This window comes from Malania oleifera, chromosome 7 (genome assembly GCF_029873635.1).
Source record: "Malania oleifera isolate guangnan ecotype guangnan chromosome 7, ASM2987363v1, whole genome shotgun sequence".
NCBI lineage: Eukaryota > Viridiplantae > Streptophyta > Magnoliopsida > Santalales > Ximeniaceae > Malania > Malania oleifera.
This window is the reverse complement of record NC_080423.1, coordinates 37,432,679-37,504,767: the sequence shown is the minus strand read 5'-3', so window position 1 is coordinate 37,504,767 and position 72,089 is coordinate 37,432,679. Positions and strand designations below refer to the sequence as shown.

The following is a 72,089-nucleotide window of genomic DNA, read 5'->3' as shown; positions in this document are numbered from 1 at the left end:
AGTACGGGTTCTTACAGGAAGCATCAAACTCTTCAATGCGCAACTTGTCTAGTGAGTTGTAGAAATTCTTACTTGATATAACCTTGATCAACTAATTTTATTGATTTCCAAAAGTAGAAGTTGTCAAAGTAATATACAAAGGTGAGTCTCAGGATCAAATTCACAGGTACAATGGGAAATATGCAAGCATTAACATTTCAATTATAACCCAAGAAATCAAATTATTATTTATAGTGATAAGAATTTCAAAAACAAATAATTAACTAACGGGTTAAAAAAATAATCAGGAAAATGAAAGATAAAAATGATGAGGTTCACGCACAAGCATGATTTGAAGATGATGATGAATCTAAGGATCTAAAATTACCAATAACTAAACAACTTAAAGGAAAGCGTAGAAAAATAAATTGTGGTTGTAAAAGACAATTAATCAAACACTTGAGACACAAGTTTCATCTGCTTCCGATATAGCAATGGATATTCTTCTACATTCCTCTTCTCTCAATCACTTACCCATTCCTGGAGATCATGGCTGGATAATATAACATTCAAGCCTACAATTTCAATATAATCTAAAATACTCAATAGATTGTATAACAAACTTAATAGTACAAGTTTAAGCATAAACTTTGACTTCATGTCTACAACTGATCAAAACTCATAACAGAGAATTTGCAAGGAATTATTAAAATCCTATCACTAATTCAAGCATCAATTGCATCTTCACGTCTACAACTAATCAAAACCCAGAACAGAGAATTTTAATATTTTCTACATATAAAGTGAAATACAATCCATTAAGTTAGACATTAAAGTTCCAGGGAAAAGGAGGAAATCCAACCCAAAATGATCCTGGGTTACACCTTGAATCTAAAGATAAAATTTAGCCTAACATGGTTGTAATCCGAATTTTAGGAACAAAATGAACCAAAAAATAAATCATTGCAAACAAATCAAAATAAAAGACTATAAAAGTAAAGAACAAAGGAAGAGAGGAAGAAGAAGACACCCAGCCCTCCTTCACACTGCCTTCTTATCTTTTCTGCTGCTGTTAGGCATACATAGCAGCCCCTCACGCAGCTGCTTGCTGCCTTCACTGCCCCCCCCCCTCCTCTTTTTATTCTTGCGAATAGTAACCTAAAGGTCCTAATGTTTTCAATGAAGCTCTATTTAAGATAATGTGCATAACTAGGCATTTAATCCAAATTACAATAATCGATAAATACATTTAAACACCTAATTATGCAATTTTGACACTTAATCACACCCTCAACTAGCGTTTTGTTCGTCTTTAGAAAATAAAGTGAATGAACTCATACAAGGGAAGGTATTAACTACAATTCCAGTATATTCGAAAATCACATGCCATGAGACAAACTTGTTGAGTTTAGGAATACTGTAAATATATTACTCTAAATTTTAGTATCAATTGAGAGATTTATACACCATTTAGTTAATCAACCAAGGTAATTGACTGTAACAAAGTTTACATGCATGGGAAATAAGGCTAGTACTCTAAGATTGACTACCAAGAGGCATTAACAGTTTCAATCACAATAGCTAATATGAGATAACCACATTACTCTAATTTAAAATCATTGTAGTGGCGCTTTCATGCTATTATACTTTAGAAGGCACCTATTTTCTTATTTAGTAAGGGTGCCAGTAATAGGTAGCCTTTTCCAGTACATAGGTACATGATGGTGGCTTTCACACTATTACACTTTAGAAGGCACCTACTTTCTTATTTTGTTAGGACCTTGGTAATAGGTAGTCTTTTCTAATACACAAATGTTTTCCTTTTTTTTTTCTTCTCGTTTTGTTTTTTTTGTTTTTTTCTTTTTGCAATTGATCCCTAGATTTTTTCTCATTTTAATTTGCTTCATATTTCTTTCTAAGCCATTAGGATATGATTTATTAGAGTCCCAAATAACCGAAGTGTAAATCAACAAATAATGACCCAAGGTAATCTTCCTAAGTATTCTGACCTATGTTGTTTGTGTTTTAACTAAAAAATTTAACATATTTCCCTTGGTTAAAACTAAGTGAAATGGATAAGTTTTCCTTTTGATTTAAACTTTGCTTTGTACTACATTCTACATGTTCTACGTCCTCAACAAAAAAAAAAAAAAAAAAATTTCCAACATGTAAAATTCAATAATAAGGAATGCTTTGAACTCATTATCACCACTTGAAGCAACCTGTATGTTTAAGGCATGCAAATGGAAAAATAAATTCTCTTCCAGCCCCCAACTAGAATATATCATTGTCTTCAATGTTAAAAAAAAACAAGAAAGTGATAATGAGAGAAGTAGAAGAGTACCTGGGCAGAGAAGGAAAGGACAAAAAATTAAACTAAAAGAAGATGTACCTGCAAAAAAACTAAAAATAAAACAAAATAATGCAAAATGAAATAATAATAAAGTAAAGCATCATGGAATGTTTGGAGGATCGGGATCAGGTAATGGTTTCAAAACCAGAGATGGAGGAATTTCATCTAATGGTTGCCGATTGTGGATTGAAGTGGTAGGTCTTCAATGAGTCACCACCTCGCGTCAGTTTTGTTACCTGCACACAAATTAGCCTCAAATAAGTTAATGCTCTCCAAGTTTTCAGAGAAAACATGTTCCAATTGACCTTCTCCCTCTAACAAGAAATGATCTTTATCAAGTTGAGATTCCAAAAAAGTTCACTTTCTAAAGTTCTTCTAAACCTTGGGGGTGCCTGCAAGTGTTAAACACATTTAATTCCAATGTCATATTCCCAAAAGTCAATTTAAGGATACCAAAATGACAGGTGCTTGAAAAACAGAGTTAGGAGTTAATTGAACATCTAGCACCACAAAATCAACAGGATAATAAAACTGATCTACTTGCACCAACACATCTTCCATAACTCCCCTAGGCTTTTTAATTGAACGATTAACCAATTGTAAAATGATAGAAGTTGATTTTAACTCTCCTAAGCCCAGTTGCTTATAAGTGGTGTAAGGAAGCAAATTCACACTAGAACCTAGGTCTAGTAATGAATGTCTTATTTTTTAGCTTCCTATGACACAACTTATTGTCGGAGAACCTAGATCCTTGTACTTAGGAGGAGTATTAGACTGAATAATTGCATTGACTTGTTCCATGAGGAATGCCTTCTTTTGCACATTAAGCTTCCTTTTGACCGTACATAAATCTTTCAAAATTTTCCCATATGTTGGGATTTGCTGAATGGCATCAAGAAGAGGAATGTTAATGCGCACTTTTCTAAAAATTTCTAAGATTTCAATAATATGTTTATTTTTGTGTAATGGAACCAATCTTTGAGGAAAAAAGAATTGGAACAGTTACCTCTGGTTCTTCAAAAACATTAACATCAGAATTTTTACCTTGTCCTTTGGAAGTGGAACTCTCACCATTTTGGTCAACTTCATTTGGTGTACCAATCATCTTACCACTATGGAGAGTTGTTATGACTTTGTAAGTCTGTACATTTCTACGATAAAGGATGAAGGCTCCATGGCTGCAACCTACACTTGAGGATTTGGTTGGGATTGAGATGGGAATTTACCTTTCTTTAGTACACTCAAGGTTATTTTCAGCATATTCAAACTGTTCCTTATGTCATTGATGGCCTAAGAATTTTGGTTGTTGATGGTGGTTTGACTTTGCATGAATTATTGAAGAGTAGAGGCTATTTGTTGAAATAGTCATCCATGGGTTTCCTAGGAGTTGGATGCAGTGCATTTTGTTCAGTAAGAATTGAATATTGTGGTGCACCGGCTCCGGAATGTGCTGAATTCATGGGATGATAATTTCTCCAGCTGAAGTTAGGATGATTTCTCCAACCTACATTATAAGTTGAAAACTAAGGTGTAGTCCCAAGAGGGGGGTGAGTTGGGTTTTTAAATATTTTTACTGATTCAGAACCTCTTGTAAATTTAGCAAACACACTAGAATGATTTTTAATGCTTAATTATACCAACTACTCAATATTAACATAAACCAATGATTTTTTATAATGTTTATCAATCAACCAATCAATCACAAGACACTTAATCAATTATTTGAGCTGCAACACTTCCTTGATTCAATGTTTGCGAAAAAAATCAGCTTTGAGTTTAAATAAAACCCTGTATATATGAATATCAATGCACTTCCTTTTAACCAAGATTTTCGCAAATGATTAATCAACGTACTCCCTTTAAGGTTTCCACAAAAGATTAATCAACGTACTCTCTTAAATTAAAAGTTTTCTCAATCTTAAACTTTCAGCTACCTGCACTTACAAACACAATCACACAAATTATATATGTAGAAAAATTAAAGAGTAAGGGTAGAGAGTGAGACCAAGTTCTCTTACGAGGTTCAGCTTATACCCAGCCTACATCCTCGCCTTAGGAAAGACCACCTAAGGATTCCAATATAGAATTCCTTTACAGGCGGAAAAAATTGTTACAATCCCCCCTTCAATTAGGGTGGAGCCCCCTCTCCAAGCAATACCCCACGCTCGGTACAACAATCCAATAATCCCTGAACCATCAAAGAAAATAAGGAAACAAGAAAAGGTTCTTGTCTACAAGAGATGCACTCAAATAGAGCTAGTTAGTACAAATATAGCACAGTTAATACTTCAAAGTAAATATCAAAGAGAATTGAATTGAAGCTCAAGGAAGTATGTCACCGTGATTCTTTTTTTAATTTGCATCAAACCTCAGAAGATTAGCTTACAGATAAGTGATCCAAGACACAGTTTATCTTAGAAAATTCTCAGCAAGAGCATGTGTGCAAGATGTCTTTGAGAGGGAGTGAGCAATATAGCTTGAAAACTGAATTTTTAATTCTTGGTGTTGATTTAATTTGAGAAACCATGTATTTATAGTCTCAAAAAAGTGTTAAATTCGTGTTGCCCAAGTTACTTGGAGTGTTTCCCAAGTTTATAAGAAGTTTGGGGTACAAACAACTCAAATTTGAATTTTAAAAATCTGTTTAAAAGCTAGCTGTCCGAGGGTCAGTCGCTTGAGCCCTTAGGGGTCAGTCGCCTGATCCTTTTGAACACAAAAAATTCAGTTTAAAACAAGGTCAGACACCTGAGGATTCAGGGGTTAGTCGCTTGAACCTTCACTGCCTGTTCAAAATCAATTCAAAAAAATCTTCAGTCGCTTGAGGCCTAAAGCTTAGTCACCTGAACAGTTATAAAAACTGTTTTTAAGTTTGCTTCCAAAAACCTTTAGCCATCTTGCTTTGATACATTTTAAAAAACATTTTCTGAGGTTTTTAAAGTAAGGTCTCTTAGTCCATATCAACCCTTAATAAGCTTCAAAGTATTCAAAATAATATTTATAATGAAGTACTTACATAAGACTTTCTAAAGACTTAAAAACTCTCTAAGCTTGAAGTCTTCATGTATTTCTTTGCTATGAGTCATTTTTGCCTTGAGATTGAGTATTCTTTAAGCTTCCACATGTTTTGAACATCTTGGTCCTCTTGGGCTTTTCTTTTGATCACCTTATTGATGAAGTATAGCTTTATGGTACTTGTGATCTTGGACTTTCATTTCTTTGAACCTTTTGAACTTTGTCATACTAGGTTTCATGAAACATCATAACTTAAACAATAACTTGTTAAACTAACCTTTATTTGTTATCATCAAAAAGAGATTCAAAAGCCATTTTAGGCCAACATAAGTGTTAGAATATTGTTTAGAAAAAGGTTTATAAATCATATTAACTGGGTGAGAAGATTCAAGCAAAACTTTCTTAAAAGTTGGAATAGTAGGGCATTTGGATGTCACATGACTATCATCTTCACAAATATTACATCTTTCTTGCTTTGAAATGCCTTGACCCTCATGCACTTTCTTGAAATCAATTGCCTCTAATTTCTTTGACATTAAAGCAAATTTAGCATGCAAATTATCTTCCTTGTTCAAAGTATACTTACCTCCCCCACTTATGGCCCTTAATGGTTTAGTTCGATCATAAGCACAAAAGGTGTCCCATGATTGCGGATTTTAAGCTAAATAATCAAAATAAAAAAATGCTTCTTCAGGTTATTTATTAAAAAATTCTCCATTGCACATGGTTTCAAAAAATTGGTGCATCTTAGGTGTCAAAGCTTCATAGAAAAAACTAATAATACATCAATCCTCGTAACCATGGTGTGAGCAAGCATTTAAAATATCTTTGAACCTTTCCCAATATTGATAAAAATTTCCAATTTCATTTTGAACAAAATTCATGATTTGTCTTTTTAAAGCATTGGTTTGTTGCATTGGAAAAAACTTTTTCAAGATTTCGGTTTGTATTTCGTGCCATGTGCCAACAAACCTTGGTCTTAATGCAATTAACCATGTGTTGACTCTATGAGTCAAATCCTGTTTTGATAATGACCAATCACTTGGTATTTGATCTATGCATTGAGAATGTGAGCAGGAACATTACTTAGCATGCACGAAAGGTGATGAAGTCAGGGAAGCCACGAGGATTAAAGCATATATAACCTAGCACAATCTATGGAACTAAAAGAGTAGAAGAATGAAGATGCAAGAGTCAAGTTCAAGATTGTCATGGGAATGAGTATTTAGAATTGATGTATTTGCATATTTTATATGATATAACTAGAAGCTCAAAATATACCCTACACATGCATCTCATGAAAACCTTCTAGGGTTAAACATGGACTTAGAGACCTTATTTTGAACCCCAGAAATTGTTTTATAAGAGATCAAAGCAAGAGAGCAAAATTGATTTTTGAAACTAAAAATAAAAATTTTCAAGTTGGTCTGCCCATATGACTGAGGTGTACCTTTAGAAGTCTGAAAATGCAACCTCAGACGACTGGAGTTTTACTTCAAACGTTTGAAGAATTCCCTTAGAAGACTAAAGAATTAGTTCAGTCATTTGAAGATTTAATTATTGAAACACAGAATAGGAAGAAAACCTTTAGACGTCTAAACCCTCAGTTTAGTCGTCTGATCTGGGACTTCGAAAGACTGAATGCAGACTTCAGTATTTTGACCCTGTTTTAAGGAATATCAAACATCTAAACCCGAACGCTCAGTTGTCTGAACCTGCAAAAACTTTAAAAATCTGAACTTTAGCGAGAAAACATGTGGGTTATTCATTTAATAAAATTGATCCAACGGTGAAGACTTAATCTAAGGCCGCGATTACTTATAAAAACAACCTTTAAACCATAGTGCCTTACTTTTGGCATATAATTGGGAGCCTTGAACGGATACACAACTCTGGAAAGCATTGAACACATTGCTAAGCTCTTGCCTGCGATTTCAAAGCATTTACATCATATCTAAGCTTGGGCTATGTTGATTTTCAAAAAGAGTTCTGGCAAATATTGTGCAAACAACTTGGGATTTAAGGTTTGGCGATCAAACTAATTATTTGCTTATTCTCAAAGACTTTTTCAGATCACAAACTTATTCTTGAATATTCATTTTAAGAAACTGATCTTGAGTTATTAATTATATACACTTTTGTGAAAGATCACTACTTGAGAAAAAGTTTTTGTTTAAAACTAAAATCTTGAAGAAATTTTTAAATATATCTTCATTCAAAGATTTGCTATTTGATTAGTGTAAGAATTATTTGATTCCAAATGCTAAGAGCCTCTATAGAGATCCGAAAAATTATAGTAATTAAATAATAAAAGAAAGGAGAGAAAAGGAATTTTAAAAAGGGATTCAGTAGGGTCTCGTCAATGAGTGCAAAGTGCTCATCGACGAATAAGCTTCTTGGGCTCGTTGATGCGGACGCATGTCTCATCGATGAGAACTTACCGAGAAGGCTGTTTTCGGGGCCCAAAATTGGTCGATGAGGAGTAAGTGTTTGTCGACGAACTCCCTTCATGGACTCGTCAACGAAATGACATGTCTTGTTGACGAATCTGTATATTGTAATTATCCTAAGCTCAAGATTTTAGTAAAAAATTTTGCATGCAAGTTTCTCTTTGTCTCTCTACTTTTCATTTCCCCCTCCTTCTCTTTTCATTTTTGGTTTCGTCCTTCAGCGGTTCAACGATCGGAAGCCACCACGCTACTCCTGGGAAGATTCTCTTCAAGTATGCTAGAGTAGTTCATTGGTTAGGCCAACTTGGGCACCATTCCAAAATCTGGGTAAGTTGGGTATTTTAAGTTTTATAAAGTATTTGGTATTTCTAGACTGAGGAAAATGCTTTAGATAGAATAATACTGAAGTTTAGTAAGGGAAAATGTAATTTCAGGGTATTGATTTGGGGAACACACGGTGCAGGTTTGGAATATTTTGTGGGCTTTTTAGTAAGCCAAGTAAGGGAATAAATTAAGTCAACCTTTTTCATGAAATTATTTATTATCATACAACATTTATTTTTAGGAAAATATGTATGATTTAGAACTATATTTGGGAATACTGTTGTTGAGTAGGGAAATTATTTTAATACATTTTATATGGAAATATGATTTCAAAGTAAATTATGAGTTTATAAGGCTATGTACAATTGTGTGGCATGAGTATAACATTTTCATGAAAATTATGTTATATTGAAATATTATAATTTTTCCAAGATAAGTATGTTATGACAGTTTAGGGAAAACCCTAAAAATAGTACCGGAACTATGATTTTAAAAATTATGATAAATAGTGCAAGAATTCATGATTATTATGTTATGAATTATACAAGCGTAAATGCTGTTATTTTTTTACATTATGAATTATACCGACATATATGCCATGACTTTTTACGTTATGAATTATATCGGTGTAAATGCCGTGATTTTTACGTTATGAATTATGTCGGTGTTGACGCCGTGATTATGTATGATATGTAAGAAATTATGAAATATGTTTACCCTAAAACATGAAACTACTATATTCAATATCATGAAATGTATTATATGTTATCACAACCCGGATAGCTTAGTTTAGTTTCACGAAGTACAATACCATAGTTGTATGTTTACATTTACGTTTATGTTAGTGCTACTACACATCTTATGTAGAGTGTGGGAGATGACAGTCGATGTGACTTTATAAGAGTGTCGTAGTTCCCTTGGTAGTCCGGCACAGGTGGAACAGACCCATCGTACTTACACTGTAACCGATATTGACTTAGCATGGTCGACCAGCCATTGCTAGGTCCAGCCTTTGAGCTGCACAACCCTGTTAGGTGGGGGGGGGGTAAGACATGATGATAGCTAACTAACTATCTATCTTGGGTAACAATTTATGTATGATATGTCTATATAATATTATTTTCCAGTACAGGAATTTAGTATGTTAAACTATGTTATGTTAAATCATGTTTTATTCAAATAATAATACAATTGTTTATACCTGTTATGAATTATGTACTGGTTATAAGTATATCATGAAAAATACTCATGTTGCTACACATTGATATTAATTTGTCTCCCTTACTGAGAGGTGTCTCATCCCAGCATTACAAACATTTCAAGAAATCCAGGTAAGAGGGCGGATAGAGCCCCGCAGCAGTAGAAGTGGATTGAGCTACCTAATCTATAGGGTAAGTGGGTGAGCTAGGGTCAGATGGATTTTTGGGTTGAGCCCTAAGAATACTTTTTGGTCTTTTTGTGGATAACTCTCTCTCTCTCTCTCTCTCTCTCTATATATATATATATATATATACACATGTATATAACAAATTTAGTAGAACTTTAGTATTATTTCTAGTGTTTTATGGCATGTATATAATTTTATGTTTCCCAATACTTAGGTATTAGAGTTGTATGATAGATATATCCTTGGTATGACACCTTACAAGGTGTTATATGGTAGGCGATGTCATTCTCCTCTATACTTGGATGACGTAGGTGAAAGGCGAGTTTTGGAATCAGAAATAGTGCAGCAGGCATATGATAAAGTCCGTATTATTAGAGAAAGAATCAATATAGCTCAGAATCGATAGAAAAACTATGCAAATAATCGCCACCGAAAATTGGAATTTGAAGTGGGATATCATGTATTTTTGAAAATCGTGCCACTAAAAGGTACTATAAGGTTTGGTAGGAAGGATAAGCTCAGCCCTAGGTTTATTGGCCCTCTCGAAATACTAGAGAGAGTGGGGTTAGTTGCCTACTGGCTAGCTTTACGACCAGTTTTATTCAGAATACATGACGTGTTTCATGTTTCTAGGCTTGGAATTTTAACAAAAAATTTTGCATGTAAGCCCCTCTCTCTCTCTCTAGGTTTCATCTCCCCCTCCTTCTCACTTCATTTTTGGCTTCTTCCTTCATTGGTTCGACGATCGGAAGCTGCCATGCTACTCTTAGGAAGATTCTCTTCAAGTCTACTGGAGTAGTTCGTTGGTTAGGCCAACTTGGGCACCATCCCAAAATCTAGGTAAGTTGGGTATTTTAAGTTTTATAAGGTATTTGGTGTTTCTAGACTAAGAAAAATACTTTAGATAGAATAATACTAAAGTTTAGTCGGGGAAAATGTAATTTCAAGTTGTTGAGCTGGGGAACACACGGGTGTAGGTTTGGAATATTTTGTGGGCTTCTCAGTAAGCCAGGTAAGGGGATAAATTAAGTCATCTTTTTTCATGAAATTATTTATTATTATACAAAATTTATTTTTATGAAAATATGTATGATTTAGAACTATATTTGGGAATATTGCTGTTGTGTAGGGAAATTATTTTAACACATTTTATATGGAAATATGATTTCAGAGTAAATTATGAGTTTATAAGGCTATGTACATTTGTGAGGCATGAGTATAACATTTCCATAAAAATTATGTTATATTGAAATATTATGATTTTTCCAAGATGAGTATGTTATGACAGTTTCAGGAAAACCCTAAAAATAGTACTGGAACTATGATTTTTAAAATTATGATAAACAGTGCAAGAATTCATGATTATTACGTTATGAATTATACCAGCGTAAATGTCATGATTTTTTTATGTTGTGAATTATACCGGCATAAATGCCATGATTTTTTACGTTATGAATTATATCAGCGTAAATGCCATGATTTTTATGTTATGAATTATGCCGGCGTTGACACTGTGATTATGTATGATATGTAAGAAATTATGAAATATATTTGTGTTATGTTTAGCCTGAAATATGAGATTGTTATGTTCAATATCATGAAATGTATTATATGTTATCACAACTCGGATAACTTAGTTTAGTTTCACAAAGCACAATACCGTAGCTATATGTTTACGTTTATACGTTTACGTTAGTGCTACCACACATCTTATGTAGAGTGTGGGAGATGGCAGTTGATGTGATTTTATGGGAGTGTCGTAGTTCCCCTAGTAGTTCGACACAGGTGGAACAGACCTATCATACTTACACTGTAACCTATATTAACTTAGCTTAGTCGGCCAACCATTGCTAGGTCCAGCCTTCAGGCCGCACGACCTTGTCATGTGAGGGGGTAAGACATGACGATAGCTAACTATCTATCTATCCTAGGTAATAATTTAAGTATGATATGTCTATATAAGAATATTTTCCAATACAAGAATTTAGTATGTATATGTTATGTTAAATCATGTTTTATTCAAATATGATATAACTGTTTATACCTGTTATGAATTATGTACTATTTATAAGTATATCACGAAAAATACTCATCTTGCCACACACTGATATTAATTTGTCTCATTTACTGAGAGGTGTCTCACCCCAGCATTACAAACATTTCAAGAAATCCAGGTAGAAGGGCGGATAGAGTCCCACAACAGTAAAAGTGGACTAAGCTACCCTGTCTGTAGGGTAAGTGGGTGAGCTAGGGTCAGATGGATTTTTGGATTGAGACCCTAGGAGTACTTTTTGGTCTTTTTGTGGATAACTGTATATATATATATATATATATATATATATATATATATATATGTATGTATGTATGTATGTATGTATGTATGTATGTATATATAACAGATTTAGTAGAACTCTGGTATGATTTCTGGTGTTTTATGACATGTATATAATTTTACGTTTTCTGCTGCTTTGGTATCAAAGTTATATGACAGATATATCCCTGGTACCCATTGATCCAAGTCAATTACGAATATGACAGTTTAGCAAGATTATTATGTATGTTATTATGTGGGAAAGAAAAAAAATTATATGAAAAATTAGGTAGGCTGTTACAACTTTAAAAGACATATTCTTAAGGAATATTATTTTTGAAACATAGTGTTTAAATCTTTGCAATATTCAAAGTAATATATTTATTCAAAGATTCAACTTTGCAAATTATTGATAGCAAGTACATAGATTTGTGCATTAGTCAAGATTGTTTTCTAAAAGATCTTATTTTCTAATCTTGCATAAGACTGAAAATGAACATACTGAAGATGATTGGAAATCTGTTCAAATAAATGTTACTACAATGAACCTTCTATTCTGTGCACTAGATGTAAATGAGTTTACTAGGGTGATGGCCTGTAACACTGCTAAAGAGATTTGAAAAAAATTAGAAGTTACATATGAAGATACTAAGGAAGTAAAAGATAGTAGTGTTAGAATTGGTATATTCCCAAGAGGTGGGGGGTGAATTGGAATTTTCAAATTTATCACCTAGGTTAAATAAAATTCTCGTATAAAACAACCTAGGGTTGGTCTATATAATTCCAAATGCGCGGAATATAAAAGATATGTGAAAATTTAAATTAAGCGCATCATTCACATAATAACATACGGGAGCGGTAAATGTAAAGTGCAGAAATGTAAACAAACACACGATATGTTATCGAGGTTCGACCAACTGTGCCTGCGTCCCCGCCTCAAGCTCGCAAGCTAGAGGATTCCACTAATAGCTCACTTAAGGGTGGAGCGGCACCGTTTATAACCAGGTCAAATTAACACAGAGCTGACCTTAACCTTAACTAGGTCAATTAGCGGGGCTGACCTCAACCTACACGCCTTAATAGGACAACGCACCTAGCTTTCCTAACCGGGTCAAAGCCAATCCGGGACTATTCTAGGGCTAGTCTCCCTCTTCAGACCCTTGCCTAGAAATATAACCAAAGTGTATTACAATCAAATGGTACAATGAGTATGCTTTCAAGTAAAGAAGATGTGTACCCAAATACGAGCAATTACAAACACCACAATATGATTTAATATGTAAGCTCAGTGTGGTTTATGATGTCTACTCTCAAATAAATTTACTATCGTGTAATGCATACATGAGAGTGTCAATCAAGCAGTCTTTGTATCACAAGATATTCAGGCAAGATGTTCATACAAAGATACTAGCCAAACAATATATATATGTACTACAATGAGCGGATTTTCTCAATCGTATTATGCTCTAGTAATGTATATGTTTGGTTTGCAAAAGATATCTAATCTTCGTATTCAGCAAATTTGGTTTGCAAAAGATTTCTAATCTTCGTATTCAGCAAATAATATGTAGGTCAATGAATATTGCAACAAAGATCAATATCACATAAACAAATATATTTTCAAAGTTATATCAAGATAAATCCCACAAGATATTTGGAAATGTTTTGAAGAGATTTTGCAATCCAAAAACAAATACAAACTACACAAGATATTGCAATGAATGTGTAATACTTGGAAGTTTAATATAAGTCTTCTTAGGAGAGACTTATTAACAAAGTCCCCTAAGAATACTTGGGTTGGCTCTCAATTAAAATCGTTACAAACAACTACCACACTTGGGAGAGCAACCCTAGAAAACAACCACACTTAAATCACACTTACAAAATATATTTGAGTGGAAGATCTGGTAAGAATAAGTGTTGGAGACTCAATAAATGAGTATTATAAACTTTGGGATTTTCAGAGAATTTTTCTTAATTAGATATCCTAATCTTTTGCTAATTTTCTCAAATGATCTCACATATATAGGCATAGGAGAAAATATGACCGTTGGGGACCTATTGGGTATTATTAGGAAAGTTTAATGATGTTTAAAGCATTCTAACCCCGTTTAAAAAATATTAACTGTGGTAAAAAATCAGGGCAACCCGAGAGGTCCGGTTGACCAAAAATGTTTCAGTCGACCAAGTCTCAAATGGCTCGGTCGACCAGGGATATTTTGAACTGGAAGGCTCAGTCGACCGTATCATTAATTCTAAAGCCTTTTTCATGGTTCGGTCGACCAGGACTGAAATGAACTAACTTTTCGGTTGACCGGATGAGGCAATTTTTCATATGTCAGAGGTTCGGTCGATTAGGCCAATTTGATTGGCTGGTTCGGTCAACCATACCGATGGGATTTCTCTCGAGGACCCTCGATCGACCAGGTAGTTGGAGTACAAAATCTCTCGATCGACCAAGAGGTCAAAATGTTGACCTGGTCAGGGTTCGGTCGACCGGCAAGAAATGAACTATGAAGTTCGGTTGTCTGGGCCTTGGTCAAAATGTTGACCCAGGGCCGGTTCAGTCGACCAGGCCAAAGTGAACTGTGTTGGCCGGTCGACCGAAAGTGCACCAAGTGTGCATTTCGGTCCCTTCTTGCAACAGATAAACCCTATTCAAGTGCCTATCAGACATAGCTGTAGGTGTATGTGTCCTAGGGTCATTTGGGGTCCAAAATTAAGACACCGAAAAAGTTCGGGGTCGGTCGACCGAAGGTAAAACCCTAAGGTCTTTCTAAGGTCACATTTAGTTTACGGTTTGTTTGAGCTTACGTAATAAATCAAGCAGGTGATGTGTGTGTGAGCTTATTACAAACCAGACCCCTAATTACTAGTACAGACCCTTTACATCAAAGAAATACAACAATTAAATTATAACTAGGGTCTTCAAGGTCTTCATTTTCCTCCAAGGGTCTCCAAGTGCCATCATATGATACTACCAAGATAAACCTGCACATCAACTCAGCAGACATTAAATACATGAGTATTTGTCATAATCAAAATAGGAATATGACCTATAAGGTCAACAATCTCCCCCTTTTTGATGATGACAAATACTTGCCTACTTCTCCCCCTTTTGGCAACCGCAAAAAGGGTGTAGATAACCATTTAAGTTTATATAGGCAAATAAGAAGAAAATATAATTTTTATACACAATAAGTTCGGAAAGTTTTTCAAAAATTTTTGGCGGCATGCAGTTTGAGAATAGGACTTTCCAAAAAAAAATCCTGTATAAAAAGGACTGTTTGAGTTTATAAACCTAGCAAGTTATCCACAACTACTCAAACAGTTCAATATGGTCCATCAATCAAGTATAAATTTCAATATCATCATAAAGTGGACAAAGGAAGTGGCCATTACAAGTCATAATCAATACTCATTAAGCCCAATATGATTATGCAATAAAATGTAAAGTCCAAGGCCATCATGGAGTAGACATATGAATTATGCACACAAGCAACAATCAATATTCACAAAGTCTAAGGCAATAAAACATATCAATTGTAAAATTTGTTTCTTAGACCTGTGAATTTTACTTGAGAGCTCCCCTTAAATTTATGCAAACTATGAAATGGTTAGGAAGCATCTACTTATACTAACATTAATTATAAGAGTTCATTAAGTTTCTAATACAGTATAAGTAGTGAAACAAATCAGACTCAAAAAGTTAAAGCCAATTAATAGTATAGGTCCACTGAGCTTGGTAAGTTATAATTCTCTTCTTAATGATGGGGCTTAAACTCCCCGATATAGTCTCAGGCATACATAAGTGCGTTAACACTCAAAAATGAATTTCATTTGAGCACATCCATCATATGTTCATTCTTCTAGATATTACTTAGCATGCAAAAGATTTTAGTCATTAAGTTCTTACTGATTTATTCTAAGACTGGGACTTAAATTCCCATGTATATTTGCATGCATGCTTACTTGAATCAAGCTCAAGGATGATGTTCTCTTAAGTGCATTTCTTATATACTCATCCTATCAAATAAATTCAGCATGCAACAAATATTGATCATTCAAACCATATGCATGGCATATTGCATTTCATTTTAAAAACACTATAGTCAATTAAGACTATACTCAAAGTTATGCAATTTTGAAAAACATGTATGTATATAATAATAATGAGGCAAGAAGAAAAAAGAGTTTGTTTTGAAATTTGATCATGCCAAAAGTTCATGTAGATAAATATATATACATCCCCTTTTTAATGTTTGCAAAATAGTGCTGGGGGTGCTTGCAGAAATAGAAACTTTAATTTAAACTCATGCAAGCAAGAAACAAATTTTCTGGTTTGTCAATAAAGTATATACTAAAAATAACCAGAAAACCAAAACCATAATGATCCTAAGAGTTCAGCAATCATATGCAAGATCATATGGTAAGTACAAACAGTTATGGCAATATAAACATGCTTCAGATTATGATTTTCAATAAAATATTTTCATTCAAGTACATGCCACAATGAATTCATTCAAGATCTAAGCTAAACATATGGGTAAGCAAAACAAGATAGTAATTTTAATTCTAGATGCTCCCCCTATCAATTTGAGTACGTGCTTAGATTCTTTAGCTACTTATACTAACCAAAGATTAGTTTCATTATGCTCAATAGTATAAGCCATCAATTCACATCTTTAAAAATCAACTATACTGAATATTTGTCAATTGCATTTTTCACTTGATTCGTATAGTTGTCCCTATAGACCATAGATGCATCAAAGAATATACATTAAGGCATGCAATATAGTTCAAGACCCACAAACATTCCATATCAAAATATAAGCCTTTAAGAACAAGATATAATGTTTAGGGATTTTAGAAGAGCCTTAATATTTCGATAGACGAAAGTGACGCATATAAGTCATTCATGTGCTTCCTATAGGGATGGAGTTGAGCTCTCATAAGTATGTGATGATTATGCAAGGATGAAAATGTGATATTTCTATTTAAGTTTTTACTCATCCTTTCAAAACATTTTAACATTTTTATTATCATAATCATCCTTAACACAAGGTTTTGGTTTGGGAAAAATCTTGTTGAAATTTCGGCAGAGTGCCGTCTGTAAATCGGAAATTTCCCAAATTTTCAAGTACCAAAACCTGATAGATTCAAGCAATCAATTCAAAAAAAAATTTCAGTTTAAGCATGCGAGAACCTATATATGCTACCAGCATGCAATACACAACATACTGCATCAGCTATGCAGTTGGCATTCCATACAAGCATGCAAGTAAATAAGTTTCTGCAACAACCTTGCAGATGGCGTTCCATACAATCCAGTATTATCAAACAACATATTCAATAACAATTCACAGTACTAGATAATCACAAATCACTATCCATCAATATATAGTATAAACAATACAAAACAGTGGATAGTTATGAGTTTAGAGTATAGTATGGTTATTCATTAAGGCGCAAAGACATAAATGATATGAGAATATGAAAGCATTTTCATTTATATGGATATGAAGGATAAATGCTCCCCCTGAGTTATGCACTTATTCATTTTATGTCTTTTTCACTTTCTAGTTCTTTAGCCAAGTGTTTTAAGATTTTTTATGACATATGCTTGGCTTTTGGATGAATAGGCTTAGCGGACCAAAAAGTCACAATAGTTATTTCTTTAAGTGAGCTAAGCCAATATTGCCTCTATTTATATGAATTTCAATACGTGTGAGAAGTACAAGTTAGAATGACTTTCAATTTAAAAGTACATATGCATAGGTCTACTTAAATTTTATGCATTTATCTAGATTAAGACCTAGGCAATCATATTAGCCATTCAACTCATCTCTAAGTACACAAAGCTCTAAAGGATATGTCTTAGTGATTTGAGAGCTTGTGAAGTGACAATAAGTAAATACTCTTGACAATCAAATTATCATTTAGTTCAAAAGAGTATTTGGAGTGAGTGGACATTTTCAAAAATATGTTCGTGCTTAGTAATCATGTCCATGCTTGGTCAAAGAGCATATAAGATATGTGAATGTTGTGAACAATGCTCTTCGGAGAATGGAAGGTATCCTATAAATATTATCACAATTTAGAACAAGGATACAAACCAAGGAAAGGATGAATCTATACCTGATATGATCGTGTTTTGGTAAAGATTTCCTATTGAGCGATTAAACCAAAATTAAAGAATTTTCAATTTAAACTCAAAGGGACCAATCCCCTAGTAGGTACCTTTAATTTGGTTGTAGCTATGAGAAGCACTTAATATAAATTTGTCATTTATGATCAATAGTGCTTTAACCCTAAAGTAATGACTTGATTTTGATTTATGCTTTTCACTTTCAAAAGTGAGTTTAGGGTATAATGATATATGATAGAATAGAACCCTAACACTCAATTTTGTGTAATGGACAATAGTTGCTTAACTTGGTGATTTTCATGTTAGCATGGGTTAAGCATTTTAGAACTAAATAACGAGCGCACATGCCATGTCCATTTGGAAGTGGATAAAGGTTCTTAGTATAACAAGATAGTGCGTATACTAAGATTTTCTAAGTAACACCACTTCCCAAACCTACAATCATCACAACCTCCTAAACTTAAGCCTAGGAACTAAGGAAACATTAAATAATTAAGTGATATCAAGTTAAATCCAATTTTCCTTAGGACCTACGAGGTTTGCTTTCATAATAACCCACATCATTTCTTTGTCCATACATCTAGCATTTCTAAGTCGGATACGCCCTTTCATTTTACAAGATAAGCGAAATTTATATGCATGTGACAGATTATGCTTACTTGTTTTATTCTTATTTGACGACGTATGACTGTGGGACTTATTATATGGACCCTTTTTGAAAATTTTATTTCTTTTAGCTCTTAAGGGTTCATTATGATTATTCTTTTTATATTCTACTTTGGGTGCAACAATAGAATAATCATCTATTTCCTTTTCTAAGCAGATAATTTTCAATATCTTCTTAATCTTTCTCTTCTCAAGGATAGTATGATAATCTTTTAATTCTTTTAATTGTATAGCTATCCCCTTACTCTCAATTTTCAAAAATGATTTCTGCTTGGATATCTTAACTAGAAATTTATTCATTTTCAATAAAGTCTTTTCTAATTTTTCATGCGACAACATGGTTTTAATATTCAATTCAGCACATGATTCATCAAAAGATATGTCATAGTTAATATATGAATCATTGCATGCATGTTCAACAACATTATCATAGGGAATATTTGATGATTCATCATATGACCTATGATAACATTCAGCATAAGAATCATCACACGTATCATCAACAGAATTATCATGGTATTTAACAGATGATTCAGCACATGTAGCAGCATTGCCTTCAACACATGAATCCTCAAACAAGATGGAGAGAGAATCATATACCTCATGTTCTGTTGATGCACTATCCCTATCACTTACCACTCCTTGAGCATCTGAACATGACATCTCCGGAGTGATGGTTCCCTTTTCCTGAGTCTCTCCATATTTCTTTTCAAGCTCAACCCAGATCTACTGTGCACTACAACATGCCATAAACTCATGAAGAATTTTAGTATCTAAAGCACAATATAGCATGTCAATGGCATGTGAATTTGCATGCATCGAATTAATATCATTTTCTACAAGCATACAAATTCCATTTACAATCACCTGCCAGGCCCTCCAGTTTATTGATTTTAAAAAAATGCTCATTCTAATTTTCCACGTGGTGTAGTCGACACCACATAACACAGGAGGACTAAAAGGTGACTGACCCTCACCGAATGGGGATACACCAATGTGAGCCATTGCGATCTTTTGTAAAAATGTTTAAGTCAAGTGCAACGAGGCTCTGATACCAATTGTTAGAATTGGTGTATTCCCAAGAAGGGGGGAGGGTGAATTGGAATTTTTAAATTTATCACCTAGGTTAAATAAAATTCTCGTATAAAACAACCTAGGGTTGGTCTATATAATTCCAAATGCGCGGAATATAAAAGATATGTGGAAATTTAAATTAAGCGCATCATTCACATAATAACATACGTGAGCGGTAAATGTAAAGTGCATAAATGTAAACAAACACACGATATGTTATCGAGGTTCGACCAACTGTGCCTGCGTCCCCGCCTCAAGCTCGCAAGTTAGAGGATTCCACTAATAGCTCACTTAAGGGTGGAGCGGCACCGTTTATAACCAGGTCAAATTAACACAGGGCTGACCTTAACCTTAACTAGGTCAATTAGCGGGGCTGACCTCAACCTACACGCCTTAACAGGACAACACATCTAGCTTTCCTAACCGGGTCAAAGCCAATCCGGGACTATTCTAGGGCTAGTCTCCCTCTTCAGGCCCGTGCTTGGAAATATAACCAAAGTGTATTACAATCAAATGGTACAATGAGTATGCTTTCAAGTAAAGAAGATGTGTACCCAAATACGAGCAATTACAAACACCACAATATGATTTAATATGTAAGCTCAGTGTGGTTTATGATGTCTACTCTCAAATAAATTTACTATTGTGTAATGCGTACGTGAGAGTGTCAATCAAGCAGTGTTCGTATCACAAGATATTCAGGCAAGATGTTCATACAAAGATACTAGCCAAACAAAATATATATGTATTACAATTAGTGGATTTTCTCAATCGTATTATGCTCTAGTAATGTATATGTTTGGTTTGCAAAAGATATCTAATCTTCGTATTCAGCAAATAATATGTAGGTCAATGAATATTGCAACAAAGATCAATATCACATAAACAAATATCTTTTCAATGTTATATCAAGATAAATCCCACAAGATATTTGAAAATGTTTTGAAGAGATTTTGCAATCCAAAAACAAATACAAACTACACAAGATATTGCAATGAATGTGTAATACTTGGAAGTTTAATATAAGTCTTCTTAGGAGAGACTTATTAACAAAGTCCCCTAAGAATACTTGGGTTGGCTCTCAATTAAAATCATTACAAACAACTACCACACTTGGGAGAGCAACCCTAGAAAACAACAACACTTAAATCACACTTACAAAATATATTTGAGTGGAAGATCTGGTAAGAATAAGTGTTGGAGACTCAATAAATGAGTATTATAAACTTTGGGAATTTACAGAGAATTTTTCTTAATTAGATATCCTAATCTCTTGCTAATTTTATCAAATGATCTCACATATATAGGCATAGGAGAAAATATGACCGTTGGGGACCTATTGGGTATTATTAGGAAAGTTTAATGATGTTTAAAGTATTTTAACCCTGTTTAAAAAATATTAATTGTGGTAAAAAATCAGGGCAACCCGAGAGGTCCGGTCGACCAAAAATGTTTCGATCGACCAAGTCTCAAATGGCTCGGTCGACCAGGGGTATTTTGAACTGAAAGGCTTGGTCGACCGTATCGTTAATTCTAAAGCCTTTTTCATGGTTCGGTCGACCAGGACTGAAATGAACTAACTTGTCGGTCGACCGGATGAGGAGATTTTTCATGTCTGAGGTTTGGTCGACCGGGCCAATTTGAACTGGCTAGTTCGGTCAACCATACCGATGGGATTTCTCCTGAGGACTCTCGGTCGACCACGTAGTTGGAGTACAAAATCTCTCGGTCAACCAGGAGGTCAAAATGTTAACCCGGACAGGGTTCGGTCGACCGACAAGAAATGAACTGTGAAATTCGGTCGACCGGGCCTTGGTCAAAATGTTGACCCAGGGCCGGTTCGGTCGACCAGGCCAAAGTGAACTGTGTTGGCCGATCGACCGAAAGTGCACCAAGTGTGCATTTCGGTCCCTTCTTGCAACAGATAAACCCTATTCAAGTGCCTATCAAACATAGGTGCAGGTGTATGTGTCCTAGGGTCATTTGGGGTCCAAAATTAAGACACCGAAAAAGTTCGGGGTCGGTCGACCGAAGGTAAAACCCTAAGGTCTTTCTAAGGTCACATTTAGTTTACGGTTTGTTTGAGCTTACGTAATAAATCAAGCAGGTGATGTGTGTGTGAGCTTATTACAAACCAAAACCCTAATTACTAGTACAGACCCTTTACATCAAAGAAATACAACAATTAAATTATAACTAGGGTCTTCAAGGTCTTCATTTTCCTCAAAGGGTCTCCCAGTGCCATCATATGATACCGCCAAGAAAAACCTGCACATCAACTCAGCAGACATTAAATACATGAGTATTTGTCATAATCAAAACAGGGATATGACCTATAAGGTCAGCAAGTAGGATAGACGTGCTTACTAGTGAATATAAGGCATTTAAAATGATTGTTGATGAAACTATTCAATCCATGTACACTAGATTCACACACATCACGAATTCTTTAAATGCTCTTGGTAACTCTTACCCTAATTATGAGTTGATCAAGAAAAAACTCAGGGGACTACCGCCAGTTTGGGAAGCTAAGGCTACTGCAATAGCTGAAGGAAGGAATCTGAAGGAGATGTCAGTTGATGAACTGATTGGATCGCTTATCACTAATGAGCTAGCAATAAATGAGAGGAAGAATGAGAAAAATAAAGCAAAGAAAGTTACAACACTTAAGACATCATCTAACAACTCCAGTGAATGAAGTGATTCAGAATCGGATGATAACATGACTTTTCTCACTAATAAATTTGGAAAGTTCATGAGAAAGAACAAGAAATACACCGGAAAATTCAAGGGCTTAAAAACAAAAAAGGGAGAGACAAGTAGAAAGAAGCAAAAGAAGGACCTTCCTATGTGCTATAATTGTAGAAAGTTAGGCATATCAAGCCAAACTGCCCCAGTTGAAGATAGCATCCAAGAAGAAGAAGAAGATACTAAAAGTTGGTTGGGATACTCACAGTACCAGTAGTTTAGAATCTGAATCCAATGATGACGAGACTGCAAATTTGTGTTTGACGGCTCACGAGGACCACGAGGTACAATCTTTTTGTTCTATTTCATCATATTATTCTAGTGATTTAGAAAATGAAATTAGCATGCTCTCTTATGATGAATTGCAACATGAATATTTGTATACACTTAAAATGCTTAAGAATATGAATAAGAAAAATTCTATTTTGAAGTTAAAATTGAAAGAACTTTCAAAGTTAGTAGAAAGTCAAAATGAATCTCATGCATCCTTAACGAGAGACAAGGATTTGAAAATTGAGGAGTTAGAAAAGAATTTGAAAGATCAATTTAAGATTATTTGTAAGTTTACAGAAGGTCAACCTAATTTTGAAAAAATCCTTAGAGCTCAAAGAAATTCCCTAGATAAAGAAGGACTTGGTTTTAATGGAAAAGAAAATTTGAAACAAAAACATCTTTACATGGGTTATTTTGTAAAATAATTAAAGACGTATGTTCCATCAAATGATTCTTATAAATATACCACATGCTTTAAATGTAAAGGGATGGGTCATATAAAATTTGATTGTCCTTTTAAGAAAATAGATGTTAAGATGAAAAAGGTATGGGCAGTTAAAGGAGAGTCAAACACTAACCCCTGTGGACCCAAGAAAATCTGAGTACCAAAAGTAGTTATCTGATTATGTATTGTAGATGTGCTTGAGATTGTCCACTTCGAAAGATAGATGGTATATGGACAACGGATGTTCACATCATATGACTAGGGATAAAGCTAAATTTGCATCCATCACACTAAAGGATGGAGGATTTGTCACTTTTGGGGACAATGCAAAAGGAAGGGTCCCAGGTGTAGGTAAAGTTGGTAACGATTCCTCACTTATTATAAATGATGTTTTACTAGTTGATGGTTTAAAACATAACTTATTAAGTATAAGTCAACTGTGCAATAAAGGTTATAAAGTATCTTTTGAACATAACAAGTGCATTGTTGAACATAAAATTGATAAGAAAATTCTATTCGCTGCTGAGCATCATGAAAATGTATATACCACCAGCTTTGATAACTTAACTTCTCAACACGTAACTTGTTTTTTTGCTATGAATGAGATTAGTTGGATTAGGCATAGGAGACTAGGACACATAAACATGGACTTAATATCTAAATTAGTTATGGGAGACTTAGTTAAGGGACTGCCTAAGGGAAAATTCATGAAAGATAAAATCTGTGATGCATGTCAACTCAGAAAACAAGAAAGATCTAGTTTTAAGAAGAAGAAAGTCATCTCTACTACTAGGCCACTTCAAATGTTACATTTATTTGGTCCAAACCCAATTCAGAGTTTAGGAGGAAAATCATACGCATTCGTTATAGTTGATGATTATTCTAGATATACATGGGTGCTATTTTTAAGTTACAAAGATTAAGTGTGTGAACAATTCATTAAACTATGCAAGAAAATTCAAAATGCAAAAGGATATACAATAAAAAATGTCCAGAGTGATAGGGGTAGAGAATTTAAAAATCAAGATATGGAAGAATATTGTAATTTATTAGAAATATCCTATAACTTTTCAACTCCTAGAACACCTTAACAGAATGGCGGAGTTGAAAGAAAGAATAGGTTTATACAAGAAATGGCTAGAATTATGCTTAATGAACATAAGTTACCTAAATACTTCTGGGCTGAGGCAGTGAATACCGGCTGCTATGTTCTAAATAGAGTTTTGATTAGACCATTTCTAAATAAGACTCTTTATGAATTGTGGAATGACGATGGATCAAACATCTCGTATTTTCATGTCTTTGGCTGCAAATACTTTATACTTAGAGACAATGAATACCTAGGAAAGTTTAATGTGAAATCAAATGAAGGTATTTTTCTAGGATATGTCTTGGATAGTAAAGCCTACAGGGTATATAATAAACGATCATTAACTGTTGTAGAATCCATTCACGTAGTATTCGAAGAATCCAATCCATTTACTCAAAGGATGGATGAAGATGAAATTGAGATAAATAAAGATTTTGAAAAACTATCTCCTGAAAATGATTCAGATAAGAGAAATGAAATTAAGGAACCATATGCTGAAAATAGTGAATTTAAGAATGAAGTTAATGAACTACCTAAAGAATGGAAGTACATAAAGAATCACCCCATCGATCAAATAATAGGTGAACCATCCCATGGGGTAGCCACACGATCCTCACTTAGAAATATGATTAGTCATTGTGCATTTCTATCTCAAGAAGAACCTAAGAATGTGAGTGAAGCAATTGAGGATGAATCTTGGGCGATGTCCATGCAAGAAGAGTTAAACCAGTTTGAGAGAAATAAAGTATGGACATTAGTTCTTAGACCTAAGGATAAAATAGTTATTGGAACAAAATGGATATATAAGAACAAGAAAGATGAATATGGGATAGTTATTTTTGGAATTGGTGTGATCCCAAGAAGGGGGGGGGGTGAATTGGGTTTTAAAACATTTTTGACTAATTTAAAACATTTCATCGATTCATCAAAGTTCATATCCCATTCAATATATATACATGTATATAAAGCGAGTTTAACAATAAAAGCAAACATACATGTGTGTAATATCTTATTTAAATCAAATGTGTGCATGAGAATAATTTTGAAACTAAATAAACATTCATAAACATGCTGAAATTAAAGTACAGGAATTTAAATAAGATGGAGAGAGCGACACCATATTTTTTATCGAGGTTCGGCCAAACCAACCTACATCCCCACCTTGGGCACACCCCCAAGGATTCCACTATACCTACTCACTTAATTGGGCAAAGCAAAAGTCTTTTACATCCTCTCCTTACGAGGCGAGGAAAACCCCAGTTCAATTACTAGGCTGAGCCAAATTAGTCTCACTTACGGGGCTGAGACTCCCCAATTCAATTTAAGCTGAACCTAACCGATCTCATTTATGGGGCTGAGACTCCCCAATTCAATTAACGGGCTGAACCCAACCATTACAATAAACCATTTTTGTACATAAAATTGTTTCTAAAAATACAAGTTGAGATGTGCATAATAAGCTCAATAGAAATACACACTCCAATGATATGAAATAATACTCACGAGAGTAAGGGTGTTTAACTATATTTAAATCCTAATAAAATTTTCTCCAAAAATATTTCAATAAAAATATAGGAGAACCTAGGGTTTTGCTCTTTCAATGATTTTTGCACAAATAGAATGTATATGAAAAATGAGTATTATGTTCTCCAACAAAGATTTATGCAAGTTAGAAATACTTGGAGAATTTAGGAGTGAAGCTCAACAAAATATTTATGCAATAAATAATTTCTCCCAAAATATATTCATCAAGGAAATAATCCAGGAGAAAAACAAAGCTATACTCTCAAAACAATTTTCAAAAATAAAAAATATGTGAGAGTAAGCATGTAAAAATAAATACCCAAATATAGATATGTTCTTTTCACGAGTAATTTTGAAATAAAAGAGTGGAAGAAAGTTAGAGAATTTTGTATAAAAAATTTTCCCTAAAAAAGAAATTTTTGTAACAAAAATGAGTTGAGGGAACTTTGATTAATAAAGGATTAGAGAGAAATTTAGAGTTAATCAAAGTTACTAATCTGGAGTAATGAGGGGGTATTTATAGATTTTTAGCAAATCTAACTGTTGAGGGACACGCTCGGTATTTTGGAAAAGTTTAATTAAGTTTTAAAGCTTAAAAAAAATTCCTACCTGAGAGCATTGGTCGACCAGGACAAGTTTAGTCGACCCAAGTTCTTGTGATGGGGATCAACATGCCTTATGTATCCCTTTTACTGATATGATGACACATGGACGACCTCCCGATCTCCACTCCTTTGCTGATATGGTGACACGTGGACGACCTCCAGATGTCCACTATTGTTTATATCTATTTTGCAGGAACACATGGGATTAATTGAAGATCATCTACTTCTTTGATGGAAGAATTTTTTATGTGAAGACTTTGCTATTATGTTAATTTATATTTTTTGTGGATATGTTATTTCAAGATTATTAGGTGCTTGAAGACCATGCTTGAAGACCCAAGTGAAGTATTGAAGCAAAGTCCAACTCAAAATCCATGTGGCCCCCACATGGCTCCAATGGGTCCCACACGATTTTGGCCTTCCTTTTGGAATGTGTTTAAATTTCAAATTTGAATTGTAATAATGCAAGACAACTAAGCTTGACTTGTGTGCTTATGAGTTGAAGTTCCTTGTTTTTTAGTAAGTATTAATTGTGTTAGGTTAATAGTTGTTGAAAGTTGTTGAGAGTTGTTGTTGAAAATTGTTGAGAGTTGTTGAGTGTTTAAAGCTTTGTCTCCTAGGCTATGCCTATAAATAGCTTTCTTATTGTAAGAACAAGAAGAAGAAGTTGAAGTTGAATATTGAAGAAGCATCTCTTTGCTTGAGCTTGTAAAGCTTGTTCCTCTCCTTGTGAGTGAGTAGTGTGAGGCTACGACGTTCTCTCCGGAGATCAAGTGGTGAGAGACCACTAAACTATCCAACGACTCCATCAACCCTTCCTCCATCTAATATTCTCACGGCCCCCATCAACACCACACGACCAGCGTCTTCATACACCCACACGGCGATCATCATCTCCACTTCATTGCTGTGTTCATCTTGTGATTCAAAGCTTGTACAAAGGACCAACAGTATGACCTAACTACGTGTGGAACAACGTCAAGTCATCCAAACCAATATCTTGGTAACTTCAATACTTGTGTTTGAATCTTTTTTTTTTATATTTTGTGAACCCTTGCTAGTAGATTAAAATCACATCTTTGAATAGCCCATTTGATCCATAGATTGCAATATTGGTACTTGCTAGTTAAAATCAATTGTATGAATATTAGTTTGCTAACATAGAACTTTTATTCTTGAATCTTTGAAATAACAACTTTTCAGTATATAACTTGATTCCTTTGTGAAAGAACCAATCGGGACTTAATTGCTGGACAAGTCATACACCTTTTCAAAATCCTTGAACATGTGAAATAAAACATGATTTATTGTGTTTATGTTCGGATAATTAAATTCTTAAATTAAAGTGTTTAAGTGTATGTGCTTGTGTGAGGGTTGAATAGTAGGACATAGGTCGACCATTCCCGTCCTACATCATCTTGTGGTTCGGTCGACGGGGCCAAAAATGAACTGCTCGTTTCATTGACCGAACATGTGTGTTTGAGGCAATTTTTTAGTATGTCCAAAGTTTGGTCGACCAGGGTGAAAATGAACTAGGCTGGTTGGTCGAACAGACCGTTGGGTTCCCACACATGGGAACTCGGTCGACCAGGTTGGTGGTATACAATTTTCTCTCGATTGAACAGGAAGTAAAAAATGTTGACTTCCTAAGAGGCTCGGTCAATTGGGGCCAAATGAACTACATAGTTCGGTCGACCGGAATGTGGTCAACAAGTTGACCAGGTCTAGGTTCTGTCGATCGGAGCATTTTGTACATGAGAGTTCGGTCGATCGAATGTGCACATTTTGTGCATTTCGGTCCAATTAAGCCACTAGTTACCCTAGTTCAAATGACCAAACATGTGTATACATGAGTAAGTGTCCTAGGGTCATTTTTAGGTCTTTTTGAAGACACCGAAAAAATTTGGTGTCGGTCAACCTAGTTTTTGTAAACTTTGTTTAGCCTCGATTTTAACCCTAAAGGTATTCCAAAAACTTTGTATGATTTCAGTCTATTTAGAAAAGGTTTTTGGTGATATATGCTGGTCCCTAGGGTCTATCTATAGTCGTTCTGAGCATTCAACCAAAGATATAAAAATTAAATGCAATTACATAAAATAAACATCTTCTTCGTCTTTTTACTCTTCTGACTTCATGGAATGCGCTTGATCGTATAGTCTTTAAGTCTTGCAAGCTTCCATCACCGTTTCCTTATGTGTGTGTTAAATAAATGGACCTATTCACATGCTAAGTACACACATAAGAAACATGTGCTTTGTCAGAATCAAAAATAGGGATCGGACTCAAAAAGTCAATAGTTGTTAGAAATAAGGCAAAACTAGTAGCTTAGGGATATAATCAAGAAGAAGGAACATACTTTGAGAAAACTTTTGCACCTGCAGCTAGAATGGAAGCCATTCGTATGTTGTTAGCTTATGCTGCTTTTAAAGATTTCAAACTATATCAAATTGATGTCAAAAGCGCATTTTTAAATGACTACATAAATGAAGAGGTATATGTAGATCAACCCCTAGGTTTTGAAAACCATAAGTATCCAAAACATATTTGTAGACTAACTAAAGCCTTGTAAGGTTTAAAACAAGCTCCTAGAGCTTGGTGTGAAAGGTTAAGCGGTTTTCTATTAGATAATGGATTTATCAGAGGAAAGATAGACACAACACTAGTCATAAAATCGAAGAATGAAAACATGCTCCTAGTTTAAGTATACGTAGATGATATCATTTTTCAAACAACAAATGAAGAGTGCAATGAGTTTGCAAGTACTATGCAAAATGAATTTGAGATGAACATGATGGGTGAACTAAATTTCTTCCTGGGACTTCAAATCAAACAAGAAAAACTTGGAATTTTTATAAATCAATCGAAATACATTAGAGATTTACTCAAAAGATTTAATATGGAAGATGGAAAAATACTAGGGACACCTATGAGCTCTTCTTTGAAATTAGACAAAGACGAACAAGGTATACCAGTAGATGTTAAGCTCTATCATGGGATGATTGGTAGCTTACTATATCTGACTGCCAGCAGGCCTGATATAATGTTTAGTGTATGTTTGTGCGTAAGATTTCAGGCTGTACCTAAAGAGTCACATTTATTAACTATCAAACGAATACTTAGATACCTTATAGGAACAATCGAACTTGGATTATGGTATCCTACGTGTACATCCTTTGAGATTATTAGTTATTTAGATGCTGATTTTTTCGGAAGTAAAGTAGATATAAAAAGTACTAGCGGCATATGTCATTTTCTAGGACATTCGTTAGTATATTGGTTTTAAAAGAAGCAAAATTTAGTTACTCTGTACACAACTGAGGCTAAATACGTAGTGGTTGGAAGTTGTTGTGCTCAAACTCTATACATGAAGCAACAACTTATGGATTTTGGATTAAGTTATGATATAGTTCCTATAAGATGTGACAATACAAGTGCAATAAACATTTCAAAGAATCCTATATCACATTCACGAACTAAACACATAGAAATTAGATATCATTTTCTTCGTGACCATGTGGAAAAAGGAGATGTGACACTTGAGTTTGTATGCACAGGTGAACAATGGATAGACATATTCACGAAACCACTTGCAGAAGATAGGTTTATCCAAATTAGACATGAATTAGGCTTGATGCATAGTCGAGAAGTTGCCTAAAATTATATCAGATTGCATAATTCAGGGAAAGCAACATCAATTAATATTCACAATTGGTTAGAATTTTAAAATTTGGCTCATTTATTCACATTTGATATTAAACTCATAGCACGATGATTGCATGTTAAATGACACATGTTGATCCTCACATAAACCTTTGAACTTTAATGACTGCTTTGCTTATCCATGTCTATGTAAATTGACACACTGTGTATGTTCACATTGAAATTTAATTCAACAACACAGTTTTGCATTAGCAAGGGGGAGAAGTAAATTGAATAGCACAGGGAGACATATTTCACAATACAATTTTGAAATATAAAAGTTGCATATTTTTTAAAGATGAGATATAATCGTGTCAGAATATTTTTATTATATACCTTTTTGTTGATGTCAAAAGGGGGAGAATAATATAAGGTTGTAGCAAAAATAGTTAGCGAAAATAGTTCCCAAAAGTTTTTTTTTTTAAATGCAAGGGGAGAAAAGTACATAAGTACATGAGTTATACGTTGTGTTGAATTTTATATTGTGCATTATTTGAGGGGGAGCCTTGTTAGGCGTAACCTATTTTCTATTTTTGCTCGTATATTTGTCATTATAAAAAAGGGGGAGATTATTGACTTTATGAGTCTAATCCTATTTTAATAATGACAAATCACTTGGTATTTGATCTGTGCATTGAGAATGTGAGCAGGAACATTACTTACTATGCACGAAAGGTGATGAAGTCAAGGAAGCCACAAGGATTATAGCATATATAACTTGGCACAATCTATGGAACCAAAGAGTTAAAGAATGAAGATGCAAGCGTCAAGTTCAAGATCGTCATGAGAATGGGTATTTAGAATTGTTGTATTTGCATATTTTATATGATATAGTTAGAAGCTCAAAATAAACCCTACATATGCATCTCATGAAAACCTTCTAGGGTTAAACATGGACTTAAAGACCTTATTTTGAACTTCGAAAAATGTTTTATAAGGGATTAAAGTAAGAGAGTAAAATTGATTTTGAAACTGAAAATAAAAATTTTGAAGTTGGTCTACCCAGACGACTGAGGTGTACCCTCAGAAGTCTGAAAATGCAACCTCAGATGACTAAAGTTTTACTTCAGACATTTGAAGAATTTCCTCAGAAGACTGAAGAATTAGTTCAGTCATTTGAAGATTTAATTATTGAAACACAAAATAGGCAGAACACCTTCAGATGTCTGAACCCTCAGTTTAGTCATTTGATTTGAGACTTCAGAAAACTGAACCCACAGTTCAGTCATTTGACCCTGTGTTTAGATTATATTTTTTAGTACCTTAAGGAACATCAAACATCTGAACACAACACTCAGTCTTCTGAACCTGCAAAAACTTTAAAAATCTAAACTTTAGCAAGAAAACACGCAGGTTATTCACTTAATTAAATTGATTCAATGGTCAAGACTTAATCTAAGGCTGAGATTACTTATAAAAACAACCTCTAAATCCTAGTGCCTCACTTTTGGCATATGATTGGGAGCCTTGAATGTATACACAACTCTTGAAAGCATTAAACACATTGTTAAGTTCTTGACTGCGATTTCAAAGCATTTACATCATATCTAAGCTTGGGCTACGTTGATTTTCAAAAGGAATTCTAGCAAATATTGTGCAAACAACTTGGTTATTGAGGTTTGGCAATCAAACTAATTGTTTGCTTATTCTCAAAGACTTTTTCATCTCACAAACTTATTCTTGAATATTCATTTTGAGATATTGATCTTGAGTTATTAATTATATATACTTTTGTGAAAGATCACTATTTGAGAAAAGTTTTTATTTAAAAATAAAATATTGAAAAAAGTTTTAAATATATCTTCATTCAAAGATTTGCTATTTGATTAGTGTAAGAATTATTTGATTGCAAATACTAGGAGCTTCTAAATACATATTCTTGAGGAATATTATTTTTGAAATATAGTGTTTAAATCTTTGCAATATTCAAAGTCCTATATTTATTCAAAGATTCAACTTTACAAATTATTGATAGCAAGAACATAGATCTGGACATTATTTAAGATTATTTTTTAAAGGATCTTATTTTCTAATCTTACATAAAGTATCCTGAAATCGAACCATACGTTTCTCCAAAACATTTATTTATAAAATCATTTTTTGGGAGATATTGATTTAAAGGGTAGATTTGTGAAGCATATCATTTATCTTATTGTTACATACATACTGAGTTTCAAGTTTTATCATATGAATATGTGTTAGGAATTTCGATTGTACTTATTAGCTTGTTTAGAAGCATCTGAGTGTTCAAGAATTTTATCAATATATTGTCTTAATGGTTCGGGTTGTGAACCGGTGAGAAGAAAATTGTGTCTCATATAAGCAGCAGAATAAGAGGAAGTTGTACCTCTTGTAAACAGCGAATTGTAAGGGAAGTTACGTCCCAGTTAAAGGAGCAGAGATTTAGTGGAATCCTTAAGTGGGTTGCTCAAGGTGAGGACGTAGGCCGGGTTGGCTGAACCTCGTAAAATCGTGTTTACCTTCTCTCTTCCCTTAACTTTTTAATTTCTGCTTGCACTCCATTATCAGTTTTTGCATGTTTGTATATTGATTAATATTACATGCACTTGATAATTAATTGGATATAAATGAATTTATTGAGATAATAATTTGAATTAATTTCAAGTCCCTGAGACTATTTTGTTAAATAATGAAATAGAGATTAAGTGGTAAAATAAATTTAAATAATTTTAAAATACCCAATTCACCCCCTCTTGGGATAACACCGAAATTCACACCATATTTTTGCTTTATCCTTAAAAGAAAAAGGAAACTGTTTCAATATAATCATCTCCTTAGTGTAATTTTGATCGCTTAAAAGCCATTTCACCCTAGGATTGAAGTTTCCTTATCACTATTGTGAAAATCTAATAAAACCAAAAAATAAAAATAAAAATGAGGCAGATGAACTAAACAAGGGCATTTGAGTTATTAGAGTTGACGTAATAAACATGAAAAAAAAATATTCAAGGAACAATTGATTGCTCCATTATGCCTAGTTACCATGCGTCCACCCAATGCGTATGTCATACAGTCGCCCCTAGAGAGAGAGAGAGAGAGAGAGAGAGATGAAGTGGTGAATAATAAAGGCTTCTTGAAATAGTGGAAAAGCTTGAGAATTTGTGAAAAGAAAAATTTATTCTTCCATATGCATGCATCTTTTATATATATTTATGGGGACATGCAATATGTTATATAGTTCATGGAGTATAAGTTAATTTTCCAAAATTTTTCATTTAAAAAAAATTATTTTATTATTATGACAATAAATATGGCTAGTAATCACTCTCACCATTTCTCAAACCATTAGTTGATCGGATTATATATTTATTTGTTATTTTATATGATTTTATGAATAAATTATCTATCTAATTCACCGATCAAAATAATTCTGTCATGCCTACATGATTGAAAGCATGTTTGTCTAAACAATAAAAAACATCTAAAAACTTTCGGAAAAACTAAAGAGTACCAAATAAGAGATGATTCCAAAATTACACAAATAGAATTGTCATATTTAGTTAAACATACAGAAAAAAAAATTATCTTTTTATATTTTTTTTGTTCTTTTTTTGAAGACGCGCCCATACAAGGCCTCGCAGGGATAGGCTTAAATTAACAAATACCCAAAGACAAACCGATTCACACAAGAAGTAACAACAAATGTCTTGATAACTTGGATCCCCATAGTTTTGCAGAGAATGAGGAGACCGGAAAAAATGGCTTGGTTCCAAAAAGAATAACATCGAAGAAAGAAAAAAAAAAAAAAAATGGGGCTTAAAATGGCGAACTAGCTTGCCAAAGTACCCCAAATGAATTACAATCTGGAGCAATCGGCGGGTTTAAAGGTCACGGTTCTTGCGTTGAGGTCATAGCCCACCAAGAGGTTCATTTGTGCCAAGTTCCCAAAGATGGCAATGTTTGCAGTGGGGACAAAAGCGAGGCAAACAATATCATTTGCGATTCTCACGAAGGTGTTCAAAGGTTTCAACCGCACGTCGGCGCCTGTGAAATGCGCTGTGATAACGGGAGCATTTATGTCTTTTTTACTTCTGTAGCAAAGCGACAGCTGACCCTCTGGGTCTCGCACCCGCGTTCCACTAACCTCTGCTGCCACTGCCGATTCCAACTGGGAGTAAAACTCCTTCGGCAAAAGCGTCAAGGTAGTCCCCGAGTCTATGATGATGTTCCCTGCGTCCGTCGCTTTGGAACTGCCAAACGAATAAGAAGAAGATACGAAGTCCAGCCTTTTGCTTTGCACACTAATGGCCTCCAATGTGAGGTAATAGTAAGTGCTTGGATATTTTGAAGCCAACGGAGTAGAAACCGCCCTGGCACCGGAAACTGCAGCTTGGGCGCCGAAGTTCATTTTGCTAGAGCCATCGGTCCCGAGGGGTAAAAGGCAGTAGGAGAACTTGCCGCGGATCAAGGACTTCATTTGTGAAACGGCAGAGTAGGGCCCACCTCCGAGACCGACGATGCCCGACCCGTCCTCGCCGAACGTGCCGCCGTCCCTGTACCCACACCCGAAGATGGTCCGGCGGAGGGAAATGGGTCTTCTCCCGGACGTGCCCAAGCTGATGGCGTCGGCGGAGAGAATGCCCACGGAGTAGGAACCATCTCCATATTGGACGACGTATTGGCAGCGGGTGCTGTCCCGGCCGGCGCTACACTTGGTGGCGTCCAAGGAAGTGCAGGCCTTGGAAGCGCATGGGATGGTGGTGTAAGTGGAGGATTTCTTAGGGTTGAAGAGTGGGGCTTTTTGGCGGTAGCATTTGGCGCAAGGGGCGCATTGCGTCCAGATGAGGTCACTGCCGGTGTCGGCGATGGCCAGGATCTCGGTGCGCGGCGTACCGACGGATATGTTGAGAAGATATTCCCCGTTGTCCGGGATGACCTGGGAAAGACCGCCGTCGACTGCGTTCGGTGATATTCCGGCGATAAAGTGATTGGCGCGATTAATGGAACGTCGGAAGGCATTGCGGAGGCGGGCAAAATGAGTTTCAGAGGGTTTGTAGAAAGGAGAGCCGGGGGAGTTTCGGGGGATGAGATTCACGCTGAAGCCACCGCCATCGCCGCCGTTATCGTTGTTGTTGTTGTCGGCCTGTGAGAAAGCCGTGCCAAAGCCCATGATCAGGACTACTACTGTAATTGAAAGTGCTGCAGAACTAAATGAACGATACGACGCCGTTGCAACCGGCGCCATGGCTGTCCAGCTAGCTTACTAGTTACTAGTTATTAGGTTATTTAGTTCACTAACAAAGCTAGTGATGGATCTGATGAGAAATTTGGAGATGGGTCGACGCAGTATATATAGAGAGACAAGAGGATAACAATGGTAAGCAATTCCTTCATCTCTATCCTGTCAAATAACACACGACACCAGCTAAGTTATTTCTCATGCAATAAATGCACGCGTAGCCACTTGAAAGTGAGGAAAAATATTTAAAAACAAATTTCAACTTTTGAACTTAATTTATATAAATTTTTAAAAAAAATTGTATTAGTTCTTTTTAAATTTACACAAATTTAAATTTAAGATTCTAATTTATTTGGCTCAAGTGGTAAATTCAAGATTCTCCTAATTAAAAAAAAAATACCAAGATTCAAGTTTTTGGAGTTTCAATTTTTTATTTGAAATTATACTTTCGTATTTAAGTGGAGAATGATAGAAGAAAGAATCCATTATCCTTTTGAATTAGTCGAGTGTTCAAAGATCCCCAAAACCATCATTTCTAGAGGGAGAGAGATGTTATGAATGGATCTTTTCAACTTGTTCTTGTTGTAAAATTTACTAATCATAATCTTTCTTAGCATTTAATTAAGGACAATTTTGTCCAAAAATTATTAATTACACATGTTCCGCAGCATGTTATTAATTAGCAATATTTCATGATTTAGTTAATAGAAGGAAAAATATAGTTCAAGAATTCAATGTGATTTTTAAAAGTTGATAATGGCATTTGAAAATATGGTAGATAATTCAAGGATTGAAATTATGTTATTATTATTATTATTATTATTAAGGAATGTTAATAATGAAATGAAAATAAAAGGCAAGTTTTGTAGGTAAGTCCATAATAGGATTAGTTTCCTTCTTTTTTTTTTGGATTACGCACCGATTTTCCATGATAGGATTAGTTTCCTTCTTAGGTGTATGTGGAGGGGATACTGAATATAGATGCTTTCATTCCTTTTCGTTCAATTCCTAGATTCATTTATTAATTTTTCTCAAAATTATATATCTTAGGCAAATAATTAATTAAAAGAAAACCGACTTTTACACTCTATGGTGTATACACCTAGTATATCTAATAATTTTTAAATTGTCATATGTATGAGCATTAATTAGACACTAAGGACCGATAGTATTCAATCTTGCCACAAATGATTAATAAATCTTTAAGATGAACTGGTATCATTTTTCTAAGTTACAACTTAATTAGTTTTGGTAAATATTTATTGTGTATCCTTGTTACATGTTAAAATAAATTAGTGTAGATTTTTTATTTAGAAAGTAAGCCTAGTTCTATTTTTTGCTTTTAAAAATATTTAGTTATTTCCAGAAAGCACTTCTTTTTAGTCGGCTTAAGTCTTAACAACCTACCAACACTAAAGTTATTTTCATTGCTTTTCTTTCTCACATAACTTTTCTCGGGTTTGCTTGGAAAAAAGAAGAAAAAAGAAAATAGAGAGAAAAGAAAAAAAAATTACTATACTTTTTGTTTGTTTTAAATATTATTAGAATAAAATTTTTAGTTTAATATAATTAAAATTTTAAAAACTTAAATATTAACTATGGGTAAAATTAAAATTTTGTTTATTGGTTAGTTATGTTTTTTATTTTCTTTCTCACATTTCGTGATACCGAGTTTTTTCAGACTTTCATTTTCTTAATATTCTTCATGTGCTAAACCGAGATTTAATTAGTCACGAGAAATCTCTCTCTCTCTCTCTCTCTCTCTCTCTCTCTCTCTCTCTCTCTCTCTCTCTCTCTCTCTCTCTCTCTCTCTCTCATATTGTAGTCTTTTTTTTTTTTCTATTTTCATTTGATTTAAAATTTAATACTAATAGAGATTTGGACTTTGCATGGGAAGGGTTTTTATAAACATTAAATTATGTAAACATGTATAGTTGTATTGGATACAAAATTTTAATAAATTTCCTTTACATTTTAGGCACTTTTTCCAATGAATAATTTCAAAGTGGAAATTGCGAATTTTTTGTGTGTGAAAGTAGTGCAGGAATTAGCTCAAGCTAGAGATAGAGGAGAAATATAAACAATTAGAGATAGGAATGCGCAAAATAAAATAACACAAAATTAAAACTAAACAATTGATTGCATTGTATCAACTATCTCCCTAATTCTCACATATTTAAGATAATACACTCATCTTATTAATTAAAATTCAAACTTATACTTTCCTTCAATACTAAATTTTTTTAATATGTCACAAGTTGACTCTCCTAAATCAAACCTATACTTTTTATATGTTTGACCATTGGACACTAAAAATGGATACAGACAAGTGCTTAATTGAAATTAGACAAGCACTTGCCATAAATAATTAATAAATCATTAGGATGAACCAACATCCATTTCCTAAATTACAGTGTTAATTATTTTTGGTAATTATTTCTTCTGTATCTAGATTACATATGTATATAAATTCTAGTAAAATTAGACTCTCATTCTGTAAGAACTCGACCCGAGAAATATGGATTAAATAAATAAGAAAATGAGAAGGGATTTAAAAAGGGAAATCAGCAGGGCTCGTCAACGAAGTCTCTTTAGTAGATCTGTTGACCTGATAAGTCACACCCAGTTTTGATCATGACAAATACTCTTGGTACTGATGGTTGTACTAAGGCTTGCATACAGGTTCACTGTGCACGTGTATTCTGACTGAAAGACATATCGTGATGGTGTGCGGTGTTCGTGTCAATGAATGAAGAAGCCTATGTTGTATTTGTATATTTATCTTTCATTTTCTTCATTATGGATGTAATATTGTTATGGACTGTACACTTTATGGCTTGTAATAATTTGCATCATGCATGGTAGGTAGGTATGTTCATACAGACCTTAGTTGGATCTTAGGTACCTACTTTTAGTACACAAATTCCCCAACATCACTTTTCATATCAGGGGAATTAAATTTGACTAAAATGGACTTAATTGAAAATGTTGAGAGTGTTCGGGCGACCAAACCCATTTAGTTTTAAACGCTTCAGGTGACCGAACCCTGGACAAGTCAAACTTGTTGACTTTTGTTCGAGCACCCAAACATGTGTCAAAATGCTTTTCAACTACCTGAGCACCCGAACTTTCACGCGGGTGATTGAATTGGTCCGTTTGGTTAACCGAACTTGGAACATAGCACATAAACCTGTTATGTATCGTCTGTATTTTCTACTTTTCTTACTGATAACATCATACTATACTCATCATATACTGTAAATACTGTATACATATACATAACTATACTTATTCCCTGGGACTTTGTACATCATGATTTAACCCCTCATGACAGGGTTGTGTGGCCTGTAGGCGGGACTTCATCTGGTCGGCCCTCTAGATAAGTCAATATACTCTACTCTACCTCAACCCTGCCAAACTACATCCTCTCCTAAGCTCGGGACTGGCTACTACCTCGTCAAACCGGCCCCCTCTACCTCGTGAACTGGGGAGCTGCAACCTCTCCGAGCACGGCTGACGGTACCCACATACTATCTGAGATATGTGGTTGCACTCTATCTGTATATAGCAACGATACCATGCTATGTAATCTATATCTGTACTGTATCTGTCTATAATCTTTCCACAGGGATCTGATACTATATACATATATACGTATATACTCTTTTACTGTTTTCCCCATGTTTCCAAAATTACCATAATGCTATCTTTCTGTACTGTAAATATTATAAACTCTATATATTGTATCTGTAGCATCTTGATGCTACCTCTATATATCTGTCTGTATCACTGTCTATATTCTCTGTTTGTATACTCTTTATGTTATGGTAATAGGAAACATGGCATACTATAACTCTGTACATACTGTTCTGTATAAAGCTGTGATATAAATACTAATCTGAATAACACTGTATACATGTATATGTATATGTATATATATATCTGTATATTCTGTATAACTTTATATATTGGGAAAAACTATATAAATTGTACATACTGTCTACATCCATGCATTCAGTATAGTATGATATATATTATAAAAGTTATACAAATTCCTTCATCTCATGAAAATCTACTTAGGCCACACAATCATTTAAACTCATATTCTATGAAAATTGTATAATAAATTGGTATGAATGATTGTGTGGCCTGAGTAGATTTTCATGAGATGAAGGAATTTGTATAACTTTTATAATATATATCATACTATACTGAATGCATGGATATAGACAGTATGTACAATTTATATAATTTTTCCCAATATATGGAGTAATACAGAATATACAGATATATATATATATACATATACATGTATACAGTGTTATTCAGATCAGTATTTATATCACAACTTTATACAGAACAGTATGTACAAAGTTATAGTATGCCGTGTTTCCTATTACCATAACATAAAGAGTATACAAACAGAGAATATAGACAGTGATACATACAGAATATATATATATATATATATATATATATATATATGAAATTTCTGTTAACTTTATTAAAATTTCTAGCATAGCATATTTCCCTTACCTTAACTTTGAAAAGCTCCTATAAAATTCTGGCTCTATACCCGCAGAATTCCTAACTCAACATCCTGAAAACACAATCCCCCAGAACAAAACATCAGTATTTTCTTACCTACAACATTTCTTATAACTAGGGAAAAGGCACATACTGAATAAAATGTCTTACCCTGAGATTGGGACGAAATCCAACCCAACTTCTCTAGCGATCAGTTCCGACAAACTTGCAGAGAATCTCACCAGGAGCGTCATGATAGCCTCATATCTTCAATCCGGCAAGAAACAAGCCCAGAAACGAAGAGAGAAGTGAGAGAGAGTTGGAGAGAGAGAGAGAGAGAGGAGAGAGGAGAGAGAGAGGGACGCTAAAAATGGGTAAAAATCCCGGTTTTCCACTATTGATACTGTTAGATTCGTCGACGAGACACGTCACCTCGTCGATAATTCCTTCATTAAATTTGTTGACGAAACCCTGTATTTGTCGACGAAATTCAGAGCAGACCATATCCGTCTCTCGGTATTTTCTCGTCGATGAAGCCCTGTATTCGTCGACGAGTTTCCTAATGTATTCGTCGACGAGTTTCCTAATGTACTCGTCGATGAGTTTCCTTATGAACTCGTCGACGAAGCCCTGTATTCGTCGACGAGTTCTAGCAATTCCTTGAAATTATTATTATCTCCAAAATGCGATGTCGTCGACAAAGTCTACTGCCTCCTTCTATTCATGTTTCCATTTTCTTCTCTCTTTAATATTTAAATATCATTATTTTCAGGTTGTTACAATGTATGTATCAACTATCTCCCTAATTCTCACATATTTAAGATAATACACTCATCTTATTAATTAAAATTCAAACGTATACTTTCCTTCAATACTAAATTTTTTTAATATGTCACAAGTTGACTCTCCTAAATCAAACCTATACTTTTTATATGTTTGACCATTGGACACTAAAAATGGATACATACAAGTGCCTAATTGAAATTAGACAAGCACTTGCCATAAATGATTAATAAATCATTAAAATGAATCAATATCCATTTCCTAAATTACAGTGTTAATTATTTTTGGTAATTATTTCTTCTGTATCTAGATTACATATGTATATAAATTCTTGTAAAATTAGACTCTCATTATGTAAGAACTCGACTCGAGAAATGTGGATTAAATAAATAAGAAAATGAGAAGGGATTTAAAAAGGGAAAATCAGTAAGGCTCGTCGATGAGGCTCCTTCTCTCGTCGACGAAGTCTTTACAGTGGATCGGTGATGAAATTCAGAGCTCGTCGACAAAGAGATACCGAAGGATTTTTGGAAATTTTGAAATCTCAAGCTCGTCGACGAGGCAACTCCATCGTCGGCGAATGTCCTTCTTATGCTCGTCGACGAGTGCTCCACTTCATCAACGAGGTTGGTCGAGTCAAAAGTCTATAAGTTGAATTTTCATTTGCTTAATGGTTAAGAAACATAAAAATCTTCTCTCTCTCTCTCTCTCTCTCTCTCTCTCTCTCTCTCTCTAAGGTTTCGGGTCGTCTATTACCCAAATCAACGATCCATCGTTACTACGTAGATCAGGATGATAATCTCTACAATATAGCGGATCATATCTTTGTTTTGAGAATTGTCAAGTTTTGTTCCAAAATCGAGGTAAGGGTTTGATTTAGTTTTCGATTCGTTAGATTTGTAGTAAATAAGATTATATTGAAGTATTGTTCTTCATTTTATAAGTTTTGGGAACTCAGTTCACTTTTTTGGAGCCGTATAGTTCGTATTTCATTTTTTGGGGAAAGGTAAGGGGTTTCTATTTATATCAGTTATTTTGTGAAATCTGAATTGGTAAAACTATGGTTTACGATTCTATAGATGTTTTGGTTACTTATTTGGGAAAATCTATCGCGTAAAATGACGAGATTTTCAGGTTACAGTTTTTGGGAAAATTGGGGGTTTCGGGTATCATCTTCATTTCTGTTGGAAAACTTTATATATGATTAAAAATGTAATATAGAGATGATCGTACATTTGATTATTTTAAACAATATTTTCGGAGTATCTGATATGAGATTATTTGTTTACCCAAATAAGTGTGGAATGAGCTTATGTATTGAATGATGTGTAATGTGAAAAAGTGTGTCGATTAACTACCGTAGGCTGTGAGTTGTTGAAATGAGATATAAGAACATGAGTTCCAAATTGTTTTAGGTTTTATGAAAATGCCGAGTCGAAATAATATCATAGAGGATATATCAAAGCAGGCCGGATTAAAACACCGTAGGCTGAGATATTGAACTGAGTCGAAATAATACCGTAGGCAACCAAGTCAGTTAACTACCGTAGGCTCATATGTCCGACTTTTGCCAAAGAGTGTGCAATACCACTAGATAGGTCGGTTTACACCAAAGTGTGTGAGAACACCATATCTGCACCGGTTCAACGCTGTGGGGGCTTATGCTATGCCAAGTTACGAGGGGAATCAGCTTTTGCCGAAGGGTGTGAAATACCACCAGACATACCGACTTAGGCCGAAGAGTGTGACGACAGTAAATCATATTGCTTTGTATAGTATGTATACTGGAACTGTATTGTGAAAATACTGGAATTGTGAAATTTTAAGTTTTATTATTGAAATAACACTCATGTGCCACACACCGATATAACCTAATTCTCCCTTACTGAGTGGTGTCTCACTCCTATTATACAAATACTTTTCAGGTCCTTCGAGTAGCCGATACTAGCGTCCTAACGTTTCAGGAGTGTGGTTGTTGGTTAGCATTGTCTAAGTACTTGTGTAAGTACTGATCTTTGGTCAGGTTGTCTTTTTGGGTTATGTAGGCGCTCAGGGGTATATGTTGTATTATGGGACTAGATCCTGGTTTTGTATAGACTCTCGTATGGTATTATGATTTAACATATTAAATTATTCCGCTGCGTATATTGTGTATGTGATTTTGGATAGGGCATATGTACCCTACGAGGTCGGACCCTTATATTGCGTAGTATCATGGATGGTTGTATCATATAGGGACAGGTTAGGTTACTACATCACACACAGGGGTCCATTTCCGAGTTTGAGACGTGACACATTCATTGATTTCTTGTATTTTTTTTAAAAAAAATTTTGTTCACTTTCCTTAATTCCTCATTTGGAAGTTGGAAAATATGAGGGAACAGAAAGGAAAGGAAAACATAAAAGAATCCAATTTCTCATATTTGGTTATCAAAGAAATTGAAAAAGAAATAAAAAAAATTATTGAATTAATGAACAAAAATTTGGTTTTATATACCATTCACGTTTAATTTTTCTTAATTTTTAATCATATTAGAACAAACTTTATTTTTAATAATATTTTATATAAATAGAAAAAACACAATCGAAAATTAGTTTCCTTCTCATTTACCTATCCTTTCCTTTCCCCACCAATATTCTTGATCTAAACCAACCCTAATAACCAAAAATGGAAAAGTGAACTTTGTCAAACTATGTTTTCCTCTTTTTTTTTAATGCTTTCCACATTCTAAACATGCCTTTAATTGTTCTCTCTCTCTCTCTCTCTCTCTCTCTCTCTCTCTCTCTCTCTCTCTCTCATATTTTATAATTTTTATATTATTATTTTAATTTAAATTTAATACTAGCAAAGATCGATGTTGTGCTATGCACAGGAAGGAGTTTGATAAAATTAAAATTATGTTGATAAGCATAGATGGTGTAGGCTACAAAATTTTGATAAATTTCCTCACATTTTATACATGTTATCAATAAATAGATTCTTAGGGTGGGAATGTTTGGGAATTTTTTGGTGTGAAAGTAGTGTGGGAACTAAGTCAACCTCATATTTGTACAAATGCAAGTGATAGGGAAAGGGAATGTGAAATTGTAGAATTATAGAATTATAAAAATTGTAGAAGAGGAAGGAAAAAAATGATGTGACCAAAATAAATTACAAGAGACAAGGAGTGGAAGAGAGAAAGAAAGAGAGATATAGAAATAGTGCAGATTAGAGATAGATGTTGAAAATTAAACTTGACTCATCGACTGCCGCACCAACCAGTCGCTTCTGTTAACATTGGAGATCGGCGGCAACCAACCTCACCAACCAGCCCACCATCATTAATTAGTCTAATTTAGAATTTGCTATAAATAGATGTGTGTGCGTGTGTGTGTGTGTGTGTGTGTAATGTAGTGTGGTGAAGTGAGGGTGAATAGCTAGTGAGCGAGAGATTTTGTTTTGAATTCCTTTGTATTTCTTTTCCATATTGAAATTAATTATTTTGCAATTGAGTGCAATTCCTCACTAAGTTTCAATCACAACCAGTGATTGAATGAGTCCCCTCCACCCATCAGTGGTATTAGAGCATCCAAGTTCGCTGAAATTTGCCAAACAAAGGCAAACAGAGAGAAATTCAAATTTTCTCCTAGATTTGAAGTTGCTCAAAATCCAAAATTGAACATACCATTGTAAAATTCACGCCAAAACGATTCCAATGGTGAAAACCATGTTTAAAACGGAGTCCGAGAGCCCCCACACGCACCATCACGTGCCGAAAGACGAAACAGCGTCTGCCACACATGCTGGAAAGAAAACTAACCACCGATGTCACGCACTCCACGCACCCACACACATCTTCCTCGCTCGACTAGTGAGATCTAACCCGGACACCCGATCTGAGACCTGGCTCAACAACCTAGAAATCAGCCCCACTAACACAACCCGACCTAGCTGACCGACCCGCCTCCTATTGCCGACACACAACACATACGGACGCCACCACATGGCAATAACGGCAATTCTTAACGGCGTTATCTCCGTTAAGTCAAACCATTCTTTTAAAAAGAAAAATCGATTCATAATTTTTGGCCGATTTAGTTTTGTTAGACTAGTTTTTTGCAACCCAAAACCGGTTCCTGAAGTTTTTCATCCTTCCGAACACATTAGTGGCATCACATTTGCCAAAATAAATACCCATCTCTCTAATTTTTATATATTAAATTCAATGGCGAACGGTGTTACCCAAGCGACCATTCCAAAGTTGATCCGGAAGAACTATGACAATTTGTCTATTCAAATGAAAGCCCTTTTAGATACTCAGGATGTCATGAACATTGTTGAAACTGGGTACAAAGAGAACCCATCAAAAGAAGCTGAAGCAACTATGTCAACTTTTTTATAATTTTCCAATTTTTAAAAATATTCTTGCAACACATTATTACACTGTTATAATAGTATTTTTCAAAATATTTTTAAGGAAAAAAGTGGCTTTTGATTTCAATAAAAAGTTCTATATGCAAACAGGCATACATAGATGGGTATGTTCAAAAAACTAAGCAAAAGATCACTCAGTACACAGGGAACAGAGAGATCAAATCCTGGCCCCTCCGCTTGCACAAACATATGTATATATTAACTGTAATTGTGTAAGAATTGACCCAACCAAATCCACCAATTCACCTTGGGTCGACCAATTTCCTAGTAGTGCAAATCATTTTCCGTTCTCAACTCTCACCACCCAGGCCGGACGAGCAACCGATTTCAATCCAACGTATTTCAATAGTTAACCTGCTAATAGAATTTAATTTCCTCGCATGCTTAGTAACTCTTTGTCCTTGTCTATCTATATGCTCCCCATCATATCTTTTAGAGTTCACCTCCAGAAAAATAAAAATGAAAGAAAACGAATGAGATTGGCAAGTCACAAATCGGCGTGTTCATATAAGCATCAAGAAATCCATGCATTCCCAAAAAAGGCATTTCACATTTGAGGCCCTACGTGTCCTACTCATCAAGTGTCTGCATTCATGATTTGAGATACTAAAATGACTCGACCTCTGGGGCATCATAAAACTAAACAAAGAACAAATGAAACATAAAATTAGCATCACCAAATTCCAAGCAGGGCTACCAGTGGATGTATAAATACAGGACAGGCAAAATGCCGTACACAAATATCATCGAGCAGTTAAATGTTATGCTTCCCCCTGATCCTGCCCTTACCACGGCGCTTGCCTTTACCCATCTTGAATTTCTTTTTCAACTTCTTACCTATTCCACCATGGGGCTTTAAATGCCCCTTGTTCTGGTTGCTCTCAACCATCTCCACATCTGTTCAGAAAACGGGAAACAAATGCCAAGTTAGTGTCAAGAGATAGGATGCAGCAGGTCCAGGTTGTGCTAACATACGGCTACTCCATCAGATCAGTTAATCAGCTGCTATGTGGCAATTTAAAACACATAAAAAATGAAGTGAAAAAATAAATCAATTTAGTTCAACTAGGATTAGATTCATAACTTTGTCAAGCCCTGTCCAGATAATTCTTAAAATCATGAAATACCTTAATAGAAGAAGGAACCAAATATCCATTTTGCATGCAAAATTGTAATTTTAAACTGTTTTATCTTTTAGACTGTTTTATCTATTCATTTATTTTGATAAGAAAAATTCATTCACTAGAAAAGAAACCCAAAAAAAAAAAAGTAATAAAGGCTGTGGAGCAAAGGCCATCCTCCAGCAATCAGCCAAAACCCCATTTGGTTTGCAGAAACAGGTCTAAAATGGAATCAAATCTTAGGAATAGAATCGCATTCCTACGTTTCGTTTGCAGAATCAAGGACGAAATTATATTCCAGCCATAATACAATTCTTGCAAATGGGGGAATGACATTCCAATCCAATTAGGCTGGAATCAATTTTCATTTCAAGCAATCAGATTTGTTTTTATAATTAAAAATTTCTAAAAACAACAAAAAAATACTAATAATACTAATTATTATTACTATTATAATAAATATAATAACTAATGATAATTGCCATAATAATAAATAATATTTATTACTACAAAATAATAATAACGATAACAATGTTAATAATAAAAAATGCAAAATGTTTAGCGGCCGCCTCACAAGTCATTTCATGCAAACAGCCACCAGCTGCTTTGGGCCTTGTTGGCCTCTTCCTCTGCTGCTTGGTATAGCCTTGCGGACAATGGGCCGACACCCCTTTTGGAGACGCCGTAGCTCCTCGTTGCGAACTCTTTGTAGTTCGGCGTCTTCTTTGCGTAGCCATTGACTCTCTTCCTCTGCCTCCTGTGGGTCCGATAGGGAGGCAGGCTCTGGCAGAGCCGGCAAATTGAGATCGATACATGGTTGCTTTGAAGATTAAAAAATTATAAAAAATAATAATAACTAATTAAAAAATTATTATTATTGGAAAAATAATAATAACAAGAAGAGCAATAACAATAAAAAAGGCAAAATAATAGTTATTTTAAGGATAATAATTATTATAAAATTAATAAAAAAGTAATAACAAAAATAAAAAATAATGATTATACTAATAATAATCACTATTATGAAAATAATAAAAAACAATAATCAAATAAAAAATAAATAATAATGCTAATTGTTATTATTATAAAAAAAAAATAACTAATAATAATTCAATGATAATTCAATAACAATAATAACTAATAATAATATTTATTAATATTAAAATAATAATTAAAAATAACAATAACAGCAAGAGCAGTATTAATAATAAAAAATGTCAAAATAATAATTATTATTATTATTTTAAGGATAGTAATTATTATAAAAATAATAAGAAATAATAACTGATAATAACTAAAATAAAAATAATCTTTCTTATAGTAAAATAATAATAACAATAATAATAATAAATAAAGCACAAAGTAATAAAAATTATTTTTAAAGATAAAAACTAATAATAACAATAAAAAATTTGCACTAATAAAAATCAATATTATGAAAATAATAAAAAAATAATAAAACAAAAACAACCACAAACAATAATGCTAATTGTTATTATTATTATAAAAAAATAACTATAATAGTTACAATAACATTAATAACAAGAAATAATAATATATATTACTATTAAAATAATAATAACAAGAAGGACAACAATAATAAAAAATGAAAAAATAATACTAAATTTTAAAGACAACAATTATTAAAAAATAATAAAAGATAATAATAACTACTAATAACTACAATTGCAATAATCATTATTACTATAAAATAATAATAACCAAAAAAACAAATAATAAGGAAAAACTAAGTATTATTATTATTATTTAAGCATAATAATTAGCATAAAAATAATAATAACAACAATATAAAAATAATATTAAAACTAATAAAAATCATTATTGTAAAAAATAAGAATAATATAAAATTAACTAATTATGTACTAGGAATTTTTAAAAAAAATGACTTATTTTTCATTCCATTTTAGAATCCATTGAAGAATACCAAATGTTGGAAAGACATTGAAACTAGATTCTTACAATCATTCTATGTTACTAACCAAACCCAGTAATTGCATTCCAAACGCAATTCCATCCCTACCTTGATTCCATTCCTACCTTAATTCCATTCCTCCCTTGATTCCTTTCCTGCTTCAATTTCATTCTACAAACCACAAGGGGGGATACAATAATGCTGTCCTCCAATCCCTTTAGTAATTAAGACAATGAAATTCTGGAGAACTAATTTATTTCATAAAAAAGTTGTTAGATACCCTAAACCTAAAAGCTTAAGCTATCAGATTTTCGGACAACAATGGATATCAAGCCTTAACCCCCCACGCATGCAACCCAACTACACATGGAGAGATAAATGAACAATGAATTACCCTCATTATTGGGAATAAGATAATTTTTTAATGAACTTAAAACACATGTGGGCAATAAGACTAAAATTTAGGACCTCTTAGCAACCAAGCCTCTGATACCATGTCCAATTACTGCTTCCCCCTAAAAGCTTAAGTTGTTGGGTTGTGAGCCAACAATATATATAAAGGCATCAAGACTTAGGACAAGTAAAGAGAAGTAGTTTTAGCATTGAAGATCCTCAAATACTTGGTCCACAAAGTCCAAAGAAAAAGGCCACCCCTTTTTGGATCCAACAAGAATTTAACCACACTTTGAGAGGCTACCCACATTTCTCCTCTCTCTCTCTCTCTCTCTCTCTCTCTCTTGGGGGATAGAAAGCAAGATTCATTCATACCAATCTTGGGAAAATTACAGCATATATAACAGTTACAATACAATCTAACAACAAAACTAACTACACACTAGTAGTTAGAAAAGCTGAACACCTTTAATGTCTAAATCAACATTCCTCATTATATGTTCAGCCTTCAAATATTCTTCAGCAAAGATCAAAGCACTCCTAAAATAACTTGGGAGGAGATAGTGAGTAAAGATTTAATATCCTTGAATCTATCAAAAGAAATGGTCCATGATCGCATAAATTGGCGGAAAAAGATTCATATAGCTGACCCCACTAAGTAGGACTAAGACTTGATTTTTTTGTTGTTGTTGTTGTTGTTGTTAGAAAATCAATAAACAGTTAAAAAAACTTACATGTCATTAAATTGTGATTTTTAAAAAATTTTATTCATATCGAATATATTTTCATTCTTAATCATATTTGAGATAAGCCTGAAAAGTCAATGGAAAATTGATTTCCATCTAATTTTCTTTTCCGTTCCTTTGTTCTCACATAATCCTTAATCCAAATGGAGCATAAAAGAAAGTGTAGGCTATGAAAAACATATTGAATGACTAGCAACTGTAATTGGTTGAAACCAAATCTATTCGTAAAAATTCTTCTCCATAACAAAATTTATGACTTTGACAGGTTAGGAGAATTGATAATGGGGACAAAGATGATTATCATGATAAGAAACAAAAGAATTCCATATGTGAACAAGTCTGATTTGAATGATGTGAAAGAAATGCAATCTTTATTTTTTAATAGACAATCACTTATTGGTGCATAACCAAACACAAAGTCATTTGTCATCTAATGTTACAAAATTCCAATGTTTTAAGAGGCTCAATCGAGGCTCCCCTTGAGGCTCGCCTCAAGGCAAGGCATGCTTAAAACGCCTTGAGGCTCAATCTAAAATACCAAATTCCAAAAAAGCTAACGCATTACATGCTGAGGCTTACGCATTTTTGCAAAAAGCACACCTTTTGCACCTTTTTAGTTAAAACTTATGCATTTTGGGTGTGTGATTCTCAAGTTAGAATTGGTTAGAAAATTTTAACTATATGTTTGTACAAAAGGAATGTCATAATATGAGTTTATTTCTAAAACTCTTGAACCTCAACCTTTCCAAAATAAATGGACTTGTATCTTAATTCATGAAAATAGTTTGAACTTTGTAATAGTATAGCTATCTGTTGTCATGATTTATGTCATGTATTCAAGTTAGCAATTTTTGAATGGCAAACAAGTATTTTGTGAAGTACATCTAGTTTTTCTTTTTTTACATTATATTTGTGATTTTCTTAATTTTTACTTTATTTTAAATATATATAATTTATTTAACAGATTTTTATCTCAAAAAACAAATTCTCAAAAGGCTTACGACCCAACGCCTTAAGGCTTACGCCTCGCCTTTTGAGGGTTAAAACGCCAAGCCTTACGCCTACGCCTTTTAAAACATTGCCAAATTCATAAATATGTCAAGCTAGAGCCACTGTAGGATGCATACTACCATAGTTGTCAAATCAAGATTCGAATCGTGAATCAAAATTTCAATTTTGGGAATCAAGAATCGAATCGAATTGTAAAATTTAGTACAAATTTCCGAAAGCAATTCTAAATGATATGCATATATTGATATACAAACAGCAAGCAAAATAATAAATACATCTAAATTTGGACATTAAAAAAATCATATTTCATGTGCATGCTTTCCCTAAACAAATGAAAAGTAGGAGAATGAGGTAGGAAATATTAATAAAATAATGAAATTTATGCTATTTAAGGAAAGGAATCAAGAAAAAATAATAAAAATTGAAATTCGGGTGTTTATCAATAATTTAAAATATATATAAATTAATTGCATATTCTTTCTCAAATTAAAAAATAATAATTAACCTAAAAAAATGATAATAATTGAACAAACTACTTAAAAAACTAATTTTCGGTTCTTAAGAACACAATGAAACATGAGTATCACCTTAGCCAATGAGTGTTTCAACACTTTTTCCCAATAGTAGAATACTATACTCCTAGAGCTAAGAATGGTTTTGTTAAGGCAACATAAGACCTAAAGTTCTATTTTCTCCTCTTTTAAGTATAAAAGTTACATAAACAAGGAATGGAAGGTAATCGTGTAAAAATAAATGCAATGAAAAAGAAAGAAATGTTGTTTTGGGGGTTTTAAACTAGTCAGGTTTGTCAGGATATAATAGGTCCAAAATAGTGTGAACCAATAGATTTGATAGATTCATGAGGTAAATCAACACATTCAACAATGATTTAGTTGTTTTTAGATTAACTAGTAAGATTCAAATCAATTTGGAGTGGAATTGATACGAATCGTTTGAATCAAATTGTGAATCGTAAGATTCTAACTATGCATACTACAAGCACATGGTAACTCCACAATTATCCCTTCTTCACTAACAGTGGCCTTTCAGCATAAAAAAGAGCGATTTTTTTGTCATGAAATGAACATTATGTCTCAAAACAAAGCCACTTTATTCATTACAAGGCTTGCAAAGAACCAACATCTTGATGTGTGTACTCAGCAATCAGCATATGCATTTTTTAAATTTAAATAATCCATCATTTAAAAAAAAAGCACAATTCACTTTACGGTCATGGCTTTTTTTCGGGGGCTATTTTCATGACTATTGGATATTTGTTATTGGTGGTTTTAGATCCTTATAAATTATGAAAAGGGGGCATCCACAATCCACATCCACCTAAATGACATGGCACTCATTTAATAAAATAAGATGACATCAAGAATACTTTATGCTGCGTTTGGGAACATGGATTTCAGACCATGGATTTGGATTTAAATGGATTTAGACAACATTCAGTACAATGTTGTATTACATTTTCTCTAAATCCACAAAAATCTAAATCCAAGGCCTCCCCCAAGCATGGGATAAGGAAAAACAACACCTAAAATCATTACTTTTCTACACTAAAGACATCTTGCGAATTCAGAGAAAATCTTCACTGGCCTCCTATCTTATCTTTCCTTCTTTCAGCAACTCTTCACCTTATTCCTTTTACTATTCTCTTCCTAATATTCTTCTTCTTACTTCTTTCAACTTAACGTCATTTTCGTTTGACAACATGTACATCTTCTCCAACCAGATTTTTTTTCCAACACACAAAAATTATTATGCATAGAAGACAAGAAAGTACAAAAAAGGAGCATAAAACAACCTAAAGTAGGGGGAGGAACTGCACTAGAAGAGAACTAATATAGCAAAGCAAGTCAATCATTTTGCATGCCAATAAGAGAAGCTCCTTTCATGAAGCAATTAGAAAAGCACAAAAGAAAATTTAAAAAGAAAATATTCTTAAAGATCTTAATATCCTAACATTTGGTCCAACAACACTTAATCACAGCAAATGTAGCACGTGTCCAAAGAACTTTCCCCTCCCTGCTTTCCAAAGCCCTTGAAACACTAAAGCTATAAACATACTAAAGAAAAGCAAACAAATATATCACCCCATGAAAAGATGAAACAAGAACAAAATTAGCATTTCCATCAATTTTACTAAATATCATTCACTAAACGAACCTATAACCTCAAATTTAGGAGCAATATTGTCCTCTGAATCCCTCAAGAGCATGGGAGTAAAAGGAAATCTTAAATTGGTGAACCAAGTCCTCACGGTTAACTAGTTCTCAACTAGAAATTGTCCTGTTCTTCCTTTAGAGGGTTCCTCTAAGTGGCTTTTTCCTGATATTGAATTAATGAAAATCAAAAAACTTGAGGCCGAAAAGTAAAAAGAGATTTTTTTTCTTCTTTTTTGTTGCAATTTCCTTGCTGAGTGGAGGATACACTATCCTCCTCGTACTCCATTCTCTCCCCTAGCTTAATATACTTCTTCCTTCATCCAAGAAAAGACAACGAAAAGAGAAGGAATAAAAAGAAAACACAGATCCAGAATGTGCAGGAATAACTCAATAATTGGCGAATATGGCAAAGAGCACGACCACAGTAAAAAAAAAAAAAAATCAATGAAATACGAAGCAATTGATTGAAGGGAGTACCCATCGCAACGAAAGGAGAGGCGGCGACGGTGGAGGCCGTCTCCATGGCAGCAGCAGAAGTGTCGGGGGTGGGGCGCACGGGCAGTTTTGGAGCGGCAAGCGCGGCTTCTTGAGCGGCGAGTTTGGCAGCATCCTTCTTCTCGTAGAAGGGTTCGACAATTTCTCTCCTAATAGCTCTCAGCCTCTTCTCTCTCTTGCACCTCAAGGACTTCGCCATTTCTGCAGCTCAACTCCGGGCTGAAGCGAACTGAACAGCGGCAAAACCTTTGGAAGCAACGAACTGACTGAAGCACAAGACTTCTTATTCCGGTTGGGAAGGGTCTTGCGCTGCGGCGTTAGGGTTGCCTTCGTGCTTACAGCTTGCAAGAGAACTACCGCGAAAAAAAAAAAAAAAATACGTTTATCAAACATATTTTTGAAGTGTAAAAAGACACCTCACTTTCAAATGACACTCCATTTTGAATTTTCAAAAACTATCAAATCCTCTTAAATTTAATTTTATTGATAAAATAATTTTTTCATTAATTGACTATTAACCATTAAATTTAATAAAAAAATTAAATTTTATTGTTAATTTCTACTCAATTTTAATAAAATAAATTTAGAAAATAATATTAGTTTAAGAAATTAAATTAAAATAGTTGATCGGTTAATTATAATATATTTTAAAAATTATATTTTAAAGTGAATCAAATATATAGTGACTAAGTCGGATCAATTAATTGATATAAGCATGATAACATAATTAAATTAGTTTAAAAAATTTTAAAATTATAAAAAATACCTCAATAATACAAATAATTTAGAAAAATATTTAAATAATTATATTATTAAAAATATTTGAGTTTTTTTTTTCAAATTGAATTTTAATTTATTTAAAAATGTTTAGGAAAAGTTCAAATTGAAGTTTATTTCCACAATTGATGCGTCCTTAAAAAACGATGGACCATCCAGCGTCTTTTCTTTACTAGATGGTCCAGCATTTTTTAATTAGGGAGAGCTCACCACTCGCTGATGCATGGCGACCTTTTTTCCTCTCATATTTCATTTTTCCTCCTTGCTCTCTCTCTCTCTCTCTCTCTCCAAATCGCAGAGCAGACCGAGAACGAAGAAGCTTGCAGGCGACCATTGGGTTCAGATTGTACAATCTAAATGTCCTGAGACGAAGTAGAATCCGAATGTTGGGAATGTAGTATATAAAGAAGGGAGTTGAGGTATGGTTTCTTACATTAAACATTGTTCTTGTTTTGCTAAGATTCGAAAATTTGAGTACAAATTTGTGTTAGTTTGTTGTAGAAATTAGTCTTTTATACGTTGAATTTGATTATATTGAAGTAAATTTGGTGATTTGAAGCATCCTTTTAGAATCCCCAATTAGAGGTTAAAGGTTAGGATTTTTTTCATGTCTGAATTTGTTCATATTAAATTTATTTAAATAAATGATGAATGCATATGAAATTGTCTTTGATAGCATGGAATTATATTATATGATTTGTAATTTTTTTAATTTTTAATTTTTGTTAGAATAACATGTTTGATAGGATGAGAAATTTAGAATGAATTCTAGAACTGTCCCATTTTCTACTGAAAAAAAAAAAAAAAAAAAATAACGGTTACTTGTTCATGTGCTGGAATAAAATATTTTCCTCCATTCCCAAGTTGAGAAAAGTAGGATGAGAAATTTAGCATGAATTCTAGAACTATTTCATTCTTTACTAAATATATATAAATATATATGATAATTTCTTGTTCATGTGTAATAGAGGTTGATATTTGACTTTAGAATTAAATTTGTCTGGATTAGCTTACTATACAACATCCAATCAATAATAGATAATCAAGTTTAAAGAGGGCTACATTTTGTCAAAACAAATGGGATTTTCTTTTATTAATTAATCTAGTTGAAGAAACATGATTTCTACTCAAATTTTTCTGCCCCTCTTACTACTCCAAACATAACATAATATGAAACCCTACTAAAATATATGTAATCACTTGTATATGAAAACAAAATGCAAAAATAGCAATTTTTTAGTAATAATTATTTAACAAAGTAATTTTTAGTTTCTGACAAAGACATTCTAGTTGTTAAAACTTGAAATATCCTAATTAAAGATTTGAAGTTTGAATTTTGGAAAGGATGAAAAAGGATATGAAATGGGAGAAGGAATAGTTTAGAATCTAAATTTTTATTTGATAAAATAAAATAAAATAATAAGTGAATTTAACATGACTATTATAAAGAGCTAGTTAACAGTTAATTTAGTGGCAACTTTAGCGACTAGTTCAAGGTCATTCAATATATTTTATATTATAGATTTCTTTATCATCTCGAAGTTAATCTTAAATGGCCTTCACAAATCACTTTCTAATCCTGCATAGATTAGAGTAGGTCTCCCTCATAGTTTTACCTCCAAAACAATACCGAGCTGGAGGAAGGCTCTAGCGACGGTCCTATAATGCCCATCTGAGGAGTCCTTTAATTATTCAAAGAATGAATTTGTATTGCAGAAAAAAAAATGTTTGCAAGATAACGGTCGTCACATATGATTTGAAATACATCAATAATAGAATGAAATGTTAACGCTTAAATACATATAAATCCGAGTATATTATAATATGAGTCTCAATTATTTAGTTATTATACACTACTTTAGTGGGATTAGTATAATATTTTGTGATCAGTAACTTCTGAAATTTTTGGTACTCTAGATAAAAAAAAATGAAATTGTGGAAAAGTGTTTATTTTATAACACATCATGTGCCTACCCATATTCCCTCCAGCTAAGAAGACTCTAGAATTTAAAACAGGCCATGTGTACTTGAAGTGATGAAAATCTATTGGTTTGGGCTACCACGAGAGTCGCTTGCTACTCCTCCATGAGCCTAAAGCATTTATTTATGATAATGCCCATTTGAACTCTCGCAAGCTTAGTAGGCTATGCCCAACTATTGTGACTTGCCTCTTAATCAAAGAGGTGATGGAATCCTATGTTTTGCTTCCCACTTATTATCTCCAACACCAAAAGCCCAAAGCTAATGACATCATATTTTATAGAATACAACCCATCAATTGCGTACTCTAGGGACATGTAGTCACTGAAGTGTAGAGAGAGAGAACAACAATGTATAGAACACATGTATAAAATTTTTAGTTTTTTAAGATTTGTAATGAGAATATAAATAATAGGAAAATTGTTTTAACTATGCAAAATAGTTTGTTGTTTTATTTATTGATTTCAACATAATACAAATATTTTTTTTCAATTAGTCGAAGTCTAAAATATACGATTTTCTATTTCTCGTAGGTCTTTACTATTTCCTGAGGACTGGTCTAAATGGCAAGAAGTTCAAACAATGTTTCAGTGATTGTCTTACTATACATAGGGGGAATTATCACAAGAGTAGATGGTGTTGGTTAGTACTAAGTCCGTTCGAGCAACTCGAATTGGAAAGAGAGAAAAATTAAACAAATTGTATGCTAAAGATATGCAAATATTTGCATATTGATCCAAACTAGTATGCATTGTGGTTGACCACAAGATATCCTATGCGGGGGTTAAATGATACAATACTCTTTGAGGTTGTTTCTGGAATAGATGACTATGGTTAGTGCATTGCATTGGACGCACACAACTCTTGCCCAAATATTTTCACTGTGGAGTTATATGTGGAGACCATTCCTCAAATATCAAATGCGAAAGTTGGTGTCGCCGAGGATAACTAGACATTGACGCCTAGGGAACAAGTGGATGAAGTGGTGGAAGAAGACACCTAAACAACACCTCATTATAAAATGGTAGCGTGTAGCATGGATGAGCAGTACATAAGTGTGGAGTTTGGTGGGGAAGATTTGACTGTTGTGGATTTGAATGAAGGTCTAGGATCGTCGTTCCAGCCACCGACATATGAAATGCTTGTTTATCATACGAATGAATAGTCCAGGCACGCTGAAGTTCACGCTAATTTGTACGTCATTACAAACATTACATTAGACAAGGGAATGAACATTACGAACGATGTTCATTTAGAAGACGAGGAAAACTATGATCAGGAAACTGCTGAAGGGTTAAATGAGTTAATCAATTACAAAAACATTGTTGTCCATGATTGTTATTTTTAGTGTAATTCCAAAAGGGGGGTGAATTGGAGATTTTAAAAATCTAGGTCCAATATTCCTGTAAGTAATATTTCACAAACCTAAAGTCAATCTAAAGCTCATATTAAATAAACAGATAGATGATCTCACAAATAATATGCTCCAAATAAATTTAATCAAGCATGCACAAGATAGTAAAGCAAATAATAGTAAAGATGACACCAGATGTGTTATCAAGATTCAACAACTATGCCTACGTCCTCACCTCTAACTAGAAAGCCTGAGGATCCCACTAAAGCTCACTTGCGGGCGGAGCGACACTAATTACAAAGCCTCTCCTTACTGTGCGAGGAATACCCCAGGTCAAATTTACAAGGTTGACCTCAACCTTTACAACCTCTCCTTAAAGGGGTGGAGAAGACCCATCTCAGGCCACGCCTGGACTACAATCAATCAATATAAATTTCGTGTACAACATAAATGCTTCTAAGCTAAGCAGATACGTACACCAATAAGCTCAATACAATTAATACACTCACAGATGATAAGATGTTTTGCTCAAGTTGTAGACACCCTGAAAAATTTAATTTATGAAAATAATAAAAGAGAAAGAAAAGAAGGAAAAGGAGGGCATCAGTAGGGATTCGTCGACGAACCCATGGTCTTCATTGATGAATGTCCCTCTAGGTCTCGTCGACGAAGTACACGTGCCTCGTCGACGAGGAGATACCGAGAGCATAGAATTTCAGGCTATTAAGGGTTCGTCGACGAACCCATTACATTCGTCAACGAATGCCCTTCTGTGGTTCGTCGACGAGTACACGTGTCTTGTCGACAAAGCCACGTGTCCAGTGGTCTATAAATATGCTAAAATCGAAATTTCAGTGTGAATTTTCATTTCTCACTCCACTCTCTCTCTCTATAGGTTTGATTTCTCTCCCTTCTCTCTTCATTTTCAGCCCAATCCTCACCTGAATCGACAATCAGAAGTTACAATGATGATCTATGAGCGATTCTCTGCAAGTTGACCGGAGCGGATTGTTAATTTGGAGTCCTTGGGCACCACTCCAAAATCAGGGTAAGTAAGATATTTTAGAGTTTAAGTGTTTATTTGGAATATATAAGGCTTAGGAAATGCTAAATGAGAAATATTATGGGAGATGAGTTTATTGATTTGGGAAAAATGTGAACTTTAGGGTTTTGAGTTTCAAATGCTGCAGGCGTAGGATTTGGATTTTAACGAGCCTCTCAGTAAGTCAAGTAAGGGGAATAAATTATAACAACTATTTTTGGGAAATGAATTGTTGATTTAAAGTATGTGAATATGAAATATGATATTTTGTTTTTGGTTATTATGTTATAAATATTAGATAAAATTGTGTGGCATGAGAAATATGATATAACAAGTTTATACTGGGAATGTAATTGAAATTAGGATATATGATTTGCACTGAGGATACAAGAATATATATATATATATATATATATATATATATATATATATATAGATGTGCAATTTTTTGGGAAATAGTGAAATGTGGTATATTGATATGTTTTATTGAGAAATGTTGAAATACATGAGATGAGATATACACTATTATGAGAATGGAATGTGTACAGAAAATGATGAGTATACTACTGATGTGATGAGATAAATGTGAATACTGAAATGTGAATACTGAATTGAGAATATTGAAATGTGAATATGGAAATGTGGAAATGAGTACCCTGATGGACTGTTGTTGATAGAGAGCATGATACTACTGGTAATGAGGTGATAGTACAACCACGTGGTCTCATGGAGAGTGTGGCGAGATAGTTGAATGGGCCTGTGAAGGGTTGTGATGCCCTCCTGGGGTCCGGACCAGGATTGGGTAGGCCATTCGTACTATGACAACTCGAATAAAATGGAATTTTAATAATAAAAAGGAAGGAAAATGGAAAACAGTAACAGAAGGAGGAGGTCGACGACATGACACTTTGAAAGGAATAATCGAGGAAAATCATTAGGGATTTGTCGACGATTATAAGGAATTCATCGATGAAGGTATAAGCAAATTCGTTGACGAAAACAGGATTCGTCGACGAGAAAGTACCGAGAGAGGTTTTTGAGCCAACTAAATTTTGTTGACGAGGAGTGAATTTTGTCGACGAATGACGTGGCTCGTCGACGAATCTAGTCCTATAAATACTAAAAATCCAAATTTTAACTTTATAGTTAAGCTAACTCTCTCCTCTCTCTCTCTCTCTCCCCTTCGGTTCTCTCTCTCTCTTTCATCAATTTCAGGCCAAATTTACACCAGATCGACAATCCGAAGTCACCACGACGCTCCTGGGGAAGTTCTCTCCAAATTTTCCGGAGCAGATCGTTGGTGAAAGCAAGTTAAAAATCATCCCTAAGTTGAGGTAAGGTTTTTTAAGCCAAATTTGGTCTTATGGTAGTTATAGGAAATGATGTACACGTGAAAATATTGGGAGTTTTCATTTTCAAGGTATTGATTAGGAAATCCTATGAGTGTGAGACTAGAGTTTATAGGGGCTCTTCTCAGTAGCTAGGTAAGAAAATAAACTAAAGCACTTACTTTTCATGCAATTATTATTATTTATGAGTAACTTGATTTCCTGAAAGTATTTACGATATTTGAATATTATGTAATAAATGTACGTTTGAGAAAAATACTACTAATGTGATGAGACGTATATATATATGTATGAGATGCCAGAAATTATGATTTTTAGAGTATAATGTATGGTTTTATACAGCAAATGTATGGCATGAATATTATTTTCCATGAAAGAATATCATGATACGACGATGATACGAATGAAATATGTTTTGTGAAATTATGAAAGAGTACAGTATATTATGATGATTTTGAAATGCATGGTAATTGATTTAATTTTAGAACGATATGTATGATATGTTCGGCACGAGGCCGTAATTATGATATGTTCGGCACGAGGCTGTAATTATGATATATTCGGCACAAGGCCGTAATTATGATATGTTCGGCACAAGGTCATAATTATGAAAGATGTTATATAATCATGTACTATATATTATCAGAACCCGAATGTTAGTTTAGTTCAGTTTAAGAGCTCGATACCGTAGCTTATAGATCAGATGTTTATGATCAGATTAGTGCTAACCATCCCATGAGGGGGTGGGAGATTGATAGTCAATGTGGCTTTCAATAGAGTGTGGACATCCACCTGGCAGTCCGGACTAGGGTGTGGCGGGCCCATCGTACTTACAGACATTTTTAACTCGGCAGTGGTTGGCCAGCCATTGTCGGGTCCCGCCTTTGGGCTGCACAACCCGTCATAGGGGGTAATACATGACATTAGCTAACTATTCATTCTGGGTATGTTTTTAGTATTATCAGTTATAACAGATGTTTTATGTACGATATGATTTATTAGCAAATATGAAAATATATGATTATTCAGTACGATATGATGAATGTTTATAGAGATATGAAATGTACTGTATATGTATAATTTCCATAAATATTCATGTTGCCACATAGCTGTATTTAGTTTATTTTCCTTTACTAAGAAGTGTCTCACTCCCGAACATTAAATGATTTTCAAGAAATCCAGAGAGACTGGCGGGTCAGGGCCGCTGTTTAGTGATTGGAGCCTCCCTACTAGAAGGGTAAGCATTGAACTAGGATCAGGAGATTTTTGTTGTATGATCCTAGTGTTATTTTAACTTTTTGGAGATTTTATATAGGAACAGCATTTTGATGATATAGTAAACTCTGGTGTTATGTTTAATGGTTGGATGATTGAGATTTTATACTTGTTGCTGCTTAGGTTTCCACTGTGATTGACAAGTGTCCCCGTTACCCACGGGTTCGGGTTGAATTTTACATTTATTATGTTATATTTTATATTAAGAAATTGAGGTTGTTACGCGTACTACATACTCGTTCCCCTTTGATCTAACCTGGTAGGCCAAATGTGGTTAGGTCTAGCCTTTAGGCCGCACAACCCAGTCATGGGGGGAAGCATAACGATGACATGGGAATATCCTCAGGGCAGCCATGAGTTACAGACACATTGAGGATTTTATACTGACAGAAACTCATGTGCTGGATTATGATTACTCATTACAAACACAATAATGAACAACCATGGGTTACGGACACGTTGAGATACCTATACCCATGGGCTGGAATGTAGAAATGAAAATGAGAAATAAAAGATTACGAAAGCTATTGAGATATGAATATGAGAAAGTAAAGTTTATGAAAGATAATGTGAATATGACTTTGAGAAATAAGAAAGTACGTATATGATTATGAAAATGATAATAGAGTTTTTAAGAAATACGTTTTACCTACATATATGATTATGAGTACATATCTATATATTTTACCCAACTGTTATATGTATTAAAATGGAATGTGATATGATGTAATTAAACTCATACTACCATACACTATGAATAATTTATTTCGTCTTACTGAGAGGTGTCTCACCCAAATATTTTAATATTTCAGGGAACCGTAATAGATTAGGAGATAGAGCTCCCAGATAAAGGGGAGTTGGTACCCTGATAGATAAGGTAAGCATTTTGTGTTGGGGAATGAGTTTGTGTAATCCCCTAGGGTATGTTATGGATTTTTGGGGATGTATATAGATGTATAGAATTCTGCTTATTTATATTCTGGATGGTATGTAAATATGGTCTTTCGCTGTTAGGTGTGTTCTTATAAGATGGACTGATTACCTGGTATCCCACTTCGGGGCGGGTCTTGATGATATATGATATCAGGGTTTTTGATATGGCAAATGATGATAAATATTATTGTTTATTTAATTTTGGAAAAAAAATGGCGGAAAAATTGGGCCGTCACATTTTTGGTAATAGAGCCTAGGTTGCTAGGTTCTATAGACTCTCGTAAAACAGCGGAATACAATACCAGAGTTTATGAATGGATTTTGATGGGAGTAGAGGATGGGTAGACTGGGATATGAGTCAGTCATTGTGGAGGATAAGATTGAAATTTAGGGTTCTATCTTATGACCTTGAGGCAGGAGTTTCGTGGTTGTTTATGTGATTTTCCTAGGGTGACAACTTTAGGAAAACCATAGTAAACTATCGTTAGTTCTTGTTTCTAAGTGGTAGGACTAATTCTTAAATTGGGATTGAGGATGTTAAATGCTTATAGAAGAATATTTTATGGATCCCAATTTGTTAAGTGTATTAGCAATATTATGAGGATAGAATTCTAAGACTGTTTTGTATCATTTTCAGGATGGAGCCTGGAAGTAACAGTGCACATGCTGGAGGTAATGATGTAAGGCCTTCCAGTATGGGTGGCAGAGACTCTGATGTAGTGTTACGTAGCATCACCCAACATGTGATGGCAAAGATGGCTAGGGGTTTAGGGGAGCGGAGCTACACGATTGAGAAGTTCATGGGTATGAAGCCCTTGTCATTTTCTAGAGGGGCCGACCTAGTAGTGGCTGAGAATTGGGTTCAGGATATGGAAGACATGTTGGCAGTGCTCCCTTGTACTGAGGAGCAGAAAGTGTCCTTTGTTGTGTTCAAGTTAACTGGAGAGGAAAAAAGTTGGTGGAGATTAGTGAGATTGTTAGAGGAGTAGAGACCTAAGCCTGTAGCGGTGACTTGGAGCCACTTCAAAAAGTTTTTTTTCAAGCAATACTTCCCTGCTACCATAACAAAGTTAAAGGCGGAAGAGCTTTTGTATTTGACTCAAGGGCATATGATGGTACAACAGTATGTAGCCAAATTTATTGAGCTGTCCCGATTTGCCCCGTACTTAGTGCCAGATGAGAAGAAGAAGGTGAGGAAGTTTGAGGAGGGCCTGAACTAGGGATTATATGAGCAGGTTGTAGGTTTTCAAGCCCAGAATTTTTCAGAGATAGTTGATAGAGCCACAATGATTGAGAGTGGCCTACAGAGGGGCGCTACGACACAGAGTCAAGGAAAGAGATCCGCGCTTCCAGATTTTCAGGCAGGGTTCAGTTGAGGGCCTTGGAGGAGATAAGATAGCAGTGGAGGTCAGAGACAGGAGACAAGGCAAACCGATACGTCCTCTTTGTCTAAGATGCTTTAGAAGACACCTAGGAGAGTGCCGAGTCAGAGAGATGGTTTGTTACCGATGCTATCAGCTTGGTCACATGGCGAGGGACTGTCAAGCACCGCTAGTTATTGGGCCTGCTCCTAGACCATATCGAGGAGGTCACCAGGCACCTTGAGGTGGTCAGTAAAGGAATACGGCCCCAACATGAGTCTATACGCTGACACTAGGAGATGCTGAGGCAGCAGGAGATGTCGTGAAAGGTACTATTTCAATTTTGTCATATACAACCACTACTTTGTTTAATTTAGGGTTGACTCACTCATTTATCGCCTGAGATTTTGTTAAATTTTGTGGGATAGAAACTCAGTCACTAGATATCAATTTGTCCGTTTCTATGCTGACTGAGGTTGTAATATTAGGTAAGAAGGTACTTAGGAATTGTTCATTTTGTATTCAAGGGAGGTCTTTATCAGCTAACTTGGTGGTCTTAGATACGTTTGGTTTTGAAATGATTCTGAGGATGGGCTAGCTAGCTACCCATTATGCTAGTACTGACTGCCATGAGAGAGAGAGAGAGAGGTAGTGTTCAGACCTCAAAGGAGTAGGAATTTAGATTTATGGGATCATGTGTGCGCACCCCACCACAGTTGCTATCCACCATTCAGGCAAGGATATTGTTGGTGGAAGGTTGTCAAGGATATTTAGCATGTGTGAAGGAGGTGCTGGAAGGGGAGTTGAGTTTAGAGGATATCCTAATAGTGAGGGATTTTCTAGATGTATTTCCCAAGGATTTGCCATGACTACCTCTTGATTGTGAGATAGAATTTACAATTGATCTAATTCCAAGGACAGTGCCAATTTCGAAAGCACCATACATAATGACACTAATGGAATTGAAAGAACTGAAGGAACAGTTACAGGAACTGTTCGACAAAGGGTTTATTTGGCCCAGCGTGCCACCTTGGGGAGCACTGGTATTGTTTCTAAAAAAGAAAGATGGGTCGATGAGAATGTGCATCGACTACAGAGAAATTAATAAAGTGACCATCAAGAATAAGTACCCACTTCCTCATATCGATGATTTGTTTAATCAGTTACAGGGGACACATATTTTCTCGAAGATAGATCTGCAGTCTAGGTACCATCAAGTGAAGGTCAGGGCAGAAGCCATTCCGAAGACAGCATTCAAGAACTAGTATGGCCATTATGAATTTCTGGTCATGCCTTTTGGGTTGACAAATGCTCCTGTAGTGTTTATGGATTTGATGAGCAGGGTCTTCCACCAGTATCTAGACCAGTTTGTAGTGTATTCATTGACGACATACTGGTGTATTCAAAGAGCCCAGAGGAGCATAAGGAACATCTGAGGATAGTGCTTCAAGTGTTGAGAAAAAGAAAGTTGTATGCAAAATTCAAGAAGTGCAAGTTTTGGCTGAGGCAAGTTACATTCCTTGGACATGTGGTATCCAAGGGTAGTAATTGAGCAGGTGGTGGATTGGGTATGATCGAAGAATGTGTAGAAAATCATAAGCTTCTTGAGTTTGGCTGGGTACTATTGTAGATTTGTTGAGGGCTTCTCTAAATTGTCGGGTCCTTTGACGAGATTGACCAAAAAAGCTGTGAAATTTGAGTGGACCAATGAATGTGAACGAAGCTTTTGGGAGAAAAAGCAACGGCTCATCATTGCACCGGTGTTGACGATTCCTTTAGGAGAAGAGGGTTTCGTAATTTACAATGATGTGTCATGTAAAGGGCTCGGATGTGTGCTGATGCAGTAGGGGAGAGTGGTAGCATATGTCTCTCGACAACTGAAAGAATATGAGAAGAATTATCCTACCTATAATCTAGAGTTAGCAGTGGTGGTTTATGCACTGAAAATTTGAAGACAACTATCTGTATGGGGGTAGGTGTGAGATTTTCACTGATCATAAGAGTTTGAAATATTTTTTCACATAAAAAAAATTTAACATGCGGCAGAGGAGATCGCTGGAACTGATAAAAGATTACGACTGGACCATCAGTTACCACCAAGGAAAGGCTAATGTGGTAGTTGATGCTCTGAGCCAGAAATTAGTGAGAGCAATAGTGTCAGCAAGGATGATTCAACAGCAGATTCAGATGGATTTGGAAAGACTTGGGATGGAACTTGTAGAGGGCAAACATTGGGCATTTATTGCTAATCTAGTACTGCAGCCGACCCTGCAAGAGAGAATTGAAGTCGCTTAGTTGAAAGACACGAAATTAATGAAAATTATGGATAAAGTACAGGATGGTCGGGAGGTAGATTTCAGTATCTCAGATGATGGAGCCTTGAGGTTTCATACTAGGCTGTGTGTACCTGCCAACCTTGAGATTAAGAAAGTTATTCTAGAGGAAGCGCATCGATCCCTGTATGTTGTACACCTTGGTAGCACTAAAATGTATAGGGATCTTTGGGAGTCTTTTTGGTGGAGCGATATAAAAAGAGAGATCGTTGAGTTTGTAGAGCAGTGTTTGACATGCCAGCAAGTGAAAGCTAGGGATTAGAGACCAGTGGGATCATTGCAGCCACTCCACATCCTTGAGTGGAAGTGAAAACATATAGCGATGAATTTTGTCATAGGATACTGCCGGCACTACATGGACAGGATGCTATTTGGGTAGTCGTAGATCGACTAACGAAGACAACCCATTTTCTGCCTATCAGAATTAACTACTCTATGAGCAGTCTAGCAGATTTGTATATTTAGAAGATAGTTAGACTGCATGACATACTAGTGTCTATAGTATCAGACCGAGACCCACAGTTTACATCTTAGATTTGGAGAAGTTTGCATAAGGTCATGGGTTCTCAGTTAATATTCAACATAACATTTCATCCTCAGATAGATGGCCAGATGGAGAGGACGATGGAGATATTGAAAGATATGCTACGAGCTTGTGTGCTGGACTTCAGAGTAAGTTGGATACAGTTCATGCCACTAGTCGAGTTTGCTTATAATAACAGCTATCAAGCCAACATTGAGAAGGCACCATATGAGGCATTATATGGTAGGAGGTGTCGATCTCCGTTATACTAGGATGAGATTGGGGAAAAATAGATTTTGGGGCCAGAGCTGATACAATAGACTCATGATAAAGTCAGACTCATCAAAGACATAATCAGAATAGCACAAAGTTGGCAGAAGAGTTATGCAGATACTCGCCGACGAGAGTTGGAGTTTGACGCAGGAGATCATGTATTTCTAAAAGTGGCACCAATGAAAGGAGTTATGAGATTTGGGAGGAAGGGTAAACTAAGCTCTAGGTATATTAGACCATTCGAGATTCTTGAAAGAGTGGGTCCAGTTGCCTACAGTTGGCGTTACCACCGATTTTTTCTAGAATCCATGAAGTATTTCATGTTTCCATTTTAAGGAAATACGTCTCAGATCCCTCCCATGTGATCAGTTATGAGACTTTGGAGCTTGATGATGCCTTATCTTATGAAGAGATGCCAATGCATATTTTAAACTAGAAGGAACAAGAGTTGCGAACAAAGAGGGTCCCATTGGTAAAAGTGTTATGGCGCAATCATGCAGTAGAGGAAGCTTCCTGAGAATTAGAGGAATAGATGCGCCAGAGATACCCACACCTGTTCAGTGGGACCCAGGGTTGAACTGGGAAAAAGAAAATGAATAACAAGGTATGTATTTTGATTTGCATAGTATAGGATAGATAGTGTTTTGATTTTGATTATGAATGGTTTTGAGGGAGTTTTATTTTGATGTACATGAATGTAATCTCCCATAACCTGTTTTTTTGTAACCCCGGTATTCCTCCGCTATAAGTAAGGGTAATTAATAAAATTGTGATGTTTTCTTTAAGGATGAAAGGTAATGAATAGAAATTTCGAGGATGAAATTTTATAAGGAGGGGAGAATGTAGAGACCCTGAAAAATTTAATTTATGAAAATAATAAAAGAGAAAGAAAAGAAGGAAAAGGGGGGCATCAGCAGGGATTCGTCGACGAACCTATGGTCTTCATCAACGAATATCCTTTTAGGTCTCGTTGACGAAGTACACATGTCTCGTCGACGAGGAGATACCGAGAGCAGAGAATTTCAGGCTATTAAGGGTACGTCAATGAACCTATTACATTCGTCAATGAATGCCCTTCTTTGGTTCATCGATGAGTACACGTGTCTCATCAACAAAGCCACGTGGCCAGCGGTCTATAAATATGCTAAAATCGAAATTTTAGGGTGAATTTTCATTTCTCACTCCACTCTCTCTCTCTCTCTCTCTCTCTCTCTCTCTCTCTCTCTCTCTCTCTCTTTCTCTCTGTAGGTTCGGTTTCTCTCCCTTCTATCTTCATTTTTGACCCGATTCTCACCCTAATCGACAATCAAAAGTTACCACGATGATCTAGGAGCGATTCTATGCAAGTTGACCAAAGCAGATTATTAATTTGGAGTCCTTGGGCACCACTCCAAAATCAGGGTAAGTAAGATACTTTAGGGTTTAAGTGTTTATTTGGATTATATAGGGCCTAGGAAATGCTACATGAGAAATATTTTGGGAGATGAGTTTATTGATTTCGGAAAAATTTGAACTTTAGGGTTTTGAGTTTCGAATGCCTCGAACGTAGGATTTGGGTTATAACGGGCCTCTCAGTAAGTTTCTAGTTCACGTTTTGTTAAGTTCTTGAATGTTTAAAGTTTAGTTTTGTTTGAGTTCAAGTTTGATTGATGATTTTAAGGTTGTATGTTTCAGTTACGTGATAAAGTTTTCATTTTTTAGGCTTTTGTCTGGGATCTCAAACATAGGTTTTATTTCTTGTTTGAATGGTTAAATGTATGGTTATTTTCAGCATTTACTTTCGGAATCGTCTATCTTATTGTGTCTGTTTTCCATTTCTTGTCATTAATCTTATGCGTGTTAGGTTTATAGTTTAGTTTTTGCACCATTTCAATTTCATCACCAAAATCTCAAAAATCTCATAAATCGAATCTGAACCATGTTCAGTAGCCTTTTTACACGAGTTTGGAATTAAATTGCATTCCTTGAGAAGACGATCTGACCCTTGGACTAATTATTACATGACTAAACTCTTATGCTTTGGATAGCCTTTACACTGCTCATTTTTAGAGCAAGTCATCAAACATATGGAAGATATGGAAAGAATATTTCATTACAAAAGATAGAATTTGGTACTTCTCATTAAATTAGAAGCAATGAAATTCAAGGACATGTTCATTTGATTAAATTAGTTAAAGAGGTTGAAGACAATGGAAAGTGGCATTAACAAAGAAGGATCCTAACTACCAAAGGCTATGTGTAATGAAAAGAATTTTCTTGAAAGGGCTACAATTTCAATTGAGAGGAATCTCAATGATTTCAGATGCAATCAAGAAGGTTTAAGTTTTAAAAACTTTTTTTTTTTTTCAAAATTTTTGTAATGATCTTTTGATAAACAATAAAGTTGAAGTTTTCACCTCAATGTGTCTTTAGTTTCAACTGTGACTTCATCATTATTCATATGAGATGATCTTTGTAAAGAAAAAGGAAGAAAAAGAAGAAAAGAAATATTGTCTATTGCATGGAAAAGATTTCTTAAGCCACTATTTCAATGATATCTAAACTATGGATGGGCATAATCCCTTCAAAAAGGGGTATATAGGCAGCTTATCAAATGAAATGACAGGTTTAGTTCGAGTAGTCATATGGTTGAGATCTCCAATGAGAATTTAATGCTTGTCATTTTGTTTTAGAAATCAAAGCTTGCAATTAAGTCAAGACTTGGAATGTTGGATACAAAAATTTTGCTTAGCTGATGCTAGGTAGTTAAGGAGTTTTTTGAAGCCCCAAAAGATTTCAACTGGGGTAATTTTGAGGGAGTGGATGTCATTTTCAAACTTCATTCTTTTATTCTCTAATTACTTATTATGTTTCATGAAGAATAAAGGTATTATCAGAATAATCAACAATGATATTGTTATTGTGACCTAAATTTTACCTTAACATAGTTTCCAAAAAACTTTTTGCCTTATTTTTCTATCCACATCATTTGGAATTTTGAACTTAAACTATTTACAAGGTATTAAATAAAATCATTGATGACAAGGACTCAAATGCAGAAGATGCGTTTCAGTAAAGCATATAAGAAGAATTTATAGACAAGTTTTTTAATGGTTCCAAAAACACTTGGGAAGGTACTTGGCTAAAGTAATGGTTGAGATAAAAGGGCAGTGTTTGTATCCTTCTTATTGGGGTTCGGTAAAAAGAATGACATTTCTATCTTTTCCTAACATCTTATTCCAAAGATATTAACAAAAAAAGGGCAATTATCAATAGTCATTTTTTTTTACCAAACAAATAATAGCACGATTGAAGAAATTAAAATTCAAGAAACAATAAAGAGAAAGCAAAGATTCCATTAGACAGTCAACTAGCCACTATTGACCGCTTCTTTACCTTCCCTCTTTGCTTGGTACCTCTTTTAGGTGGTTGATCAGCCCATTCATGTGGCCAAATAGTCCTATAAAAATTTGAATTTTTGTGTTATTTTCTTGTGATTGGTTGGGAGATTTGGCCATGCCATTTGTCCTAGGTTGCCACATGTTGGGCAATGACAATGAAAGTTGGTGGTTAGTAGTCAGTGGTTGTTAATTTGAATTTTAACTTTCAAAATTCAAATCTATTAGGTTTACCGTGATCCCAAGAGGAGGGATGAATTGGTATTTTTAAAATTTAACCCCTAGGTATACCTCCTAACAGCAGTATGTTCACAACCCTATGATCAATCTAATGCAAATAATATAAATATATCAAAAATTAAATGAAGCAGTTTAATTAATCGCACAAGCACTAGTAAATAAAGGGTGACACACAGATATGTTATTGAGGTTCGGTCAACTGCCTACGTCCCTGCCTTGGCTAACCAGCACAAGTGTAGACACCCCATTTTTTCTTAAGCCCAATATAACAAAATTTTTATTATTATTAATATTACCATTATTTTTATTATTTTATTATTATTACTATTATCACTATTTATTACTCTTTTATTATTATTATTATAACTATATTATTATTATTATTATTATTATTATTATTATTATTATTATTATTATCGTTATTATTTCATTTTTATTTTTATTTTTTTATTTTTTGCTATAATAATAATAATTATTATTATTATTATTATTATTATTATTATTATTATTATTTTATTATTGTCATTTAGTATTTTTTACTATTACTATTAGTATAATTATTATTATTAGTCTTATTATTATTATTTTATTGATAGCATCTTTATTATTTTTACTTTTACTACAATTATTTATTATTATTATTATTTATTATCATTATTATTGTTAGTATTATTACCTTATTGATTTTATTATTATTATTATTATAATTATTATTACTATTTTTATTATTACCATAATAGTAAAAATAAAAAAAGAAAAGAAAAAGAAAATAGAAAAGGAAGTTTTTTTTAGGATTTTTTTCAGAATTTTTTATATAATGAGGGCGCACAGCGCAGGGCAAGCACACAGCCGGGGGGCGGAGAAGCCAAGCTAAAAAAAAAACACGATCCTTTTCTTCTTCTTCTTCTAGCTTCTTCTTCTGGAGACGAGCTTCTGCTCCCAGCTCCTCACGTATCAATCCAGCAACCATCTCAACTCCTCTCCACACAGTTCCGAAATCTCTCCAGCCATCACCTGCAACCAGCAGCCGCTGACTTCAACCACGAACCAGCCCGACGACTTCCCCACTGCAGGAGCGGCTCTGCACAGCAGACCACTCGGAACAGCCACGCCTGAGGCCAGCCTCCTACTGGTTCTGCTGCTACACTCCATTGAGCCCCCATCGATCTCCCTCGCTTCCTCCGCATAGCCTACGAGCCACAGCAAACATCTCCGGCTAGTCACAGAACCAACCCCGGCGAGCACATTCTGCAATCGTCCACACCCAAGCGCACAGCCCCAACAGCAGCAACCTCCCTCAACTTCGGCTCCCGGCAAGATCCATCCAACTCCGGCGGTGCCCCCTCTCTGTAAGTCCTTCTGTATAAATTTCTCTTGCATGCGAACACACTCACACACATGCACGTATTAGGTTGCTCTGCCATGCTCTGTTTCATTACTTCAATTCCAAGTTTTTATTCTGTTCCTTAGTTCCTTTCCTCAGTTCACTGTGCATATCAAATAAATATTTAATATGGCTGTAAAAATTGATTTTCTTTTCTTATTTCTTTTTACAATGTTTGTCTTACAGTTAATCTTTATGTTAATATTTACACTTTATTTTGTTATTTTTGTAGAAGTTTTGTTGTAGAAACTTGTCTAAATATTCGAAGTTTAAATTTTTCTTTTGTTTTTAGGCATGTAATACTGTTTGGGATTTTTATTTATTTATTTATTTAAGTCTATGTTTTTACATTTATAATGAGGTATATACTTATGTTTATATTTTTGCTGTTATTTATTGTATATTAAATGTGCAATTTTGTTATTGTAGGGTTTTTATTTTTGCTCCGATTTAGATCTTTGGGGTTTTCATTGAATATATTTAATTTCAATATTGTTAGTCTAGGATTTTTATTATTGTTCAATTCTCATATTTAGGGTTGTGGTTATTGTTATTTAATGTGCAATATTTAGATATTAAGTTTTTATTTATTATTGTTATATGTTAGGGTTTGTTATTTGTTGAATGTTTAGTACTTGTAATGTTTAGTTCATGTTTAGCATCAATTATATTTTTTTTAGTATATTAATATAGTTAGTATTAATTATTAGTATCTTAATATTTTTAGTATTAACTATTTTTAGTATATTAATATGTTTAGTATGAATCATTATTAGAATCTTATTATATTTAGTATTAACTATTTTTAGTATATTAATATATTTAGTATCTTAATATATTGAGTATTAATTATTCTTAGTATATTAATATATCTAGTGCTACCTATTTCTAGTGTAGGAATATATTTCACATTAACTATCTTTAATATATCAATAAACTTAGTATCTTAACATATGTAGTATCAACTATTTTTAGTATATTAATATATCTAGTATTATTATTC

The 72,089-nt window shown here is 34.3% G+C and overlaps 2 protein-coding genes across 2 annotated transcripts; both read right to left on the bottom strand.

Annotated features, from left to right (window-relative positions):
• Positions 1-33,905: 33,905 nt before the first annotated feature.
• On the bottom strand, positions 33,906-35,294 carry LOC131160813 (aspartic proteinase CDR1-like). Its single transcript, XM_058116695.1, has one exon. It carries the CDS (start codon positions 35,292-35,294, stop codon positions 33,906-33,908), a length of 1,389 nt encoding a protein of 462 aa, XP_057972678.1.
• Positions 35,295-45,518: 10,224 nt separating this feature from the next.
• On the bottom strand, positions 45,519-53,299 carry LOC131160151 (uncharacterized). Its single transcript, XM_058115517.1, has 2 exons — positions 52,868-53,299; positions 45,519-45,909 (listed from the first exon to the last, which is right to left on the bottom strand). The coding sequence occupies exons 1-2, from the start codon at positions 53,082-53,084 to the stop codon at positions 45,767-45,769; spliced, it is 360 nt and encodes a 119-aa protein (XP_057971500.1). The 5' UTR covers positions 53,085-53,299; the 3' UTR covers positions 45,519-45,766.
• Positions 53,300-72,089: the final 18,790 nt, after the last annotated feature.

Coding starts and splice junctions, on each gene's coding strand:
- LOC131160151 (XM_058115517.1), bottom strand. CDS start 53,084: ATGGCGAAGTCCTTGAGGTGCAAGAGAGAGAAGAGGCTGAGAGCTATT. Junction 45,910..52,867: donor CTCTCCTTTCGTTGCGATGG/GTACTCCCTTCA, acceptor TTTTCTGAACAG/ATGTGGAGATGGTTGAGAGC.
- LOC131160813 (XM_058116695.1), bottom strand. CDS start 35,294: ATGGCGCCGGTTGCAACGGCGTCGTATCGTTCATTTAGTTCTGCAGCA.